The sequence below is a fragment of the Pollachius pollachius genome, assembly GCF_949987615.1.
Source record: "Pollachius pollachius genome assembly, chromosome: 2".
NCBI classification, from domain to species: domain Eukaryota; kingdom Metazoa; phylum Chordata; class Actinopteri; order Gadiformes; family Gadidae; genus Pollachius; species Pollachius pollachius.
The window spans coordinates 23,091,197-23,150,147 of record NC_136935.1 but is presented as its reverse complement, the minus strand read 5'-3'; the positions used below and the strand labels follow the sequence as shown (position 1 = coordinate 23,150,147).

General features: G+C 42.8%; 3 protein-coding genes across 3 annotated transcripts; 2 read left to right on the top strand and 1 right to left on the bottom strand.

Annotated features, from left to right (window-relative positions):
• Positions 1–20,668: 20,668 nt before the first annotated feature.
• On the top strand, positions 20,669–28,397 carry supt3h (SPT3 homolog, SAGA and STAGA complex component). Its single transcript, XM_079729578.1, has 12 exons — positions 20,669–20,773; positions 21,235–21,338; positions 22,857–22,941; positions 23,565–23,651; positions 23,807–23,903; positions 24,100–24,248; positions 26,778–26,853; positions 27,006–27,118; positions 27,240–27,344; positions 27,423–27,548; positions 27,716–27,805; positions 28,292–28,397. The coding sequence occupies exons 2-12, from the start codon at positions 21,247–21,249 to the stop codon at positions 28,331–28,333; spliced, it is 1,062 nt and encodes a 353-aa protein (XP_079585704.1). The 5' UTR covers positions 20,669–20,773; positions 21,235–21,246; the 3' UTR covers positions 28,334–28,397.
• Positions 28,398–28,511: 114 nt separating this feature from the next.
• On the bottom strand, positions 28,512–57,516 carry cdc5l (CDC5 cell division cycle 5-like (S. pombe)). The gene is made up of 19 exons (XM_079758765.1): positions 57,325–57,516; positions 56,383–56,486; positions 55,868–56,029; positions 54,569–54,696; positions 43,931–44,030; positions 43,705–43,831; positions 43,053–43,144; positions 42,126–42,270; positions 41,609–41,794; positions 41,167–41,315; positions 40,824–41,001; positions 40,333–40,497; positions 40,131–40,211; positions 34,677–34,928; positions 34,329–34,436; positions 32,557–32,646; positions 31,233–31,364; positions 29,153–29,233; positions 28,512–29,064 (listed from the first exon to the last, which is right to left on the bottom strand). Exons 1-19 carry the CDS (start codon positions 57,367–57,369, stop codon positions 28,951–28,953), a joined length of 2,439 nt encoding a protein of 812 aa, XP_079614891.1. The 5' UTR covers positions 57,370–57,516; the 3' UTR covers positions 28,512–28,950.
• LOC307070461 (E3 SUMO-protein ligase ZBED1-like) lies at positions 49,990–53,949 on the top strand. The gene is made up of 4 exons (XM_079728933.1): positions 49,990–51,082; positions 51,178–51,235; positions 51,354–52,388; positions 52,713–53,949. The coding sequence occupies exons 3-4, from the start codon at positions 52,106–52,108 to the stop codon at positions 53,720–53,722; spliced, it is 1,293 nt and encodes a 430-aa protein (XP_079585059.1). The 5' UTR covers positions 49,990–51,082; positions 51,178–51,235; positions 51,354–52,105; the 3' UTR covers positions 53,723–53,949.
• Positions 57,517–58,951: the final 1,435 nt, after the last annotated feature.

The following is a 58,951-nucleotide window of genomic DNA, read 5'->3' as shown; positions in this document are numbered from 1 at the left end:
GTTGGTTTTCAGTCATATTCGTATTATTGAATTCCAATGTAGAATGATATGTCCCCTCCTCTCCCTCCCTCTCCTCTCTTCGCCTCTCTCCTCTGTCCTATCCAGGGGATGACGTTCTCCATGTTCATCATGCCATTTCTCCTGCTGCTCTGCCCTCCCCCTCTCCCCTAAATAAACAGCTATGAATTATATTGATATATATATTCATTGTTGTGCTGGGGCCTCTGTCTCAAACTCACCATCACCTGGCATCACTCAAGCTTTCTTATCAAGTGGACACATGCTGACCAGTAGGCCGACACAGACCCGGCTGTTTGGCTATAAAGAATATCTGCTGCAGGGCTTTTGGAAGAGTTCCAATGTGTTTTTTTAAAGATAGGATGGATTGTATATCATTCAGTGCTAAAATGTGCCTGCATTTTCATCCCTAAATACATCCTAGCTTGTCCACCACTCATGATAAATAGTGACATCCTACCTACAAAAAATGTGTGTGTTCATGCACGAGAGAGTCATATAGAAAACAGCAAAAAGGGGAGACAGAAGTTTAAATTAAGTTCTTTTCAATTTACTCTCTTTTGCGCAAATATTTTGTTTCCCCAAACTACAGAGAGAGAGAGAGAGAGAGAGAGAGAGAGCATATAGGTTTGTGTATGCTAAGATGTTATTGTGTTTTTGTTTGTTTGAGTGTTTGTATGTTTTTGCCCACACACACACACCAATGTTTTTGGTGAGGTGCAGAACAAATGACATTTTATTCATGTGGTGTGTATGCGTGTGTGTCCATGTGTGCGTGTGTGTGCATGCATGCGTTGGTGCGTGTATGTGTATCACCAGGTCCAGTCTGTGTGCAGTAAGACGTTGTGTGGAGCAGGTAGAGCGTGTTGTTTCAACAGACCGAGGAGAACTACTGTGATACTGCTTACAGGTTGGTTTGAGCCCTCAGACTATGTGAGCTATCAGGTTATGTGCCTATATATATCTATTCATATATCTAAGTCTGTCTGTCTGCCTGCCTGCCGCCTGTCTGTCTGTCTCTCTGCCTATCTATCTGTCTGTTTGTCTGTCTCGCTCTCTTCCTGTCTGTCCGTCTCTTTTCCTGTCTGTCTCTCTGTCTGTCTCTCCAACTATGTAAATTTCCATCTGTCTGTGTGTCTCCAAGCAGTGTGAGCTGTCAGTAGAGCGCTTGGTGTGTGGAAGTAGTGGACGAACCTACAGGAGCCGCTGTGAGCTGCACCGAGAAGCCTGCCTCACACGGACAAAGATACACCTGGTGCACAGAGGGCAATGTCTGGGTTAGCATACACACGCACGCATGCACGCATGCACGCACGCACACACACTGACACACTGGTGCGGACACACGCCATATGCACGCACATGCGTACACAAACACACACCCAACCATGTACACACACACGCACCCACACACACACATTCACGCACCCACCCACCCACCCATGTATATGTAAAAGCGTAAAAAGCATTGGGAAGTTTCACGTGCAAATGCGCACAAAAAAAACGTGAAATTTCACATGCTTCTTGGTATGGATCACAAATACGACAGAAAGGGCATCCATCCCATTAGTAGAAAGCAGTCATTTCTTGGCCAATAGCTAAATGTTGGTCAGTGATTGTTATCGTTTTATTTGACCCTAGACCCACTGCCTTTTCAGCAATATGAAACATACCGCTGAAAAGTCCTCTTCCACTTATTTTTCCGAATACAGCCTGACCTAATACATACATCTGGCTAACTTTATGTACAATACGGCCTGTGACCTTATACATACAGTCTAACTGTAGTACAATACAGCCATGTGAACCTGTTAACACGTTCACATGTTTATTTGTGAACGTGTGAATGTATTAACATGTCTACACATTCACATGTTCATGCATAAACGTAGACAAGTCATTCTAGGCTCCTATTAATGGTGTTTTTTTACATCTTCGTATGACCTCTCAGGGAGGGATTACATCACTTCCGGGCAGGCTAGAACCACCAAATCCTTAATTGTGTACGTCCTTCAGGCCCTCTTATATTGACAAAAGACCCCATGTCTTTAGCTCATTCCCAAGTGTACTAGATGCTTGACTAGATCACCCACCAATTCCATCAGTTCCGGTTGGGCAAGACAGAGACTCCAAACATATCATTTTAGTAGAGCTTAATGCCCTCATTCATATTAAAGTGTTCAATAGGATTACAACGGACCCCACCCTAAAATGTAGAACCATGACAGGGTCAATACACAATAGCATGAAGAAACACCTCTCACACATGAGGGGTCATCGCTTCGGGGCCCTCAGGGCCCTCAGCGAGGCCCTGTTCTGGCTGGCTCCTTAGTATATCTGTCTATTTCCTAGCCAGTGGAACCTAGTTTACCAAGTAAACAAAACAATTTACGGCAGCTCAGCAAATACATTAAACGTCATTATGGCAACGAGTAGGTTTCATTTATCATTTATTTTTAAATTAGTAAATGACTGAAGTGCACCACCCATCCGCTTTTTTTATAGATTGTCTCATTGTCTCAGTATTGGCTATATCAGGCATGAGCATCCCCACCATTCAGCGTTTATTCTCTTGTCGTTATGAGGACATTCTTCCTCGTTATATCAATTTGAATTAATTTCTAATTTGTGTTTCATATCTGATCCATGTATCATTTATGACCTCCATGTTTCATACAATTGGGACATTTAGCAGACGCTTTTATCCAAAGCAACTTACATCGATTAATACACACATTGACACACCGACGGCAGAGTCAACCACCTGAGCAGTTTATGACAGTTAGGGTTAAGTGTCTTGCTCAGGGACACATCAACACTCAGCTGTTGATGTGCTGGGGATCAAACTAGCAACCTTTCGGTTACAAGACAACTGCTCTACCTCCTGAGATAAGCTGACCCATATCTGATCCAGAGTTTCATATCGCTGGAAAGGCTGTGGGTCTCGGGTCAAATAAAACAAGATCAATCCCGGATCAACATTTAGTTATTAGTCGCATTTTTGATCCATACCAAAATGCGCATGAGGTTTTGACACACTTTTTGTACACATCAATCAAGTGAAATCTCTTGTGCTTTTGACTCTGTTTAGTGCGTGAAATGTCACGCACCATTAAGATAGCACATACCTGAGCAGTTTATGACCCTTTTGGCCTTCCATAAATATGCACACACACACGAACCCACACACACACACACACACACACACACACACACACACACACACACACACACACACGCACACACACGCATATGCACACATGCACGCATGCACTCACCCACTTACACAAACTCATGGGAGCTGTGCCACTTTTCTTTTTCCTTCAAAAACAGGATACTACGCACACAGAAAAAGACCACAGAAAAAGATGTCTGTGTGCGTGCGTGTGCGTGTGTGCGTGTGTGTGTGTGTGTGTGCGTGCGTGCGCGTGTGTGTGTGTGCCAGAGAGTTTTCTTCTTTTGTACCAATGTGTGTATTTTGTATGTTGGTGAAGTGTTCTGCTTCTTGTCTGATCGTGATTGGCTGAGAAACAGAATGATGGAGTGGATTCAGGAACTCTTAGATTCGGGCAGACTGGCTTCAACCGGGTCTTCAGTCTCATGTCTCAGTGTTCATGGACACACACTGCCTTTAGTTGTACATGGCAAGAGGTTGTTTCTTCTTCTTTCCAATTGATTCCAATATAAATGTATTCATGCATATTTTGATATACACTGTAAAAAAAAAATAGTTGTTTCAACTAACAAAAGTTAGTGTCCGGGCTGCCTTAAAATGTTAAGTTAGCTGAACTTGTGAAGATTAGTTGAGACAATTGTGTAATGATTCAAAACAAATAAACTTTTCTAGTCAAATAAACTGAACCTTTAGTTTACATAACTTAATCAAAATTCAGTTCCTATAGAATTATTTAGTTGGGTCAACACAATCTTCATTTAATTCAACTGGAATTCCAAAGCTGAAAAGAATCAATCTACATTTCAGTCTACCTACAAAATCTAGTTTACCTAACTTATTATGTTATGTCAACTTCATTATACATTTCTATTTGAGTCAACTTTCATAATTTAGTTCTTCTTAAGATTAAATTTATACTAAATATTTGGCAATTCTCTTTCAACTTTATTTTACATTATGCTTAAAGATCTTATCTCTATAGGTTATTGGTTGTTCCAAAGAAACCAAATCAATTCCAGTTCTTCAAAGCTTTAATAAACCAGATGGGCAAGGTAAACACAGCAACACATCCCATCAAGTACAAAACGTCCCCAAAAACAGCACAAGCTTATGGGTAAAACATCTCCTCTTTAGAATAACACAAATGAGTACTCATTACGTCCATTCAGTACCAGCAAGAGAAGGATACCTACTGACAGGCAATGACAAGATGAAGTGAGGGGAAGTGAGGCAGGAGGGAGAGAAATATTTAAACAAAGATGGTGTGTGTGTGTCACTGTGTTTTATTAAAGAGAAAATAAAACATTAATTAGCAATATGGGAGATGAGACCAGAGGAAGCAGATATGGGATGTAGTACAAAAAAAATTAGAGAGAGAAGCGAGAGAGAGCCGTGTGTGTGTGTGTGTCTATTTAGAATATTACAATAACACAAACAATAACACATTTAGAATAACACAAATTAGTTATCTACTCATTACGTCTGTCATAACATGAGAAAAATATAAAATAAAATGATGCAGACCCAAACGGGTCAAAAAGACTTTCCAGGAAAGACCTCAAACCCGGTCTACTTCTGTCAACTCTGTCAACTCTTACAACTGAGAATGTCAGTGACCATTACAATAGTAATGAACTAGTAACAGATAGTAGTAACAGAATAGTAGTAACAGAACTCAAAAGAAAACTCTCAGTCTCAGTGTAGTGTCTACACAGTTTTACGAAAAAGTCTATTCCTCAGTCCATGAACCCTGGCAGAGCAGTTCTCACTGCCGATGTTCATGAGAACCTTCTGAATGACTTCGAAGGTATATTGCAGCTCCTTCGGGTAGTCAATGTTCAGTGCATATAGCAGACCCATTAACATAGCTACTGCATGTGAGTAGCCCTTGATGCCATGCAGAATGATCTGTTCCTCTAGGACCACCGATATGTCAAGAAGATCCTCTCCAGGTTGGGTGATGAATAAAGGTAGTCTGCAGTCGTGCGGTGTATGGGACACAGAACTACAATTTACTGGGAAAAAAAAAAAAAAAAAAAGAAGATCCTCTCCTTGTTTGACTAGGACAATGCCGACATTCATTCCCCTAATCATGCTGTCCTCCATGTCTGTGGACTTCACAAAGAAAGGAAGAAATATTTTAGTATTACTTTTGTATTCTTTAGTATTTGTCTAACTGTCTATGAGAAACAAGAACAGGTTTCGGCATTATGGCATGCCGTTTAGGAAATTAAATATATATGGAATGAATGTTTGAATATATTGAATGAAAACTGAAATCATGAAGGCACTGGCGCCATCTTTCGTATGGGCAGCTTCTACCTGAAGTGTTATTTCGACCAACATCTCTCCTTCAAGAATGATGCATAATGTTCTTTCAGCAATGTTTTGTTAGGGTTAGGGTTAGCGAACATGATTACTCATAAGAGGGTGTCACGGCTGGGGGCTTCGCAGCCTGGTACGGCGGCTGTGCTGTCCTCGGGCACGGAGCTCTGCAGAGAGTGATCGGGGACGGGTCGTCGGGAGTGGGCTGCCGGCCGTTCGGGACCTGTACAGCCAGTGCTGCGGGGGGAGGGCACGGCGCGTCCTCTCTGGCTCAGGCCATCCCAGCCGCAGTCTGTTCACGCTCCAGCAGTCAGGCAGGTGGGTCAGGAGCATCCGAACCATCCGAACCAGGACCAGCAGGTTCAGATACAGCTTCTACCCGCACGCCATCAGACTACTGACCTGCCTCAACCACCGCTGCAAAGCTCCCAGCCAGGAGATCCTCTTATGAGTAATCATGTTCAACAAAACATTGCTGAAAGAACATTATGCATCATTCTTGAAGGAGAGATGTTGGTTGAAATAACACTTCAGGTAGAAGCTGATAGGCCCATACGAAAGATGGCACCAGTGAGTCAGTTTTCATTCAATATATTCAAACATTCATTCAATATATTCAAAGTAAATTTCCTAAACGGCATGCCATATATTGTAACCAAAATGATAGGGTGAATAAAACGGGGACAGTTTTCCACAGGCATTGGCATTAAAACATTTACAGCCAGCAACAGAGTTTCATCAATTCATTCAGTAACAATAACTAAGCTTACCTCTGCAGTCCTGAGGAACTTTGAAGGATCTTCACGGAGGAAATACGGCAGGCCCCTCAGAATGCCAGCCCCTTTTGTTTGGTTGGAATTCTGTTAAGAGACAGAATACACAATTAAAGCAACTAGCCACTCAAGTAAATGTAGCCATGAGGACACCTCACTTCAATAACAATCTATGGATCAATTAAGTTAATTTCATTTAACAAGCAACAGTTTGTTCACTCTCTCAAAATGGTGCTCTGAATGAAAGCATATGAATGAGGGACAGAGTGAGACAATGAGGGAGAGATAAATTGTGCAAGGAACAGTAAGTGTTGGAGCCATTTAGAGGTCTTTTGTGTTGAATATTTTTAAGTAAAGGAGTCTAAGGCTAAAAGTATGAGTTATGAATTATAAAGTGTATGAAATATTAATCAAATTTTCATTCATATGTATATTTATTCATTTTGTGATGAAGTGGTGATTAGTCCGTTGTGTCACCTGGGGAAATAGGTGTGTCACGCTCTACCTGGAGCCTATTGGAGGCCCTCATATAGGGCAGGCTAATTACTGTTGGACGCATTACGCATTTCGCATTTTTGGACTTATTATTTCGTACTATTGGACGCATTATTGGACAGATTATTTTACATTGAAAAGCCCTTTTTTGTACAATACGAAGAACCCCGTTTTGGCAGCAAACAGTTACATTGTTTGGAGTTTTTATGTTTAGTTGTTTCCTGGAAAGTCAACCGGAGTTATTGCTTACTAAATTAATCAACACCAAGTTAAACACTCTCTGTGGGTGCTTCCCAAGAAATGTGTGTCGGACTATCTCTGCCTCAGGAATAAATAGGGCGAACAAAGGGTTCGCCACTTCAGTAAGAGTGTGTGAGTTAGTGAGGTTGCTGCTGATAACAATGCTACTATGTGTTAGCAATAGTAGTTGTATAAGTTGAAAATATACAATCTTATATGTTCTTCATACATGCTGGGAAAAAAAAAAGACATCTTACATGCTGGGATTTCTAGTGTAATGATATCACCTGCGGCATCAGCCAAATTATAAATCAATGTTATTAAACTTGAGAGTGAGTATTGATCGAAAGTATCTTTGACTGATACATTTTTGCGTCCCTGAGCAAATATACTTACATCCTCCTCAAGCATGCTTAGGACCTTTTTCAGCTCTGGAAAGCTGCTGGCCCTGTAGAGCTGAAGTAGTCGTGGCAAATGCTATCCCAGCCCGGAAAAGAGGACCCTCTCAAGTCAGCTGAAGTGATTCGAGTGAATTCAGCTTCGATCTATTGGAAATAAAAAAAATTAAAACAGAAGACAAACTTTTTTCAGCTCGATACATACAGAAAGGTAAGCCTCCTCACAGCCTTAGGAAATAATGGTGTTTTGTGTAGCTCATCAAAATATTTCAGTAAAAAAATCGCCTACCCTAGCTTTAATATTCGAACCTGTTATGGGCAGGCAAAGAGGGAGAGACGTCGGAAAACCCGACGCAGTCTAGTCTATTCATAATATTGTAATGACCACGGAAGAGGCAGAGAATGAAACTTGATTAGACAGCGATTTATCAGAAACAGGTGATTAAGGGCTATACAAATACAATTTAATTGAATTTAATATTTCACTTTTCTCTGAATAACGTAAAAGCACAACAGAGAAAGTGCTGTGCGCCGCTCTGCCTGTGCGCATGCGTGGCTCTTTTTCGCGCCGTGACATTATCAGTTATGAATGTGTTTTAGTTTTTTAGTAACTACTTACTAACTTTGTGAGAAATTTGACGTGAGACCTAGAGTCTCATGGTCATCATGACATACCCCTGAAAAACCAATCCATCCGAGCTGGGCTGAAACTAGCTAACTTACCACAAGCTACGTTAGCTACTGCTAAGTTAGCAGTAGCTAACTTACCAAGTTAGCAAAAGACAAGACAAAACACATTTAATTAACTCAACCCACCGTGATGACAAACTGTGGAGCAGGCACCAGTTTCTTCGTGAGGAGAAAGGAGAATGTCTCTGTGCGACGGCTGTGGGTTTCTCCGTCACATTGAGCTCACCTGCCGGGTACACAATCAGCTCGGCCTCGCGCTGGAGATAGACGGGGGGTCACGCGCGACACGTAGTTACACTGAAGTTTAACTATATCAGAGTTATCAAGAAATTGCTTTACAAAATAGTTTTCTCTCTCTTTTACTTTCAAATAAACTATCTATCTTAGAGATCTCTGATTCTAGCAGGGTAATCCAAACTACCGAACCGACTTCGATGTGGTGAAAATGAGAGAAAATGGCGGCAGCAGAAAGGTTTTTTGCCTGTCAACGGTTTTTTTGGACTGTCATTGGCTGACGTAGGCAGCCAATGACAGAAGCGATTATCCGTACATCCTTTTGACTGACATTCTTAATTTCAATTGAATCATGTTTCTTAGTTTGAAAACATTTCACTAGTTGAGAAGACATAAACACAAAATTCAGAGTTATCCCAACCGTTTCAATAATTTGTAGTCATACTGACAATGAATTAGAAGTTATCATGACTAATGGGCACAACTATTTTTTACAGTGTAGCATACCTTTTCATATAAAATTCACAATGCCAAATGTTTAGAAATATTTTAGGAATTTCGTTTTTAGAAACCAACTTTTTGGTCATATTTTTGCATTTTATTTGCCAAGCCATGTTTTGTACCTGAGGAGGAGGCTGTTGTTGCGTCTCTCCATCTCCATCTCTATCTCTATCTTCATCTCTATCCCTCAGATCGGGGTGGTATGGGGTAATTTACAAAAGTACAAACATTGATGATTTATTGACCGTTTATTATCATTGCTTGTTGGGAATGGGAAGGATTTTGATAATCTGTCCTCAAATGCTTAAATACGTCTCTTTTTACAAGTAAACAGTTGTCTACTTCCATAAAACAAAGATTACTAAAAAGAAAACACATCACCTTATGAAATTCAAAAATACATAATTAAATAAAATGGTAACAGGACAAATAAACAGATGATAACAGAAGGGCAGCCTGTCAGATATCATTGATTAACATGAAACAAATCATGTTCATTCACATTTGCTCTGAATAATATTAATTGGGTGACCCATGAATAATTAAAAAATCAGTCAGGCTGTTAGTTGTTAGGATCTGATCCCAATCAGGCTGCTAGTTGGTAAGATCTAATACCAGTCTGAGGCGCAAAACCAGAAATTAGCTGGGGTGGCCTCTAATTTAAATAGTCTTATAAAGGTGCAGGTGCAATGGGAACAGCTGTATGGATGGTTATGGCATTCCTTACAAATTACACTCAAATAATGGCTCTAAAATATTTTTAATAGGGCCTCCAAACAGGCTCCTCCCCTCTGAAGGAAAGACAGGGCCCTTCAATGTGGTTCATGAACTGGGTGGGCACATCCCCCATGGAGTGGAGCGCTTGGTTCGGTCCACAGTAGAAGTTTCCCTGCTGGAACGGACCACTGTGGCTCAGAGGGGGGAGGTAGTGTGGGTAAGGAGAAGCAGGGTTTGGATAGGAAGACAGACTATGCATTCTGGTGGTGAACGTCGGTGCCAGAGACGTCACAGGGCCAAGAAACGATGGCTCACCGGGCCAGAAAGAGGAGAGGATGGAGCCAGTGTCTGAGGGACAGAGTTTGGTTAGGTTAGGTTAGATCAGCCTTTCTACCTAAACACACACACACACACACACACACACACACACACACACACACACACACATACACACACACATACACATACACACACACACACACACACACACACACACACAAACACACATTTAAATACCTGAAGGTGTGAGAGTTGTGATGCTGTTGGTGGACCGGAACATTCCTGACTTCCCCTCTTTCTGTCTCTGTCCTGAAAAATAATAAGTGATTTTTATAAACATGATCCCCTGTCCAGTAGTGCCTGCATGGTTTTGTTAACCAAGCACGTCTGTGTTCCACATCCTGCTGGACTGTACTCTCACACAAAGAGAGAGAGAGAGAAAGAGACAGAGCGAGAGAGAGAGAGAGGACTGACTAACTGACTGATACTGACATCTGAGAGAGAGAGAGAGAGAGAGAGAGAGAGAGAGAGAGAGAGAGAGAGAGAGAGAGAGAGAGAGAGAGAGAGAGAGAGAGAGAGAGAGAGAGAGAGAGAGAGAGAGAGAGAGAGAGATAGAGAGAGGGAGAGAGAGAGAGAGAGAGAGAGAGAGAGAGGGAGAGCTAGAGAGAGTGTGACACAGAGATAGAGAGAGAGAGAGAGAATTTGACAAAGCAAATTGAAGGCCTCAAAGAAAAATCAACCCACAAACAATCAGAAATACCCCACCTCAACCTGAACCTAACTACAACACCACAACCAATACCAACAATTTCCACCACAACAACCCCTCCTACCAACAAAACAAAGCCAAAGATACCCACAGACGCTGACATTATCATTTTAATGGATTCAAACGGTAAATTTATCAACGAAGAACAGCTGTTCCCGGGGAAAAAAGTCTGCAAAGTATGATGCAACAACTGACACTGCCCTCGAGCTGCTGACTGAGCCCACCCTGGGTCAGCCCGGGCACATTATCATCCATACTGGCACCAACAACCTACGGGCCCAGCAGGAGAGAGTGGCAGAGTGTGTGAGGAGAGTTGCACAGAAAGCTACACACACCTTCCCTCTCTCCAGGATCACCATCTCCACCATCCTGCCCCGGAGAGACTTTCACCCCGCCACCATCCACAGGGTGAACGCCGATAACTACCGAGGATGTTCCCCCCTGCCCAATGTAAAACTGGCCCACCACCCCGCACTAAACATCAGCAGCCTCCACGACCACGTGCACCTCCGCAGAGACATGGTGGGTGTCTTTGCTAGAGCCCCCAAGCATGCAGCCTTAGGACGACGCCAGGATGGAGCCACCCCCAGCAAGAGACGACTCACCCACACAATCCCCCCCCTTCCTCCCCAGAGAGCCTTGCAGCTACACCGGCAGCTGAGCTATGCACAGGCCCTGCAGAGTCCAGGCAGCAGGAACAATGCAGACCTAGGGGAGATCACACAGCTCCTCAGCCTGATATGCACCAAACTAATGGGACAGGTTGTATGAATCGCTAACAAACAGACACACTGAAACAGACACACACACACACACCACTCCACTCATTTAACTAACTTGTTCACTAATCTTTACAAATTTTTGGTTATCTCAATTTAAAATGTTAACGTATTTGTTTATTTTATTGTACACGGTATGAATCCCCTTAAAAATTAAATGTGGAACATACAGGGAATACGTTCTTCCCTGTATAGACCAAAGTACAACTCAAAAGATTTCCTCGAGAATACAATTGATTTCGATTTTTTAATTCTTCAAGAGACCTGGTGTAGAACCGATACCGATATTCACTCACTGCCCCCCAAATTACACAGAAATAAAAATTATTATTTCACAACAGTACATTTGAAGTCGTAAATATTTTTTCTACCATTGTAAATACAAAATATGGTCTACGAGTTTACAAGTCTGTGTTACAGGTGCACAAATCCTATCCTGTGCATCACAACTTCGAAGAGTCATGCAATTGACACTTTTGCTACAATCATTGCAGCGCAGTTGGTGCAAAACACATTCGCACACCCGTGTTTCATAATCTGAGAACATGCCCAAAATGTGTGCATTCGTAAACCCAAATGTGAACTAATGCATCAGAAGTTGCACAACTGTGAAAAATTTCCTCACAAATAAAATGATATAGAACGCTATGTTGATTCAGCATTTTAATGAGCTAGCACAAGTCCATCGTTACAACTGCTCGAATCTGCTCCTGCAAGTCTCAGCTGTGGGGTTTTTTGCAGGTAGTTTTGCAACACTTCTAGGTGGTACATGTGTAGCAAAAGTGATTTGTATCCGTATGAGGTAGAGCGTCCGTTGGCGGGACAAAATTGCAGCAGTAACCAATGAAAGTCGCCGGCATGGGGTGCATTTTTCAAACTACACTTGGACCATCCAAGCAGACCATTAAAATACATTGAAGGACACTTGCGGCATGTTAATGCAATAATTTGGGGGGAATTCAGTTGAACTAAGTAATTTAATTTCACATAATTTAAGATACCCAACTCCGTCGTGTAGGATGCCCCCTTGTCTACTTTAAAGACTCCAGAAAGTAAAGAGTTTGCTTGGATGGTCCCAGTGTAGTTTGAAAAATGCACCCCCTGCCGGCGACTTTCATTGGTTAATGCTGCAATTTTGTCCCGCCCACGGACGATCTGCTTCATATGGATACGAATCACTTTTGCTACACTTGTACCACTTAGACATGTTGCAAAAGTATCCGCAAGAAAAACAGCTGAGACTCGTAGCAGCAGATTCGAGCAGTTGTATAACCGATGGACTTGTGCTCGCTCATTGAACATAGCGATCTATATAATTTTATTTGTGAGGTAATATTTCACAGATGTGCAACTTCTAATGCATTAGTTCACATTTGGGTTTATGAATGCACAAATTGTGCGCATGTTCTCAGATTATACCTGCGCTGCAATGATTGTAGCAGAAGTGTCAAGTGCATGACTCTTTGAAGTTGTAATGCACAGGGTAGGATTTGTGCACCTGTAACACAGACTTGTGAACTCGTAGACCCTATTTAGTGTTTAGAATGGTAGAGAAAATATTTACGACATCAAATGTACTGTTACACATTTGTGACTTTAGAGTACACATGCAAAATAAATATTTAGGACTTCAAATTTACTGTTACACATTTGTGACTTTGGTGTACGCATACAAAATCTGTAGTTACAGGTGCTAAAGACTTTTGCTACAATTATACCTTTATACCCAACCTCCACACCCATATCTGCAGATTTCAGGCCCAGGGAAATGTGCTGTTCTGTGGGGACCTCAATGCCCGCACAGGCTGCCGTCCAGACTCAAACCCTGATAACGGTAACGTCCATATATTTGGCCAAAACTTTCCCCAAAACACCACTAACCTTCCTCGCCATAATTCTGATCCCCAGACGAACAAGAATGGAAGAGCGCTGCTCCAGCTGTGCCAAAGCCTTGGTCTGTACATTGTTAACGGTAGGTTTAGAGGTGACTCCTTGGGAAGACCCACCTTCTGCTCACCTCTTGGCATTAGCACAGTGGATTATATGATAACAGATTTAGACCCTTTCTCTCTCAGTTCATTCACAGTCAAACCACTAACCCCTCTGTCTGATCACAGCTAAATTACTGTGTTCATTAAAAGGACAGAAACTAACACCTCACCATCACAGCCCAGTAATCTGATTAACATCACCAGAACCTTCAGATGGGCCCCAAACAGTGAACAAGAGTTCCAGAAAGCAATCGGGCATCCACAAATTCAGACACAATTAGACACCTTTCTGGACACCGCACATGCTCACAGTACATTTGGTTTGATAGAGAATGTCAAGAAAAAAGAAAAGAACTTAGAAAATTATCCAAACAGAAACGTTCACCTTCTTTACTGTGACATGCTCAAACAATACAAACGTACACTCAAGATCAAAAAGGCTCAATACACACTCAAACAACCGACAATTATTGAGGAGTCCATAAACACAAACAAATTCTGGGAAAAATGGAAAAACCTAAACAAAACCAAACCCAACGAACCAGTTACACAAGATGGAGAATTTGGATCAATAAATTCAAAAACCTATACAGCAACATCCCTATCAGATTCAGAGCAAACTCAAATTACAGAAAACTTAAACAAATTAGAATTGGCCATCAAAGACTCCCAGAACCCTTTAGATCTATTTATCACTGTAGTGGAAGAAAAATTAAACAACCTTAAGCCAAAAAAATCAAGCGGAATTGACAGCATCCTATACGAGATGTTGAAACACAGCAGTAAAAAAATCTGATTGGCTATTCTAAAATCATTCAACTTGACCTTGAGTGTAGGTTACTTCCCAGACATCTGGAATCCTGGTCTCATAACACCTATTTTTAAAAATCAAAATAAATCTGACCCTTATAATTACAGAGGCATTTGTCTGAACAGTGACCTGGGGAAGGTTTTCTGTAGCATTATTAATTCGAGACTCAGGGACTTCCTTATGAAACACAATGTCCTGAGCAAAAGTTAAATTGGATTCCTACCAAATCACCGCACATCAGATCATATTAACACCCTACACACCCTGGTAGACAAATATGTAAACCAAAACAAAACCAAAATATTTGACTCAATTTGGCACATTGGATTACTTTACAAACTTCTTCAAAGCGGTGTAGGGAGTAAAGCATATGACATAATAAAATCAATGTACACAAACAACATGTGCGGCATCAAGATTGGAAACAAGCGAACAGATTTTATTTCTCAGGAGTGGGGAGTGAGACAAGGCTATCACCTGCACTGTTCAACATTTACATAAATGAGCTGGCCTCCATTCTGGAACAATCCACAGTGCCTGGTATCACTCTCCACAACACCTAGATCAAATTCCTGCTTTACGCAGATGATTTAATCCTGTTAAGTCCCACAAAAAAAGGACTTCAACAGAGTCTAGACCAGGGGTGCTCACACTTTTTCAGCATGCAAGCTACTTATAAAATGACCAAGTCAAAATGATCTACCTACTACAAAAATGCTAAACATATTTATTCATGAATATATTGAGAATTCTCTATATGTACAATGTATGTTGATGTCCCTTGCATAACAGCATGAGCCCATATTGCACAACACAACACAATTAACCATGTACATTTTTTGTCATTACCTTATTCTGATGACTTGCACTGAATGGAATCAGCCAGGGATGCATAGTCCGGACAGTAGCTGCTGACAGCCAGCCTCAAGCACACTTCCAAATGATCATCAGTTATGGTGGAACGGTACTTGGACTTAATGATCTTCATGTGGGAAAAGGCTGACTCACATAAATAAGTGGAGCCAAATAAAGCAGTCAAGGAGGTAGCACATTACCTCATATTGGGGTACTTTTCCTCTGTGAGTAAGTTCCAGAACTCTCCATGAGCTCTGGACTTCAGCTGAATGTCTGCTTGTAATGTCAAAATCTTATCTTCCACTCCAGAAGACTTCAGGTGAAACAGTGTTGACATTTTTGATGCGAGTGAATCAACCTCAGCATCTTCCCGAAAAGGATAGCACATGAATGTAGCGACTGGCTCGAGCAAAGAAAAGTCTTGAAAGCGTTTGTCAAACTCTGACAGACATTTGTCAATCTGCTCTGTGTAGCGTGCACTGTCAAGTTGCACACAGGCTTTCCCTTGCATCTCCAGCTCTGACGCCAGGTTCTGGACGTTTGCAAAATCATGGCGCCGCAGCTTTGAGGAGAGATGTTGCATCTTTCGTTTGAATGCATTAACTGAGCTGATCACATTAATCACTGTTTTGTCTTTTCCCTGCAGATCTAGATTAAGGTCATTCCATAGGTTTGTCAGATCAGTTTAAAATGCCAAGTCTAACAGCCACTGACCGTCATTTAGTTGCTTGTATTCTGCATGTCCAGCTACACAGAAAAACTCCTTAATCTCCGGACAGAGCTCTCGAAATCTTTGCAGGAATTTCCCTCGACTAAGCCATCTCACGTCAGTGTGTAGCAACAACTCAGAGTGGTCGCAGTCAGCCTGCTCCAGATGTGCACGGAATAGCCGTCTTTGAAGAGATCTGGCGCGAATAGAACAGGCGATCTTCATTGCCACATCCATGATCTCTTTCATGTTGAGCATTTTAGCGCATAACGCTTGTTGGTGTATTATGCAGTGGTAATTCAGGAAGTCCGGGAAAGCATCGTCCTCCCTGCACTTGGCAATAACTCCATTCACGCGGCCAACCATTGCGGGTGCTCCATCCTTGGTGATGGACACCAATTTGTGCACTGGGAGCTGGGTTTTCATGATAAAGTTATTGAAAGACTGAAATATATCCTCTCCTCGCGTGTGTTCTATCATGGGCAGTAGTGTTAACAGCTCTTCTTTTGCAGTCATGTAAGTAAACACCATCCGAATAAAAACGCACAACTGGGCTGTGTCACTCACGTCCGTAGATTCGTCCAACTGCAGTGAGAAGCACTCGCAATCTGCAATTTGCTGCGTCAAATCCTCGGCCATGGCTTCACTGCGCCGTGTAACTGTACTTCTTGACAGCTGGAGAGCTTTGATCGAAGATAATATTTCTGCCTTGTTTTTAAAGTCTCGGAACAATGACTCAGCTGCTTCAACGAATGCCTCTTTTACCATCTCTCCGCCTTGGAAGGACTTCTTGTACTTAACGATTAAGTGGCTCACCCGGAACGATGCTTCGGTGGCGGCTTTGGCTTTTGAAGTTAGCTGTGAGAAAAGTGACTGCTGTCCGGACAACTGGCATTTTAGTTCCTTCACCTTTCTCTTTCTCAGCTCGCTTTTCGGCGGGAAGTTGGTGTCATTGTTTTTATGAGCAGTCCGAAAATGCCGCTCCACATTTCCCTTCTTCGGTATTGCAATGGTAGACTGGCAGATGAGGCAAACGCACTTCGAAAATGACATAGTGAAAAAAAACTCCTCCTCCCATTCCGTATGAAAGTGATACGTTTTTGGCTTCTTACTCGGTCCAGCTCCCCCACTCATTTTTATACCCTTTCTTAAGATTAAGAGAAAAAACCTAAAAATTGGAGGCTAACTAGGCAACTCGCAAGCTTTTTTTTAATTTTCCCGCACTTAGTGCCGTTGTTTGCGCATGCGCAAATTTCATGATGATAGGCTGACGTCAATTTATTTAATGATGATTTTTGTTTTCCTTCAATGCCATGCGATCTACCCACGCTACCTTTGCGATCGACCGGTCGATCGCGATCGACGTATTGGGCACCCCTGGTCTAGACCTACTAGGCCAGGGGGGCCTAAATTCTTCCCAGTGGAGGGCCAAAATGTAATCGTGGGGAGGCTCGTGGGCCAAAATTTAAAATTTTCAGTATATTTAGTAAAATATGTGGGAGGCGGCTGAACAGGATAGGAGCTCAACAGCGCCACCCTACCATCAATGTATCACAATGTTATTCTAGGGTCAGGAATGGAAGTGCACCAATAAATAATATTCAATGAGAGCGAGCGCAAATTCCGAGCGCTGATGGCGGAAAACAATAATATATACAGTGGGTAAGGCACGGGCCAAATAAAATCGGGCCCCAAATTGGGCAGCCCTGTACTAGACTGTTACTGTCAGACCTGGGCCCTGGCTGTTAACATTAAGAAAACAAAATCCATGATATTCCAGAAAAAACCCAGATGTCTGGGAAATACATTGCACTTCACAATAGGAACACATGAAATAGAAAACTGTTTAGAATGTAATTATTTAGGCCTGAAAATAAGTTAGACTGGAAGTTTCAATCCAGCAGTCAATGAACTGAGAGAGAAAGCACACAGGGCTTTTTATGCAATCAAAAGACAAATGTACATTCAGATTCTAATTCTAATTTGGCTCAAACTACTTCAAGCAATTAATGAACCCATCCTGCTCTATGGAAGTGAAGTGTGGGGCCCACAAAAAACAACTTTTTGACCAACGGTAAAAACATCCAATTGCAAACACTGAATTTTGTAAAAGCATTCTGCAGGTACACAGGACAACCACTAACAACGCCTGCAGAGCAGAATTAGGCCAGTATCCCCTGCTATTAAAAATCCAAAAACGATCAAAGCAAAGTGACCCCCACTCCTTCCAGCACAAAGCCCTGCAAAGCCAAGAAAAGAACAGGAGTCCCCTCACTCAGCTGGTCCTGAGGCTATGTCAACAGACAGATTCCCCCTCTGCTCTGCCTCAGGACCAGCCGGAGAACTTATCTATTAGACTAAACCAAATTATAAAATATCAGAAACAAACCTACCTCACCCATTGGAACACTAAAACACGCACACAGAGCAAAATGCAGTGTTATTTGGCCCTAAAAAGACACTGGCCCCCTACCTGACCACAGTGACTGATGTTACACAGAGTGATGGTAACAAAGTACAGACTGAGCGCTCACAGCCTGGCCATAGAAAAAGGCCGCCATAAGAAATCGTGGCTGCCCAAAGACGAGCGGCTGTGCCAGCAGTGTGAAGAAGCTGCTGTAGAGACCAAGCAGCACTTCCTCCTACACTGCCCCAAATTAACAAATGTCAGAGAAATATATGTTAGCAAATTCGGCCAAAAACACCCACATTTTATAAACTCCCATGTAGACCAACTACAAATATTAATGGGAGAGAGAAAAGAGAGCTCCGTCCTCGCAGGACAGTTTATTTCAGCTTGACACAACATGAGAAAATGACATTCTACACCAGGCCTCACTGTTTTATTTTGTTTTATTTTAATGATTATTCGTAACCTATAATGTGTTTTATGTAGCTTTTCATTACATTAATTTAATTTACTGTTTACAATTTTTCACTATTATTTTAATATGTATGTACATCTGTATGTCATGTCATATTGTTACAGGTTGTTATATGTACGTATTGTTCTGACGTTCTCTATTGTTATTATACGTAATATTTGTAATACTGTAATGCTTTGGCAACACTGTTTGGTTTTCCACAATAGTTTATTGGCATTTACCACAAATGCCAATAAAGCTTTTTTTAATTGAATTAGAGAGAGAGAGAGAGAGAGGACTGACTGACTGACTGACTGACTGACTGACTGACTGACTGGATGATATGTAGTAGGTACTAACGTCGGGGCAGGCGCGGTCCGTCCACCGTGATCTTGATGGCTCCCTGCAGGGTGGCGATCTGAGGGGGGCGGGTCAGCACGTTGATGGACAGACTGAAACTCTTTCCTGGAAGGATCAAAAACACATACACACACATTTATGAACCCACGTACAAACACACACACACACACACACACACACACACACACACACATACACACACACACACACACACACACACACACACACACACACACACACACACACAGAACCTAAGATCCAATAAGATAAGAGAGGTGGGGCTTCATTCATTCAAGAAGGTAAATTTAGGTCTCACAACAGAACAAAAAGATAATTATTTCTCTCAGAGTGAAACTTAATAGCTATGTTAATGCCAAAAAGTCTAAAGCTGGAAGAAGTATAAAGAATGAGGTTAGCTTCTCTCTGTCTACCTCTGTACCTACAGGCTATTAGCTGTGGTGGCTTCTCTCTGTCTACCTCTGGACCTACAGGTCCTTAGCTGTGGTGGGTTCTCTCTGTCTACCTCTCCCGCTACGTCCTATGAAGCGCAGGTCATTGAAGTGGGCGTGGCCTTGCTTCATGGTAGCGGTGGCGTTGCGAAGCTCAGCGCTACTGTTGTCCTCGTTGCCGGCCATCAGGGTGACCACCACCCCGTCCACCACATCATCACCCAGGGCCACCACCTGGAGGAGGGACACACACATCTTAGTGTGATACCATAGCCTAACCTTGAGATTCACCATGAGTGCAATCTTTTATAGCGATCACATGATATGACACTATTTGGGCTTTGATGAGTCACCAGTGATGTTTTGCATTTACAATTAGAGAATTTTATCTAACCCTTTATCCAAAGCGACTTACAACCATTCATTCACACAGCGATGGCGAGTCGACCCCTCAAGGTGACACCCAGCTCGTCAGGAGCAGTGAGGGTTCTTGCTCAGAGACATCTCCACACTCCGCTAGTAGGCACCAGGGATGGAACTAACAGCCCTCCGGTTAACAGTCAACCCGCTCTACCTCCTGAGCTACTGCCCCCCGTTTTATGCGACGCTTTCTGTTTAAAAGATAAACCCAGCGGGCTGGCAGAGGGTACTGACGGTGAAGGCTCTTGGCAGCGTCTTATTGCACCTCCAGTGCTGAGGCAGGCAGCTGCACAGGATGTTGGGGCTGTCGGTCTGGACCAGGCCATGGGGGGCTGCTGTGGGGCGCTGGGGGACGGGCTGAGGAGCCGGACGGTGCAGGACTCTGACGTGGTCCCGGCCTTCTGGTGGTGGGTCCTGATCCCGGCGCCTTGACCCTGACTCTGGAGATGGGGGAGGGGGAGAAGGTGAAGAAAGTATCATGACAAGTGTCATGTGTCAAGTGTCACATTTTTAGATACAATTATTATTTTATCATTATTATAAACTATTCTTTTCACAAGACGTTTTGTCACTACAACACACATTTGCATTTTGTTTGAACAATAATATCAATGTATAGACTCAGACTTGATGCATAGGGTTCACATCATCTTAAAACATGAATATCAATTTATAGGCTCAGACTGGATGCATAGGGTTGGGTTCATGCTAAATGCCCTAAATGTAAATGTAAATGTAAATCTTAAAGGGCCAGCGGGTTTCCGGGTAAAACAACTCTATCTCCCAGCATGCCTCGCTCTAGTAACTGAGTGAAACGTCATCGGCGCGCATCAGAGGGAGCTAAACAAACGTTGTTAGTTGTGTTTTTCTGTGTCCCACTAGTTGTGTTTTTGTTGGTTGTTTTCCACTCGACGCCTTCAGGTCAGTCTTCCTCATTTGAATGATCCCTCTCTGCTCCACTTCTCTGTCGTCCTGCTGTCTTTATGGCTCTGCCGCCGCATTGTTTGAATACGAACTGACCTTCATTATTGTGGAGATCACCTGGGGGGGGGGGGAGACGGACGGACTGACTGACTGTGTAGATTGTATTTCAGTATTGTTTGGGATTAACCAACATGGCTTTCATTTGCCCATACTCTGTTCTCTTCCTATATATTGGGTATCTTAACTGCTGCCCTGCCTGTTTCCCCTCAGTGTTGACTCTGTCCTCTGCTTTGAATACCACAGCTGAGCTTCAGCCATGCATCAAAGACAGGCCGTTTGAGTCCTATCTAACATCCACTCTAAGTGCTCTTTAAACTGATGACAACAAGCAGCTTTTGGATTCTGTTGTCATGCAAATATGCTACCGTTCTTTCATTTGTTGTGATTTTTGTCCCTAGGTCGGAGTGGCTATGAGTAGTCCCATGGCTAGCTTCGCCCCTTCAAGTTTTAAAGACCGCCCCCTTTGCAGAACCAGCTTCATCTCAGAGATCCAGAGCATGATGTAAGACACACACACGCTAAACACACTATATGCACCACATGAGGTCGATGTGTACAGGAGATTGTCCACCCTTGAAGTCTGACCCATTCAACAGCTATACCGTCATGCAAATTATGATATTGGTGGAGGAATAAAACGTTTCACAATCTTACTATATAAGGAATTAATTTATTAATATATTGAATTAATTGAAAATAAAATTGACAAAGAATAGCTGCCCAGTAACAATGAACGATAGAGAGCGAGAGAAAGACACCAAGAAAGACAAACAGAGACTCAGATACTCACCCCAGTAGTGAGTTGGAGTGCTGCTATCAAACAGGCTGTTTGAGGCCATGCTGACAAGATGGACTGAAAGGAAAATGGGAAAATCCACATTTGAGCAATGCAAATTGTAAACACTGTTGGACTGTAGCAACCGCAACTCACTTGAAATAAATTAAAACTGTTTTTTTAGGGATTGACAATGAAATCAAATGAAAGCATTTTAAGAATAAATATAATAGCCAGGGTTTGCGAATAAATTATTTGAAGCAGCTAAAGTTATTGTATTTTCCATGGTATATACTACAGTAGTATGAAACTGTTGGTATTAACACACAGAAATGACTCTTCTGTAACAATTATTTGAGGATGTAGCCTCATCCATGAATTTAACCATAACAGAGGGAACAACGAAATATATAGGGAACATTTTCAAAGCCATCTCCTTGTCCAATACAAAGATTCCCATCCTGATCATCAAATAAGATCTGGATTCCCAGGTTCTCCCCCAGATCAGTGTGTGTGTCTGTGTGGTCTGGGGGACTCACCGCGGCTGCAGTAGTGGTGTGGTGAGGCTGTGGCGGAGTCTTGACCGATCGCGCTGGTGGTCAGAATGGATCAAACCCAACTAAACCCCAAAAAACCCAAAGCTGTCCTCCAACACAGACCTGTAAACCCAGCCCCCAGAGACCACAGGCCCAACCCAGGCCCCACCCACCCCAGCACACCGGTCCAGAGGGTGTGGGTGGTTAGGAACTGAAAGGGTGAGGGGAGACAAGGAATAAGGGAAGGAACAGGAGATGGAAGAGGGCAGGATGTGGGCTGAGGTTTCTCTTTCTGCCATCATGGAAGTGGCTTCTCTCCATGCAAATTGTGGCTTGACCAAATTTTTTTGCCTGTTTTAGAAAGAGATTTTGTCGTGTGTGTGTGTGTGTGTGTGTGTGTAAGGGATGGACGGAGAGGGGGTAGACATGGTAAGAGGTGAGACCATTGACAAATGACTTGAATGTTGGTTTCTTTGCATGTACCGTCACCTTCTTTATTGTGTATATTGTTTAACTGTTAAGGAAAAGCATTTTTTAAAAGCATTATTTTGAAGATGTCACATCTTCAAAATACAATTACAATTACATTTGGTAATTGTACTAGTTTTCAGACCTTTGTATAGAGAAAAGTTTCCCATAAAAGTTATGTTCACATCTGCAATTTGTGTGTGTGTGTATGTGTGTGTGTGTGTGCGTGTGTGTGTGTTAGGTTTGCACTGGGAGATGCTCGAAGACCACTCTACGATACAGCTGCTCTGGTGGAGGACATTGTACACACACAGCTCATCACGATGGTAACACACACACACACACACACACACACACACACACACACACACACACACACACACACACACACACACACACACACACACACACACACACACACACACACACACACACACACACACACACACTTTCCTAATAAACCAGAATCATTGAAGACCTGACTGACTGACTGAGTGCTTGGTGCATGAGCCAGAAATGGCGTCATGACCGCAGGAGGTATAATTATGGACTCATTCAGATATTGCATTAGCGTTCCTATTTTTTGCGGAGCTAAAGTTCCAAAAACCTTATACGCATAAACCAAGAAATACTGTTTTATTCTGGTACAAATAAAACCACAGAAAACGTTCTATTGTGTGAACTCAATTCAAATATTTCCATTAATAAAATATTGCAAATCATTTACAGTCATCCATAGTGTTGTATGTCAACGTAAGAAGATAATGATGCTCATGTACCCATGTGTCTCTTCCTGCTGCCTCAGCCTGCCCCGACTGGGTGAGCTATAGCTAGCCACGTTAGGTTCATAAACGCTGGGCCCTTTTCTCCTTGGCCGTCCAGTGGAGCCAATTTAGAAATGGGCTATATTGCTTGTATGCTAATTAAAAGGATTTGATTGGCTGGCCAGTTGCAGCAGGCATCCGAGGGGGCGGTACTTCGGGGCTCCAGAGTGATCTCAGCAGAAGACATCTTGTTCCTGATGAGGAGAGACAAGGTAACATGCTGACCTTTTGTTACCTGTTCTTTGCGGCTGAAACAGGACGACCAGGTTGTGTTGTAAACATGCATCTCCTGCTCTCCTTCTCGGTCTGCTCTTTGATTTTGCTCCTTTCTCCTCTTTGTTTATCCCCCCCTCTTCTGTCTAATCAGCGGAAGCTGTCTAGGTTACTGAAGTATCTTCAGTTCAGGGATTATAAATCAAAACTCCTCAAGTCTTTGGAGGAAGAAGAGGTACCACAAGAAACTGGTAAATTATCCACCAAGTCCTTCAAGTCCAGTCAATCATGAGCACATTGTCCAACTGCCTTGGATTATCCAAGAAAAGACTGATGATAAGCAGCCGCACGCACAAAGATCCCACATTTGCATACATTAATTGTATAAAATACAAATGTTTTGGCGGTTTGTATATTTCACATTTTCCCCTTAAAATGGTCCCTCAGACAAGTCGGGAGGGGGGACTCTAGCGTCCAATCAACGGAGGCAGCGATTGGCTCAGGACTTCCTGATGTGGATGGATCAAACCGGGGAGCTCCTGTCATTGGCTGAGAGACAGGAAGTAGTAGACCCTGTGAAACTGGAAAGGATGGAGGTCAGTTCTGGAGCCTCTAAGGTTATAAATGTCTTTATTTATACTAGAGTGTCCTAAACCTCTGGTTGTAATAAAACCCATAGCAATAATGTGGAAACCCCAGTCGATAATGTAACAAATTTCTGAGTGCATAATTTAATAACATTTTGCCTATAATGTTACAACGTATAACATTTTGGTTCAACTATTACGTAATGAAGCAAGCATAATAATTTCCTCCTTACGTTATGAAGCAAGCACAATAATTTTCTATTTATAAGCCGTTTTCACACATTTTTGCCGCATTTATATATCAGGAGATTCAACCCTGAGGGTGATTCACACTTGATGCTTTATTTGCGGACATCGATGTCATTTAGACATTAGTAGAATGAGTAGTTTGTTTTGATTTTGACCATAGAAAAAATGGAGGCAGAACGGGCAGAACTAATCGCGATCATCTTAAAGGTCCCATGACATGCCACCAGGTGTGGTGTGATTAGCCGTTACAAGCCGTTTTGGAAATCTACCCCTTATGACATCACAGGTGGGCGTGTCCACCTAGATGTGTGACGGATAGATGAACAACGTTTGCTACAGTCCACTGGGTAGGCTGGTAGGCTGATGCTGATCTATCCAGCACACATCTAGGTGGACACGCCCACCTGTGATGTCATAAGGGGCAGATTTCCAAAACGGCTTGTAACGGCTAATCACACCACACCGTTGCGTCCACAAAATCTGAATTATCGATCGATGAAAGATTGGAGCATGAGTTAGAGACAAATATAAGAAACGACGAAGAAGAAAGACGTCGCGAACGTCTGCGTTACCGGAGAAAGAGAGCGTATTTTTTTGCTTCATTTCACATATGACTAACACTTGGACAAATGTAGTTGATTTCTGTGTTTAACTCAGAAAACAGGGAGTGGGAGGACGGCACCCTATAATATTCAGCTGACTGTTGTCAGTAATAATAATAAAAAAAACTTTCTATACACATGCAGCTGGGAACTCATTTATTGTAATGAATTGTATGATGTGTACTTTTAGGGTTATGATAAGACCTATATTTTAGGGTTCACCACAAAAGACTCTTAAAAGCAGTGCCAACATTTAAATATTTTTTAACCATTCAGCGAACAAAAGGCACAGGCTGATGTGTGTCATTTAGGGGGCCACTGAATGACATGCAGTAGCGTCATCAACACGCCCACTGAATTGGTGTGAGAAATACAGACTTTCTACTTCTCATTCACATGAGTTAATTTACATTTCCTACGGAGGAAATACTACCTCAAGGGTAGTATTATTCAGGAGATTTGCAGGGTACAAATGTCAGGATATGTTGTTCACACATACGGCCCATCAGAAGAATAGCAGGAGAATATCAAGACTTCCACGTGTGTCTGAAAGCAGCTAGTGTGTGAGCATTTGATTACATTATAAAATGAGTAAATGTATGGGTAACAGGGGTAATTGTTCAATGGAAAGTGTTGTATACTATGCATGCAAATCAATTATTCAATAGCTTTTACTGTTATTCAGGGCTGAAACGTGCATTGAAATTTTAAAATGCATGGTAACTACTATTGGTTAGTTGAAATTAATAATCATCATTGAGATTAAACATCTCTTCAAGTGTCCTGGCCAAGACAAGCAGCAGTAGGCTACATAGCATACACACAAAACATAATAAAAATAAAACAGTCCGCAGGGGGGAGGAGGAAATTGTAAAGAGTGAATTGAGAGAATTGTGAGAAATTTCTCTTTACTTCTTTTATCGAAATTTCTACAGTCTATAGACAGAACGTCTTACCTGGGAGAGTTTGTCGACGGTGCCGCCGTTAAAACAGACGGGAGGGGGGGATATCAATATCGCAAGGCATTGCGGGATGCGGGATCGATCTTGCCAGTTCTTTGAACTCGCACGTGTGTGCATGTGTATGCGGTGTCCTGCGCTGCCTTTGTCTTGAATCGCTGCGCGTGTGGGTATGTGGTGTGTATGTGCGTGCGTGCGTTCGCGCGTGCTGTGTGTGAGCTGCAGGGCGCTTGGCATGATTGTGTGTGCGTGCGGTGTGTGTATGCGGTGTCCTGCGCTGCCTTTGTCATGAAACGTCTGCGTCAGCGCGTGCGTGTGTGCACGTGTGCGAATGCGGTGTATGTTTGCGTTCGTGTGTGCTCTGTGTGTGTGAGCTGCAGGCTGCTTGGCACATGCGCACTGACCAACTTGAGTAACTTGTCCGACAGGCCTGCTATTATATAGTTGTAAGAATGGAACAGCATGCCCAGTGGGAGTGGAGGGGAGGATGGAAGGTAGTGGGAGTGTGGCCCTCAGTGTCAGGATGTTCAACCCTGGCCTGGCCTTGTAGTGGGGCCCTCAGTGTAGTAATGTTCACCCCCGGCCTGCCCTTGTAGTTGAGCCCTCAGCACTCTCCAGGTTAGAGCTGCAAAATTCTTTGATGACTTTCTGTCAAACTAGTGTACGTATGTACCTCCGGATCCGCACTTAGTGTGTGTGTGGTTGTGTGTGTGTGTGTGTCTCTCCAGCGCCTGGAGCGTCAGACCCGGACCATGGACCAATCACAGTATTCTGAGTTCTGTGAGAGCCGACAGCTCAGCTTCGGTAGGACCCTGGAGGCTGGACAAGGAGGCAACGTACTCAGCCAATGTTCAGGCATTGTGAGTGCATGTTGAATTCACTGAGCTTTGTCTGTGTGTGTGTGTGTGTGTGTGTGTGTGTGTGTGTGTGTGTGTGTGTTGGACGCACATCTCAAGCTAAGAAAGCCTCAAAGTTCCGGGACTGGCTGGATTGCAGTAACCTGGAAGTCAAACCCAACAGCATCGCCATGGAGATACTATCTTACCTTGCCTATGAAACGGTTGCCCAGGTAACCTCAGCCAAGTGTTGAATCCATCAATACATATCGAAAATGGGCAACACTGTTTTAAGAAAAGCCATAGGAACTTAAGACATACAACTAGTAATCTTAGTGTGTATGTTCGTTCCAGATTGTGGATCTGTCACTGTTGGTTAAACAGGAAATGGAGTCGAAGAACGATCCAGTCAGTCATGTGATCTCTTCGAGCTACATCCACTACAACACACATCCAGAGGTACAGCTCACCCTCAGTGGAAACACCTCCCCCTGCTTAGACATTTCTCTCTACAACCTTACACTGTCCATGTCTCAGGTGAAGAGGGACCCGGAATCTCCTGACGCCACGCCCCCCTCCACACCTGGCTCCTCCCACTCTAAGCCCCTCCTTCAAGGCAACGGCAGCCTTGACGGCCGAGCCAGACTCCGCAAGCGCAAGAAGGTGAGCTGCAGAGGGCATCTCTACAATACCTTTTAAAACCATCAGGTGACTGGGAGTGAGTGGTGATAAGTTATACATGGACTTTGATCAAAGGTCTTTACCTGCAGCCGGGATGCCAGCAGCACATCAGAAGGTGTGTTCGTCCTGATAGGTGTGTTGTGTTTCAGAACTGCCCTGCGGCCGTAGAGCAGCCCAGCGGTGCCATCCAGCCCAGTCACATACGAGAAGCCATTAGAAGATACAACTACAGGCCCACGGTACGTACACACACCAGCATATCAGTTCCTGTTCCATCTCTAGCGGATTTACTGGCTGTACTTCATTTAAATTGCTGCTAAACTGGCTCAAAGTTGCTGGAGGTAGGATTTGAGATTTGTAAAAAAAAAGCGTGCAAGAAAACAAAATGAAGTTAATCTGAAATAAGTGAAGCCAAAGAAAATTTAAGAAATTGTTACAAACATTGAATGATAAGGTTCACGCCCAATAACACACATGAATGATAACGCATTTCCAACCCAAAATGTTTTGTGCTGAAAGTTCCATTATGAACAAAAAACACTGCCAGGGGTTGAATGGGGCGGAGGTCTTAGCGTGACATGGCACTTCCAGCGGCAATAGCTTTTATTTTTCATCTAGGTTGTGTATTTTAATAAATATTTTCATGTTGGTCATCTGTTGGATAAACAAAACCGACCCACTTGATTGCGACTGTGTACTAAATCTAAATGTATTTAACTTCCCAGAATGCCTATTGCCGCAGTGGTATGATGTTTCTCACCTGCTGAGGATTCCTAGTATTTAAACAGCTTCTGCTTACAATTCTTTGTACATTAAAACATTTTTAATTAATTTTTGGTCCGGCCATTGATTCAAATGCTACTTCATATTAACTGACATTATCAGCAATATTTTGTTCATATTGTATGACCTTAATTGTAACTAAACATTCAGACACAGTTCAGGACAATTTGTCAAAAAGTAACTTTATTGTTCACTAGTACAGAATCCAATACCTCGACTAAGCATGCTCATAAACCCTTGGATATCACTCGACAATTACATTAGCGGCCACACACAGGTTCTAATCAGTCAGAAGATACATGTTACAGGAGCAAGAAACGTTTGTCCCCATTGTTACTGTGAAGTTAGATGAGCAGTAAGCCTGTCTGTATCAAGACCACTGTCACATCGTTACCTGAGGCCCAGTTATATAGACTCAATACCTGGACTCAAACACCAAGCCCAACCAATCTGGCAACACTGCGCCCAAATGACTTGATGAACTGTGCTGGAATGTGTGTAAAGGTAAAGCATGTTCTAGATCTGATGCTAGATAGAATCAGCCCAACGGTCACGTGTCGAGGCCTTTGAGGGTGACACTAAAATGTGGGAGCGGGCCGAGTCAGTACTTCTGGGGGTTAGAGAGCACCGTCTCTCTGTCCATGAGAAGGTCTCCATATCGGTGCTGCAGCTCGCGCTCTCTCTCCATCTGCCTCTCAACGTCCTCCCGCAGGCCCTGAAACACGCAATCAGAGTGATGAATCATTCACGTTTAATAATGTTCTTCAAACTTATAGACAGTCAATGATTGTGTTCATCCTCACCTCCTGTCGCCGGGGTATAGCCAGATCTTCCTGTTTCTTCAGCTGTGTGAAGGTCTGCAGCTCGGTCGCTGCCTGCTCCACCTGTGGACACACACAGAATAGCTTCAGCACCCAGTTTATTGTACTGTGCCTGGGCTGGGTGGTATATCAATATTTGAGATATCTATCGCGATTGCAATTTTGCAAAAGTCCTCATGCGCAAATAAAAAAAACATTATTAGTCTCTAATCTACAACATATGCCTGCATTTCAAAATGATGAAAGCAGTGCCTGAGAAGCATAATTGCTGCATCTTTATTCAAAAACTGAACATTACTTCAAATTCACAGTGCAGACTGAAGTGTAAAAACACCAGTTTATTGCTCCAACGTCCCGGAACTATTCAAAATAAAAAAACATAACTGGGATAACACAAAAAAAACATACAATGTATGATATACATTTATATATATACAGTATATAAGGGATGTCCATGGTTAACTGATAAGATCTTTAATCGGTAAATAATAATAACGGTTAAAAAGAAATTAAATCATCTTAATTTCTCTCAAATGACAGATCGTTAATTCTTATTGATACCATTTTCGATACTCCTTAACGATCCAAGTCTTTATTGATACTTTTCTATTTTGTTGAAATAGAACTTGTATTATTGCTGATAAGATGATCATAGCTCAAGAGGACGTTAAACAGGTCATAATTCCATCTTTACTATCCATTTTATATTGCTTGGAAAACAAGTTTTCGCCAAAATCTGAAATTGCTTTTTTTTTTGTGTTGCATTTGAACACATCAATCATATTACTGAGCCGACCTGAAAACATCACATTTGACACTGTTTGCGACTTTTTTTTAACCTAACTAGCGCTATATCCTGCCGATTTTAACATGGATTTACAAACTGGATTACTATTTTTAACTGACGGGACTTTCTACACCGTCTGGTTGTGTGATTACTACCGCTGCTTCTAATGACTGTTGACGCACGCGGTGCCGACTCCGAGCCCGTCTGCAAACCGTCTGCAGCAGCAGCAGCTGACAGGGTTTTTGGTGGGACTAGACGGATACTGAGTTACTAACCCAAAGACAGTGAGGTACAACACTTTTATATAGGCCTACAGTCCAGTGTTAAGATATGAACAAAATACAAGCTGTGGTCACTCACACTAAAGCTCGCTGCGCGTGCATGAACCATGGACCAACCTGTCGGCGGCTGGCTGTAAACAGTGCCGCGCCTACGAGTGACGTAGTAATCGCGCGACTCAACGAATCGATGACCAAATTCGTTGCCAACACTTTTAGTAATAGATTTTATCGATTCGTTGTTGCAGCCCTAGTCTGAACACTGGTCGGATGCGGTTTTAAATATTGCGGGTACGGGTGGGTGCGGGTTTTCAAAATAAGCCCCGTGCAGTACTCTGCTCATCTCTCCCAATCCAGCTCTTTCTCTGGCTCACAAACACTCTGCCCCGGCCCCACTCACTTCACTTTTTTAAATCCCCTTCAGCGCGAAACATGCAGTCTGTCAAATTTATTTGCCACATCTTGCTCTGTTTTTGACTGACTAATTTAAAAATGTTTAGCTACCCTGGCCTACACCCACATTTAGGATTGAGTTTGCAATCAGCAAGGCAGGTTAACGAGCACAGCGACGCAGCAAGGCTGGGAATGAAAGCAGAGCGGCGCCCCCGATGTCGACTGACGAGTTGGAGCGCGGCAACAGCAACTATGTTATTGCGTCAACAAATATCGATATATATATTATATCGACATTCTGCTTGATGATATGACTTTTGGTCCATATCAGTCAGCCCTATGCCTGGTGTAGAGGACTGGTAGCTGCTACTGGTTTATAGGTAGAGGACTGGGGTACCTGCTACTGGTCTATAGGTAGAGGACTGGGGTACCTGCTACTGGTCTATAGCTAAAGGACTGGGGGTACCTGCTACTGGTCTATAGCTAAAGGACTGGGGGTACCTGCTACTGGTTTATAGCTAAAGGACTGGGGGTACCTGCTACTGGTCTATAGGTAGAGGACTGGGGTACCTGCTACTGGTCTATAGGTAAAGGACTGTGGTACCTGCTCCCAGAGCTCGTTGTGCTGCTTCAAAAGTCCCAGTGCTCTGGACTGGAAGCCTCCTAGCAGCACTTTGAGTTTCTTCTCCAGCTTGGCTGCTCTGCGGGCCTCCGCCGTCATGTGACCCCGGTTGACCTATCAGAGCATAGGATCAACACCACGGCTTTATGTTATGAGTGGGCTGGAGACAGAGGATAAACACTAACATAATACTAACTCTAGTGTGCTGGTAAGTAGCTATAATTCAGTTTGAAGGCTTCTTAAAGCAACACTTCAATCCAATATTTTTGACTGAATTAGGGATGTGAATAACTCAAAATTTTCATGGTCGAATAATCGGTGGGTGGTATGAATGAATAATCGATTATTCAATTTGTGCCGACATTCACAAAGGCAGCCATGGATCGTCGGCAAGAAATCACGGTATTTTAAACGCAAAAAAACAACTACCTGCTAAGTAGTTCCAGTCAAATTATCAAAATGAGAGCTGGTAAATTGTGAAAAATGCATTGAACTGTAATCCGAAAAGCGGTTATATGCTATACCCTATAGTATCTGTGGTATAAAGGCTGAATCGCAGCAGTCTATACTTTCAACATAAAGTGTACATATTTATTATTCAAAATTCGTCCCAGCCTTTATACCACAGATACTCTAGGGTCTATAGCATATAACCCCGTTGTCTGATTACAGTTAAATTAATTTTTCACAATTTACCAGCTCTTGTTTTGAAGAATAATCACCGCGCCATTCGTTTCAATGGGAATCAGGACGGTCTATACTTTCAACATAAAGTGTACATATTTATAATTCGAAATTCGTCCCAGCCTTTATACCACAGATAATATAGGGTCCATAGCATATAACCGCGTTTTCTGATTACAGTTTAATGTAACAGTAAACTGAAAACATTGTTAATTAACACCGCAACTGCAAATTAACCACACGGAGATAACCATGGCAACCGGTCAAACAAATTTTCTTTTTGCGATCATTCTGCCCGCGTATCTGCCGTGTTGATAAACAAATAATCCCCCTATAAATTAATGTTCTTAATTTATTTTCTATGGCAAGTGACCATGGTATAAGCGGGATTATGCCCCTGGACACCTGTCCAACATTAGTTCCGTCTGTTAATTCTTGTTTATTTGAATGTTAATCCAAATGTTAAAAATCGACTATGACCCTCGGGAACGAATAATCGCATAATCAAATATTCTGACCCATCCCTAGACTGAATATGTTGCCCTTTCTCTTGATGATAAAAGGACCACCTTCATGCAGTGCAAAGTGTGAGAATATAAAATGGAGTCAGAAGTGTCTCTACCTCTAGTTTCTTCTCCAGGCTCTCAATGCGGTCCTTCTTGGAGGCCAGGTTAGCTCTGGTGTACCTGTTCTGGCCAGGGAGGTACAGAACCTACACAAGCAGAGGATATGAACGCATGATGTTGGATTAGTGTCAGTCTTACTGGAAACAAGGTATGAGATGGGACCACCAGAAGAAAATTGAAAACTGCCCATCTGAGGGTTGAAGGAGAAGTCTAGTTGAATCAATACTGAGTCCACAGAACCGTGAAGATGTTAAAGGTCCCATGGCATGAAAATCTCACTTTATGAGGTTTTCTAACATAAATATGAGTTCCCCTAGCCTGCCTATGGTCCCCCAGTGGCTTAAACTTGTGTTCGGGGTAAAACGAACACTAGGGGTTCTGCTCGCCTTTGAAAAAACGGAGGCTCAAGCGCGCTGATTTGGAATGTGGTCCCATTGGTCGTCATAAAGAATTTAAGCTCCTCCTCCTTTCTCTGCCTTGCCCGCCCAAAGAATTTGGCCCGCTAATGACACACGGCCGTGTGAGCGCCACATGTGTGTGTGTGATTACACACACTCTAACGCAAGTGATTGCTGCTGGTGTTATGGCGCATAACACGTTGGTTCTTTGACGTCTCTTGTATTTCCACAACGAGACTGTAGTTGGGGTTATCTCAGCCATGGTTGAGAAGGAATTGGGGGGAAAGGAACTTTGGCTTTGACTCCCTGAAGTACATGAACTGCGACATGCTATCTGCCACCGGTTGCCGCAAGGCACTGTCACATCAAAATTGTCCCAGGGGCGAAAATTGTACCGCCTATGTAATCTGCGTTCAAAAAATCCACCCTGCCTGGCAACGGGCGATCGCGTCGAACGATGACGTAGGAAGGTTAATGAACATTTGCGCTCATTTATTGAGCGTCACAAGACGAAATAACATTACATGTATTTAATTCTTTAATCGCATTTAGCTAGTAAACTGAGTGTATTAACACAAGCTAGCTAGACTATGATACACTTTCAACACTCAGTTTACTAGCCAAATTCAATACAATACAAATATAAAGTAAAAACAAGTGTTATCTGTATTATGAAACATGCCTGGCGTCGAACGATGACGTAATGTTTTGAACGCGAATTACGTAGGCGGTACAAAATACAACCGAGGTGGTGGTCCCTTGGCACCGAGGCTCCGGCGGGAGATAACCGCGGTCAACAATCACGGGCAACAATCCCTTTCCCCTCCAAATCGTGGTTCAGTCTACTTCAGATTGATGTGGACGTGGAAGAACCAGAGACGTTGGAGAACCCGACGCGGCCTTTTGAGATTCATAATATCGTCTGGAGGCTCACAGCCTTTGGCCGTGATAATATATATTATATGATATAGATATCCATGTATAATATGATATTATTTAGATATAGAGCTCCAGGACTCCCGTGTGTTCTAGAATATTTACAGAACACGGCTAAAGGCTGTGTGCGCCTCGCCTTTGCGATATATCCACTATAAACAGAGAGCATACCGTGGCTGCAAGCTGCTCAGGGTCACATCCCTACCCTCCTCCTTGACCCGCCTCTCTCCTCCTCATTTGCATTAAAGCTACAGACACCGAAACGGTGCATTTGGGGAAAGCTCAATGTGTGACTGGCTCGTAGTGGCTGTAATTCTGCACCACGGCTGAATTTCGGGAACGTCTTCAAATACTGTGTTTGGGGCCTACTAATATCTATATTAAAGCATCCATAAAGTAGCATGCCATGGGACCTTTAATGTAGACATGTTTACCTGGCCATAGCACTCCTCCCACACCTGGCTGTACGCCTCCATGCTGAGGTCTCCGTGGCTCATCCCTGACTTCACCACGTCCATCTCTGCTACCAGGAGACCTGAGGCCTACACATACAGAAAGACACAGACACACAGTAAATAGCGAACATTTGCGAAGTGATATTTGAATACTATTTTGATTAAAAGTTATGAGCGATGAAAGCAGGGCCTGCATGAAAATATGTAAACAGTATCTCAGGAACAGTACACTACATTAATCTATCCCTAATTAAGTTCAATGAAACACTGAAAGGCCTGATTTAAGACACCGGTAAAAACAATCCTAATGATGGAGTGTGGGGTTACCTGCTCCATCTCCTCTGTGCTGATTGGCTGGTAACTGTTCGACTCAAGGTATGCGATGTGAGAGGCATTGTTGGATGTGGAGGCGGGCCCTCTGGACTTGCAGCGCTGCAGTTGGCTGGCTGAGGCAGTCGAAGGATGGTGCAGGCAGTCAAAGTGCAGCATGGTGATCATCTCTTGTTTGATCAACTCCTCAGCCAATTGGAGGTCAGAGAGGGCCTCAACGGAGGCGGGCCTAAGTACTGACTCGTTGACCTGAGAGAAGAAGAAACATCACAAATAGTCTCTTCTTCATGTATCAGTCAGATGTTCTGCTATCCCACTGGTTTGGACCTCCAAAAGCATTCAGAGTAGGGCTGAACAATTAATCGAATTCAAACTGACATTGCGATGTACTAGAAAGCAATATGCAAATCGCAAAGGCTGTGATTAAGAAAAAGAAAAAAGTGTTTTTTGGTGTAACTGTTACTGACTGGAGATCAGTTAGATTCATATTTATTTTTCTTTTACAATTCAATAGCTAATAAAGATGTTACAATATCAATTCATGCATCAATTCATCTCAACACATAGGCCTGGCCTAAAGGTATGAGGAGTTTATATGTTGACTGCAGGGGTTGACACTAAGGTTTCAAAAGCACTTGCCCATCGGGCAAGTACAGGTCATGTTCGACTTGCCCTAATGTAATGTTCACTTGCCCAAATTAAAATCAGAATCATGAATAGGCCTCTTTTTGCCAGGCACCGGGCCTTATTTTGGGGAACTCAGAAAACTCATCCTAGCTCAGACTGAAGCTGAATGTTAGCTTCCACATAGTACGTGTTTAAAAAACAACAAACTTCATTGTTTACTTATTTACCAAATGATCACATTGTGCCATGAAGTGATTTCAGTCCACCGTTGCAACCTATTAAAGCTATCGCCAAGTTATATGTAGACCTGCATGCTTTCGTCTGGATTTTATGCAAATGTAAGTAACTAAATGTCCAAGGTAGTAGCAAAGATATGTATGTTTTAACTTTCACGTTTCTTGTAAGTCTAACTTAATCACAATCACGTTTATAGTAGTTTTGTCATGATACTGGATTTTCTAACTTCAATACTATACCTGGAAAAATATTGATATTCTATACCATTTTTGATACCAGGGGAAAAGTTTTTTTCAGAAAAGAACCTAACCAAAGTAAATAGAGTATATCTCCAAAACGGCTAAGGCTATAATATTACATTTTGGTGCCAATAGAAAGATTGTTGTGCAAGTGAAATATTCAATGTGGATACTACTTTACGGCATAAGTGGAAGATTACATTTCCACCTGAATTAATTATCCGTTGGTCATTATCAGTTGGTATCACTGTCGTACTATGGAGACACAAACAGGTATCTTACCATTTTACACCTCTATTTAAAGTTCAGGGCAAATATAATCGAATGACACCAAGCCAAACATTCGCGAATACACATATGGCCACTAGATTGCACTGAAGAACATGTGTTCTGATTGAAGGCAATTTATCTCTTAGTAATTTATTGTAAACACCATGTTAAGTCGCAAAATTTGGCCGCTGAATAATCTGTTTATCGTGGTTTCAAGAGATCAGATTCAACTTTGTGGCCAAAAATTTCATTTTTGGTTTTTAAAAAGAAAAGAGGAAGTTTCTTCTTAAATTGTTATTTGCGAGTTTTAGTCCCAGAATGATATGGTTTAGATTGTTGGAATTAGTGGAGGCTCAGCTTTCATATAATATATAGTTTGTGCAGGTACAATTTCGTGAAAAAGATTGCTATTGTTGTGCTTGTGCACAGTTATGAAACCCAAAACCGTGCTCTTGCATTTGCATATGACTTTAAATGATTCTTTTGACTTTCTTTGGTAATTTGCTTTAATCTTAAGTACTTCCAAACAGCACTCCTCCATCACTACTCAGTCTACCTTCTCTACCTAAACCGGTCGCGGTGGCGCAGCACTTGAGATGCTATGCTAGCTGTGTTGGCTAACCTTTAGCTAACACCGTCACACAGAGCATTCAGTACGTTTACATGCACAACTTAATCCGATTAAGGTCATAGTTCGACTATGCTCCTCAATCGGACAACTGCAATTGTCCGAGTATACATGGCGGTGAGAAAATCGATTCATTGGCTGAAGCATTTCTTACCCCAGTACGATAGGTGGCGCTGTGCCCATTTCAACTAGTGGTAATAGAGTCACCGATTGACCTCTTTATGTCACTAGCAACAACAAACTCAGGCAGCCGCAGCATTCGAGAAGGATGTTTTCAGTAGACAGCTGTCAGTTCACTTCGGGTCCATGTAATTTCTCCGACGCTCCATTGTTCCGACCTCTCGGTCGTACGCGGACTCCTCCGGCAGTGGAGCAGTGGGAGGAGTCAAGCTGGAGGAGTCCGCATACGACCGAGAGGACGGAGCAATGGAGCGTCGGAGAAATGGACCCGAAGTGAACTGACAGCTGTCCCGCATACGGCAACAATCCCTTTCTCCTCTATGTCGCGTTTCAATATGGACTTCACAGAGTCAAAGCCAAAGTTCCTTTTCCCCAATTCCTTCTCCACCATGGCCGAGATAACCCTCACTACGGGTCTTTACTAGTTGCTGAAGTACCAGAGAGTCTGAGACCCTGACGCAGTCTTTAAGATTCATAATATCAAAGAATATCTCAGTCAGTTCGTCCGCGGCGCAATGAATGAATAAAGATCGTGCAAAAACATTTATTTTGACAGATGTGCCCGAAGTTACTACTTCACAACCTTGTTAATGACCAACATTTAGAAACGCATGTACTTTCGATTCAGCCTTGGGTGCAATCGAAGTGTTACACCTTTCCTGCTGTCGGCTCCCAGACCGTAGTCGAGGAGCACAGGAGAGACCTTCCCTCCAGGGCCGATGTTCTCTCGGGGGTAACACCCTTCACTTTGACCGGCAGTGGGTCTGCTTATAGGTCGGAATGAAGTGGCCACCGATTATTGACAGGCTGGGTACTTTATCCGTAGTTCCACTAACTTAACAGTACACGTTTGCACAAACACAAACAGACTCGTTCATTCACTAAACTGACACGGGCAACCGCTCGCTCTCCTCGCTCGTCCACTCACTCGCTGAGGTCACTCACACACACTGCCATTCTCGCGCACACACATACGCTACTTTCGTAACAGAAGCGTAGCGTGTACTGAATGCATGTCGATGGTGATACACTTCTTATAGGGGTAACTACATTGGCACGACACCGGCTTCCTTCATCTTCTTCGCAACTTTTTAAAATAAATTGCCGTCTCTCGTTTTCCGACGGCGACAACAACATGACTATCGTCTCCTTATACTTCCGGATCACGGCCCCCGGGAAAAATCTTGAGCATGCGCAGAACGCAAAATCCGATTCCATGCGATCCGATCCGTTACATGCACACTTAATTAGACTAACAATCGAATAATCAAGGTGTCTTAATTCGACTATAGCTGCGTTTCCATCCCCCTGCTTTTATGCGAATTTTGAAGTATCGAATCAGTAAACGGTGATGGAAACACCTACATTTGCATAAAAATCCTCTAATTCTTCTAAAATCCTCTAACAATTAATTTTATATCATATATACTTATGATATAGGATGTCTTTGTTTGTATATGCTTTAATTATACCGTGTCCTTTAATCCCTGATATAATGACACCTACTAAGTAGTTCCAGTCAAATTGACTGTTTCTTTCAAAACGAGAGCTGATAAATTGTGAAAAATGCATTAAACTGTAATCAGAATGCGCGGTTAAATGCTATAGATACAGATACCCTATGGTATCTGTGTTATAAACGCTGGGACGAATTTCGAATTATAAATATGTACAAGGTATCCTTTAAATACGTCCATGGAACAGATGGCCAATGTGAATAATAGATACGTGTGTGGACCGCTGAAGAGGTAAAACTTTTCCTTGCTCTCATCGAAGAAAAAAAACATTACAGCTATTGTAGATGAAAAACAACGCAATTCCATCATATATCAGGACCTAAGAGAGAGCATGTTATCAAAAGGATACGACAAGCCCTGGAATGTGTGTAGGTTCCCGCTCCAACCACTTGATGGAAACGCACCTAATTTGAATTTCTTTTTTGCAAACTTTTTAAAGATTCGCTTCACCTTTAGATGGAAACGTGACTAGTGAGTAACTCGATTCGATTAGATTATAGTCTGACTAAGGTGTATACATCTTAATAATCCAATCATAGTTGGACTAAGCCAATAATTCGACTTTCTTGAGTGTCATGTAAACGTACTGAATGAGACTAGTGCCGAATCACTGCCAGAGACCGCACTGCCAGTGAGTGACAGGAGGCGGGGCAATGTTCTCGCTGTAGCGCTGTGTGTTAAATCGCTGTCCAAGAGTAGAGAAGAAAGCGCTCTGATCAATTGCAAATATATCTATTTTGTGTGATTTTGCGGAAGAAAATGGTTGTTTTGCAGTTTTTAAAAACTCTTAAATAAATAGCCTTTATATGAACAAACTCTAAAAAAAAAATGCACCCAGAAATCATCTCAACTTGCCCAAATATAATTTTTAGTTGCCCCGGGCAAGCGGCCAACCCCTGTTGACTGCTTCCAATGTTGTGTTGGTCATACTACAGAATGATTTATTGCTTGTTTAGGGAATAGTACAGCAAATCTATTAAAAATAATAATAGTTGCAATCACAACATTGGTTGAAATCGTAATTAGATTATTTCCCCGAATCGTCAGGCCTATTTCAGAGCATTCTCCAATGCAAACACCAAACTGTATAAGCAGGGTTTCTGCAGGTTTCAACAAGGCACATTTGAGACTTTTTAAGACCTATTTCATCGCCATACTGGCAAAAGAAGTACAAAGGATATGAAGGAAAATCCAAGTCCGTAAATTACTTGCAAAGTAAAGAAAATGTATTCACATTCAACAGAACATGACTACACAGAACTGTGTGTAAGCAAGAGTTGAGAATAACTGTGATGCTTCATTAACCAAAAACGTAGATCCTACTCGACACATTGTAGACGACTTAAATGTCTGCAGTTGGTGGTTAATCTGTTTGTCGGCAGCTGTATGTCTGGACTGTCAGCAAGTCTAAAACATTGTGAAAACAGGTAAACAGATGTCTCAAACCAGCCCCACGACAAATTAATATAATCTGTGTTATAGGAGCCTTCAATGTAGTACTCTGAAAGACTAACCTATTGACAAAAACAACAAGATATGACACATACTAACTCAAGGTACGTTTGTGGAACTACAACAATCATGCTGACGTGAGGAATGCTTCCTCTGGTTCATATGGTCGTGCCACCACATGCACGCCATCGGGAACCAGAGAGCTTTTGAACCGTTATGGGTTGCAGGAGTCGTTTGGGCAGTGTGGGTGGGGAGCGGACTTTGATCGATCTATCCAACGTTGGGCGTGTTGGTCACTCACCTCTGTGGGTCTTGGCAAGTTCCTCCGCACCGGAGTGTGACGCAGCTTCAGCTCCTTCTCTCGCTCAAAATCCCGCACAGCCTGCCACACACGCACACACCCTTTGAAAAGCATTGTTCACACTTTCAAATCAAAATGTGTGCATCTTGCATGATTTCTTGAGTGTTTGACCATGTCCCAGTGCTCCTGAGGAGGTGACTACCTGCTTGCGGTTCTCCATGTCGCTAGCATCCTCAATGAACCCTGCAGGCGTCTCCGTGTCTTCCAGCCCACACTCTGCATTTTCCGGAAGCACAATCTCAAAGTCGTTCTTGGGAACAGGAAGTGACATCAGGCCTTGCTTCAGCTGCTGCAGGCTTTCCCTCAGCTGTGGGGAGAGAGGCACAGTATGGGAGACAGGGCTCACTTCTATACTGACCAACCAGGGCTACTCTTCCCTGAGTGGTTCAGGGTCACATTCAGGCCCAACACTGAGGCTAAGGGGCTTCGCTTCTCCACGGTTGAGGAAAACCCATTTCTTCTCTCTTCTGCACTCTGTACAAATCTCAGCTCCAGCACCTTTAAAACGTGTTTGTTGGGTGGCCATGGTTCTCCTAGCTTTAATTAGACTGAGGGCGGTGAGGGCGTGACCAGTTACCAGGTGGTGCTCATGTTCCTAATGAGATTGAGGGCGGTGAGGGCGTGGCCACGTACCAGGTGTTTGGCGTACGCAGGGTCCGCCAGCTGCTCCTCGCTGTTAATGTTGAGCTTGTCCCTCAAGGGCGTGCGGCTGGGGATGGTCCCGGGGGTGAGGGCCCCACGGGGGGTCAGGCCTCCTGCGGCTCCGGGTTGGGGGGTCAGGCTTTCCGACCCCTGGCTCTGACTTGGAGTTCTACAGGGGTGGGAACATGATGCAAGGTTATGGCTGCTCTGGGTTTACAACTCAAACCTTCTTAAAAATGCAGGTGAGACTAAAAGGCCAGGAACATAACTTGATGCACCAAGTTTCATAGGGCGTGACACAAAACATCCCATAATAATCCCTGAGACGGTGTACCTGAAAGGCGTGGTGATGACGGTGTTGGGCGTCTGCACCTGCTGGCGCTGAGGGGTAGAGCCGCTGAAGTCGCTCTGGTGCAGCGGCGTGTTCAGGCCCCCCTTCAGGGGCGTGTCTATGTTTGTCAGAGCCATCAGGTTCTGGGCCTCCTACACACACACACACCCACACCCACACACGGGTTTAGTGCGGAACCTGAGGTACATACGCACACTATTTGGACGGAAAGCAAAGACCTCAGCATGTTTACATGGGGGTTTGACATCAGCATGTGTACATGGGGGTTAGACCTCAGCATGTGTACATGGGGGTTTGACATCAGCATGTGTACATGGGGGTTAGACCTCAGCATGTGTACATGTGGGTTAGACCTCAGCATGTGTACATGTGGGTTAGACCTCAGCATGTGTACATGGGGTTAACGCCGGGAAGGAGGACTGACCTGCATGATCTTGTCCTGGGCGGCCGGCGTGCGGGGAGTGCGGAGGCCCTGGTTGTTGGTCAGGTTGTACTCCGAGAGGAGGGCAGAGGAGGCAGAGTTTCCGCTCTCGCTCTCCTCCGCGGCCTGGCGGGCCGCCTCGCTGGCCACACCCACCTTCACCACCTCCTCAAGCTCCGCGTCGCTGATCTGAGGCATTCAGATAGGGACTGGTCTTTACACTGCCTCTGGCCACGATCACCTTCTATACACTTTTTCATATACCAATTCCTATCGAACTTGCAGAGATAGCTGTACAGCACATTTAAAGAAAGTTATTTAAACCTTTAAAGATAAAATATATTTACAATGAAACACAGAAAAGACATTTGATATTAAGTCCCTAAAAGCACATTGCGGTTTCAGGGAATAAATAAATAACTGATAGGGGGGGAATTAATCCTCCCAATGGTCAAGCATGCATTGATACTATTCTATGGTTGATCCATAGAGTTCTATATAGGAGTTCCATCATGTCTACCTGCGGGGCCGGCAGCACCAGCTTAGAGCGCTTCTTGGTGAACTCGGCCACCCCGCTGGTCTGGATGATGGCAGATGGCAGGTCGTTCTCCTTCTTCTTCTTGATCTTTTGCTTGTCCTTCTTCCTGTCCCGCTCCTCGCGCTCACTGCACACAAACAGCTTTAGTCCTTGCATAATGGTTTCTTTATCCTCTATTTAGCCTCAGTTTTTTTAGCTCAATGTTTTGCATGTTTTGTTAAGTGTGGGTGTAAATCTAAATTTATTTGTAAAGCACATTTAAAAAACAACAGTTGACCAAAGTGCTAAAAAAAATAAGGATTTAAAAAAAAAACAATAAAACAAGTAGCAATCATACATTTGAGACGACGATAACAGTAACAATAGTAATAATAATAATGACAGTAATAATGATAATGTTGGCTAGACGAGTGTGTAAAGTTGGTCTGTATGGGGGGAGAATGGGTACTGTTAGTATGTGTGGGGACAGTGTGTAAAGTTTACAGTTGGTCTGTGTGAGGACAGTGTGTGTAAAGTGTACAGTGGGTCTGTTTTGGGACAGAGTGTGTTAAGTGTACAGTGTGGATCCGTGTGGGACAGTGTGTACGGTGTGGATCCGTGTGGGACAGTGTGGATCCGTGTGGGACAGAGTGTGTACAGTGTGGATCCGTGTGGGACAGAGTGTGTATAGTGTGGATCCGTGTGGGACAGAGTGTGTACAGTGTGGATCCGTGTGGGACAGAGTGTGTACAGTGTGGATCCGTGTGGGACAGAGTGTGTACGGTGTGGATCCGTGTGGGACAGAGTGTGTACGGTGTGGATACGTGTGGGACAGAGTGTGTGCAGTGTGGATCCGTGTGGGACAGAGTGTGTACGGTGTGGATACGTGTGGGACAGAGTGTGTGCAGTGTGGATCCGTGTGGAACTGACTTGCGTAGCTCTCCCTCCAGGTGCTGCTGGCGAAGCCTTTTAAAGTTTGGCTCCAGCGCATTGTACTCCTCCATGCTGGTGTCGTAGAAGCCCTACAGAGGGAAACATAAGCCAGCATTAAAAAGACAGCTTGTTTATCCACACTGTGGATCCAAAACTACTTCTACCGCTCTTCTACATGTTGAAATTTGACCAGTCGATCTAATCGTGTTCATCGTTTTGAGTAAATAGTTGTGATAAAACAGGAGCATGCTAGACCTGTTCCACTGTATCTCCTTGTTTTAATAGAAAGGAGCCCAGTGTGCACTATTATAGCCAGGGGGCTAGAGATGTTAGAATAATTCATACTGCAAGTTTAATATCCGAAAAAGCTCTAGGAGGAAAAAACAAAGCGGTCATCAAGACCAGGCTTCACTTCCAATTAACCATCGGAATAAATGGCCATCACCTGGAGAGCTGTAAAGACACCAGCTGTGGAGACCTGGGCGGGGTCCTGATGTATAAAATGACCCGGGCAGGGACCTGAAGGTTTTTAAAATGACCCGGGCAGGGTCCTGATGGTGTATAAAATGACCTGCTAGGTCCTGAAGGTGTTTAAAATGCTGTGGTGACCCAGGCAGATTTCTGATGGTGTTTAAAATGCTGTGGTAACCTGGGCGGGTTTCTTCTGAAAGGGGATTTCGGCGTTGTAGTCGACCCCCCTCTTCTTCTTCCTCTTCTTCTGGACATCTATGCCTGCCGCCCTCAGCTCCCGGCGTTTCTGAAGTGCAGCCAGACGCCTGGGGGGAGGAACAACAACAGAGCAGTGGTGATGAGGCCCGTCAGACACCAGAGCCACTGGACTCCACAGCGTGTGGCGGGGGGCTTTAGGAGGTTACCTGGCCTCCTCCAGCTGCTTCTCCCTGGCCTTCCTCTTGGCCTTTTTACCCTGGGTGTTGGCTAGCCTGGCCCGGGCTTCTGACAGCATCTCCAGCTCATCTGGGTTCATACAAACAATACAGTTAGAATGCACCTCAGAAAGGTTCAACACAAAACAATGTCTTCAAAGAGCATCCACAGAACCAATGAACGCAAGTCGGGGGCCTGATGTTTATGGTGATCGTCTGTTGCTCGCTCTGAAGGTCGTATTACATAACATGCAGTTTGTATTACTGTCTGGTTCCAGGCAGTGTTCATTTAGTTTACGAATATAGTTGACGTCAGTTTTCTTCAACGACATGCTTACACTGACGAAAATGAGATGATAACCAAACAAAAATCAATTTATGATGACAAAACTACTACCAAATATATTTACACTTTCATCACGTATAAAAATGTGACGAAAATGTTAGCGGGACGATTTCGGAAGAGATTCAGATTCAGAACTAATCTCTTTGTTTAGGGACGTTAGACTGATCATTCCACATGCATGTTTTTTTTTTTTCAAGCTAATTTATTTTTCGCTAAACTTGAAATACAATACAAGCTGAAAGAAACTACTGCTGCCCTTTAAGCACTGTGCTGTCCTGTAACGTTACTAGAGCTCTGTGCTGTCCTGTAACGTTACTAGAGCTCCGTGCTGTCCTGTAACCTTACTAGACTATACAGTAACCTTACTATACAATAACATTATGACAGGAGAAAGGACCAGTAATGTAGTATAGAGCCAACCTGGAGGTGTGTGTTAGAGTATGAGTGAAAGCCGAGAATGGATGAGAGACAGAACAATATGACCACCACCCCCCCCCAACCCTTATTCTACCTCACAGATACAGAAGACCTCTGACAACGATGGGCCACTGAGGGCAAATAAAGCTAGTGCATCCCAGAACAACAGACCAAGGAGGAGGATGCCATAGCAAAATTGATGGATACACAAGATAACCAGTCACAACGATAAAAGTCGTTGTTTTAATGATTGATACAGCTGATAGGAATCCATAATATCAGGTTAATAGACGTTTCCTCTAGGGTGGGGGAGAACTACGGTGAAAGTGAATCGTTCGCACTAGTAACACTGTAATACTGGTTAAACATCTGCTTACTTGATTATTTACACAATTCAATTTCCCCTGTAACTTAAGTTTGGTAACCTTTATCCCAATTTAACTATGCATGGTTTAGGGGTGTGAACATTACAATGTGAAATGATTTGCTCCCCCTTAACCCTAGCTTGAGTTTAAATGTAAACTGGTTTTGGTAAATGCCATCACCTAAATGGTAACTTTTCTTGCCTTTTTTCTCATTCCTTAAGGTTTCCCAAAGCTGGTGACCAGCAAAGAATTTGGGAAGTCGCTCTTAAAAGAGAGGGTTTTGCTGCCAGTGACGATACCCTGCTCTGCAGTAAACATTTCAAGCCAGAGCATTTTGACCGGACTGGTCAAACTGTCAGGACCAGACTTGGTGTTGTCCCATCCATCTTTGCCTTCCCTGCTCAGCTTCTAAAAGTAGGTATACTATTTAGGCTTTCTTGTATGTCAGTGAAACTTATTGATTAATTATGTTATTTCACTAAAGTCAACAGCCAGCACTGACCACCTCGAATTCAAGGTGAGCCAAGGAGAGCCTTCCAATGGACATCCCTCAATATGCCCCTGCAGCTCTGCCTCAGTCTCAGCTTGTTGTGAGTAGGGTTGAAAAATTATTTACGCCCCCTACATGCACTGTGCATTCCTCCATCACATGGGGTCGGGGGGGGTGACATTTTACTTGAATAGATGGGATCAGACAGATGAGTAATACTTTCCTCAACATTAATTTTTTTGTTGTTCAGTGACATTATTAATTGTTCATAAAATAATCAAAACTTGATAAATCTGTTCAAATGTAAGTTTTTTTTTATTTTTTTTTAAAATTGTATTATTTTGCTTTTATGTCTGCCTATGACAAGATTGTTAACATTTCAGGGTTAAACATTTCCTAGTTGAATTCAACTCCAAAAGTATTATTTTAACATGTGTTGGGGTTATTTCATTTTCATTCATTTCATTATTCGAGTAGTAATAAATACTTTCACATACAATGGGGAGTTTGAGCCAACAGAAATAACACTTGGAGTTAGAAAAGACAGCAGGTGTTTTTTCCTCCCTTTTACTAGGACCACACCTATGCTCTGTCCAGTTGCCCTTTTGCTCTAAAGGAGGGGTACATTAAGGCAAGGGACAATGTAATCAGACTGCAGAGGGCAAAGAGGAATACAAGGAAGCGTGAACTGAGGGCAAAGAGTTTTTCGCAGCCTGTCATGTGTGCCGTGCCAGCCTGGTGACAGATGCTGTAGCTGTCCCATTTGACCAGAGCTACCATCTACTGGAACTTCGGAATAACGGTGGACTGATAATTCCTTCAAAAGGAACTGTAAAGGTCAGTAAAAACATCCATCAGCTCCTTTGTATACACAGCTAGCATGCTGCCCAGCAATGACCAACAGCCCAACCCATCCTCTCATACACAGTCACAGCTTCAACATCTTCTAATTCTCTTTTTGAAGGTGGCGAGAGCTGCGGAGAGGGCAATACGTCAACACTCTCCAGGGAAAGCCCCTGATGAGGTTGTTGTAGCCCACTTTGTCAGAGAGGAAATCGGGACAGAACGTCTTTGCGCTGGTGAGCCATGTCCAAAAAAAGCCAGTTTGGCATCGACAATCACCTGTCCCTCCTCCTGTCGCTGGTTGTGTCTGTCTTTATGCGAATACGGCTGCATCATATAGCCAAATTAACCACGCTTACCTGGCAGAGAGGAAATTCCCGAATAAAACTTGGAAAAACCATCCTGTTTCAAGGATTTTTATAACGTCAGTAGATATTCAGTGGTTTTATATATATATACAGTGGGGCAAAAAAGTATTTAGTCAGCCACCAATTGTGCAAGTTCTCCCACTGAAAAAGACGAGAGGCCTGTAATTTTCATCATAGGTAAACCTCAGCTATGAGAGACAAAATGAAAAAAAAAAATCCAGAAAATCACATTTTTTTTTACTTTTTAAGAATTTATTTGCAAATTTTGGTGGAAAATAAGTATTTGGTCACCTACAAACCAGCAAGATTTCTGGCTGTCACAGACCTGTAACTCCTTCTTTAAGAGGCTCATCTGTCCTCCACTCGTTACCTGTATTAATGGCACCTGTTTGAACTCCTTATCAGTATAAAAGACACCTGTCCACAACCTCAAACATTCACACTCCAAACTCCACTATGGCCAAGACCAAAGAGCTGTCAAAGGACACCAGAAACACAATTGAAGACCTGCACCAGGCTGGGAAGTCTGAATCTGCAATAGGTAAGCAGCTTGGTGTGAAGAAATCAACTGTGGGAGCAATTATTAGGAAATGGAATACATACAAGACCACTGAAAATCTCCCTCGATCTGGGGCTCCGCGCAAGATCTCACCCTGTGGCGTCAAAATGATCACAAGAACGGTGAACAAAAATCCCAGAACCACACGGGGGGACCTAGTGAATGACCTCCAGAGAGCTGGGACCAAAGTAACAAAGGCTACCATCACTAACACACTACGCCGCCAGGGACTCAAATCCTGCAGTGCCAGACGTGTCCCCCTGCTAAAGCCACTGCATGTCCGGGCCCGTTTGAAGTTTGCTAGAGACCATTTGGATGATCCAGAACAGGATTGGGAGAATGTCATATGGTCAGATTAAACCAAAATAGAACTTTTTGGTAAAAACTCAACTCGTCGTGTTTGGAGGAGAAAGAATGCTGAGTTGCATCCAAAGAACACCATACCTACAGTGAAGCATGGGGGTGGAAACATCATGCTTTGGGGCTGTTTTTCTGCCAAGGGACCAGGACGTCTGATCCGTGTGACGGAAAGAATGAATGGGGCCATGTATCGTGAGATTTTGAGTGAAAACCTCCTTCCATCAGCAAGGGCACTGAAGATGAAACGTGACTGGGTCTTTCAGCATGACAATGACCCCAAACACACCGCCCGGGCAACGAAGGAGTGGCTTCGTAAGAAGCATTTCAAGGTCGTGGAGTGGCCTAGCCAGTCTCCAGATCTCAACCCCATAGAAAATCTTTGGAGGGACTTAAAAGTCTGTGTTGTCCAGCAAAAACATCACTGCTCTAGAGGAGATCTGCATGGAGGAATGGGCCAAAATACCAGCAGCAGTGTGTGAAAACCTTGTAAAGACTTACAGAAAACGTTTGACCTCTGTCATGCCAACAAAGGGCATGTAACAAAGTATTGAGATGACCTTTTGTTATTGACCAAATACTTATTTTCCACCATAATTTGCAAATAAATTCATTAAAAATCAGACAGTGATTTTCTAGATTTTTTTTTTTTTCATTTTGTCTCTCATAGATGAGGTATACCTATGATGCAAATTACAGGCCTCGCTCATCTTTTTAAGTGGGAGAACTTGCACAATTGGTGGCTGACTAAATACATTTTTGCCCCACTGTGTGTGTGTGTGTGTGTGTGTGTGTGTGTGTGTGTGTGTGTGTGTGTGTGTGTGTGTGTGTGTGTGTATGCAGTGTTGGTAATAGCGCCGTTTAAAAGAACGCCGTTAGGTAACGCCGTCATGTTTCATGGTAGCCAATCGGAGCCAGTGTTTTTACACACAAGCCAGGACACGCGCGCCACAAACACGCAAACCAAACAGATTTCACGAAGCAGCAGAAATGGCGAGTCCGGAGCAATCCGATGAAAGTTGGCATTTTCTGTAGTATTCGGCAGATGTTCCACAGCCTTTGCAACCAAGCAAATTGAAATTCAGGCCCAATCCACACTACGGGTAAATGTAAAAACGCACATCCGCAATGAAAATGATCTCCGTCCACACTAAAGTTTTCGGAATGTTTTGCATCCATGTTCCACACTGAAATTATTTTGATAAACAGTTGTCATGGTTACGTAACTCTGCCACGCCTCTCTGTTTAGAATACAGGCGCGCGATCAGCTGATATTTACAGTTGGTCAGCTGGTTAATCATTTTCGACCCGGTCTTGTCCAGAAACGCGGCTCCAAGTACGGTTTGAACTTTCGACTTTCATCACTGAAGAACATCAAGTACAGCGCTCGCCTCCGGCGTTGGAGCAACGAATATGTTTGAGCCAATATGTCGAGTTGTTTCTGGAGATTTGTTAGTACATTGTACATTGCAAATGATGAGAGATCATCAATTGTATTTCACCTGCCATTTTTTTGATGATCGTCTCGGTTTCGAGAGCAAGCTTGTGGCAGTGTCATGGCAACCGAACATCATCGTTTCTGAAAGCCTCCGTCTACCCTGTCCACACTACAATGCGAATCCAGCGTTTTCACATTTATATTTATGCGTTTGTAGATTTACCCGGGTTAGTGTGGACGGGGCATCAGCTAAATAAAAGCGAATTGAGCTGCCAAATCACGAAGTCATTCACTTTCTATGGGCAAGAGCGACCAAAGCGACACAAGCGTCAAACGCTACCAGCGGCAAAAGGTGAGCGACCAGCGCGACCAAATAAAGTTGAAGACGGCTGAATTTTATTCAAATTACTATGACGTGTTTCAGCGGCAAAACACTGACAGCCAATCGGAATGTAGACGCTCTTCGCTTGCGTGGATCCCAGGGAACACCGAACACCGGCACTTTGGTTCCTACCTACTTTTTATGCCTCCTAAGTATGTATCATTATTATTTTCAATAAAAAGAGGGCTATATTTATAAGTAGATAAATATCCTAGCTAACTAATATTTTTATATTTTAAGACCTTCCTGAGCACAGACTGGTGTTGGATGTGAAGACCAGATGGAATACATTGTTCCTGATGGTTGAGAAGATCAATGGAAAGAGAAGATCAATGGAAAGAGATAGGTAAGGCTTATTTTTTTTTAATATATACATGTTTAGAGCAATACACTTTATAGGCTAGACTACTGTACAAAAGGCTGTTTGTGTGTTGTATGTGTTGGCTGTTTGTTTTCTTTCAGACTGGAAAGAATCACAGACCAGGACCTTCATAAGGCAGAGGACTTTGTTGGTATAATGAAAGTCCTGTACACGTCAACTCTTTGTGTTTCTGCGGAGCATACCCCAACTTGCAGCCAGATTTTGCCAATCATGCAGAACCTGGAAGCCCACTTCAAAGTTGGGGATGGTGAGGACTCCTTCTCTGCCACTGTCAAGAGAAAGGTCTGGGATGACCTCTCTAAGCGGTACAAAGTAAGTTCAGGGTGTCCGTGGATCCAACACTAGTAATAAATAGTAATGGTTAAATTGACTAGAATTACCCCTACCTAATTGAGTTTGACTTCAATTTGACTTATATGTCTTATAATTTGCTCTAACAGGAGCCGAAGATCCGGGCGTTCCTGGAAGAGGCCACCGCTATGGATCGACGGTTTAAAGCTAAAGTCCAGGATGTTGCCGTGTGGGCAAGGCTTGAGGAAGAGGCTTGCTTGCGGTTGCAGAACCAGAGACAGCATAAATGATTGTCCAACACTACACCAAGGTTTTTGGCAGTTGGAGAAGGAGATACAGCGATGTTCTCAACAGTGACCAGTAAGTCCATGTGTGGGCAATCTTTCCCTGGTATTAGGAAGAGCTCAGTCTTGTTGAGGTTAAGCCCCAGGTGATGGGCAGTTGTCCAGGTGCTGACTTCTGCCAGACATTCAGATATGCGTGTTGCAATCAGGGCTTTGTCAGATGAGGGAAAAGAGAGAAATAGCTGAGTGTCGTCAGCATAGCAGTGATAGGAAAAGCCGTGGGATGTAATTACAGAGCCCAGAGATCTGGTGTAGAGACTAAGTGCTAATAATAACATAATAAACATGTTTATTGTGAGATATAGGACTTTTATAAGCACTTGTTAACTATTTATTGATTGCTTGATAACATTAATAATAGTCTTATGAGTTTATTTTAGTTGTTAATAAACGCATTACAAACCCATTTATTGAGTCTTACTAACGCACATCTTGAGTGAGTGTGATCTGTTTTGTGAGTCATATCAGATCCTTTAAAAAAAGACAGGAACAAGCACAGAAAACATGGATAAGAGGGAGAGGTCCGAACTGGAGGATGACTCTTCTGGCAAGTTTAATAATGTAATGGTATAGTAACGTTAACTTGTTCTAGCTAGCCAACTGTTTGGTAGCGAACTTTTTTGGCTAACATTACTTCTGAAATTACTTTCTTTCAGAGGCTATGGCGTACTACATTTGAGCTCACGTTTAGCTTATGCTATCATTTGAAACTAGGTAACCAAATGTATCTAATTCTTACAGTTGTGTCATGAATCCATGTCTAAATGGCTTAATTGTAACCTACCTGCTAATTGTCTACTGTGGTCAATGTTCTTTGTGTTTCTTTTAACAGTAACAAGAAAGACCAGCCAGAGAAAACCTCAACAATCCCCCGAGGTAGGGCTGGGCGATATGACGATACATATCGTGTGACGAAATAAAAACGTTTATCGTTTCATATGATGCTCTATCGTTTATATCGTCTTGCCGCAAATCACACTCTTTACGGTAAAAAAAACATGGAGGAGAGTGAACGTGACAATTCTGAACAGGAGAAGGACTCCGACGACCAGCCAAGACAAAGTAAGCTTGTACCTAAAAGAGGGGCTACTTCTATCGCATGGACATGGTTTGGGTTTGAAAAGTCGGAAACGGACCAGAAAAACGTACTTTGTAAAGTATACCGCAAACCGGTCCCCTCACCAGACTCAAACAATACCAACCTAATTTACCACCTAAGAAAGAATCACGACAAACAGTAGGGAGACACTCTACGGATGAAATCCAAAAAAATAGTCGAGTGCTCAAAACAAACCCCAGACCGTGCAAGAAGCTTTTGCCTGCGGCACACCATATGACAAAGATTCCCGACGATGGAAGGAGATAACGGCTGACATTGCAATTTACATCTGCAAAGACATGGCCCCAATTTACACGGTCGAGAAACAGCGGTTTCGTGAGTTGGTGCGAACACTCGACCCAAGGTACACAATGCCAAGCCGAAAATACTTCACTCGAGTCCAGTTGCCTCATTTATATCAAGAGTGTCAGGCCTAAGTAGAGGAGGAAATCCACAAGTTATTGTACTAAGCTATAACAACAGATATGTGGTCGAGCCGAACAACACATCCCTATAGGAGCCTGACGATACACTTTGTTCGAGACTGGACACTCTGCAGTCTGTGTTTACAGACAAGCTATTTCCCAGATGACCACACGGGAGAAATTATAGCCAGAGGTCTCAGGGAAGCTCTTGAGTCGTGGGGACTGCGTGAGGATCACCTAGTCTGTGTCAGCACGGATAACGCCACAAACAACATCCTTGAACTTCGGCTGAATGACTGGACACGCTTACAATGTTTTGGTCACCGTCTTCATCTAGCCATTGGTGAGTGTCTAAAACAATGTAAAAATATATTTCAGCAAGAATAAGAATTTTTATAGTAACAGCCATACATGGTAAAATATGTCTGCAATTGAGTTTTTGAGCATTTAAAAGCCAGTTTAAAAGCTTAAAATCCAGAATACTCCCCGACTTTGTAAACAATCAAGCCATGATTTTTCCCACCCCTTAGTGCACACCTCTATAAAATACAGTAACAATAAAATATAAATTTTAAATTAAAATTAATAGAAAATATAATATGTGTTACCTGTCCTGTAAAGTGTAATGTATAAATCTATATATTTCTTTTCTCCTAAATTTACACAGAGCGAAGTGTGAAACTACCCCAAGTGGAACGAATAGTTGGCGTCTGCAAGAAGGTGGTGAGTGCCTTCTCTAACTCATGGAAGAGAAGACGTGAACTGGCCAAGGCTCAAGCAGAACTGGGCTTGCCTCCTCATCCGCTGATCACAGACAACCCTACCAGGTGGGGCTCTCTGCAACAAATGATTGAGAGGGTCATAGAGCAGGAGAAAGCTCTCTCACAGGTCCTCCGTGCCGACAAGAAAACGCGACATCTGGTCCTAACTTGGCAGGACTTGGATGTTCTGGAGTCCATGAACAAGGCATTGAGTCCTCTCATGGAGTTTACGGATGCCTTGTCTGGGGAGCTGTACACAAGTGTTTCCTACTTGAAACCGGTCCTCCATCTTTTTAATAACCAGATACTCAAGCCTCAGGATGACGACACTCATCTCACCACGACCATCATAGAGGGCATTCTAAACTACTTAAATGAGAAGTATGATGACCAGACCACCGAGGAGCTGCTTGACATGGCTTCTCTTGTTGAACCTCAGTTCAAAACCACATACATTAAAGAAGAGAGGGTGGACTACATGAAGGCAAAAGCTGCTGCAGAACTGGAGAGCCTGGTGGCTGAAGAGGCAGCCTCCCTTCCATCAGCTGCAGCTGCTAGAGATGAGCCAGAGGTTCCTGCTAAGAGGCAAAAGAAGAGTTTGAGCAGCTACTTTAAAAAAGCAGCAAAGCAAAGCCAAACGGCCCCTCAGTCAAGCAGAGAGTCCATTGAAAAGGAGCTCAACCTCTATCTCCAACTGGAGGCTGGTCCAGAGACAAACCCACTGGAATGGTGGAGGCAGCATGAGGCACATTTCCCACTAGTGGCCAAGCTAGCAAATAAATACTTGTGCATCCCTGCCACAAGTGCCCCATCAGAGCGGGCGTTCAGTACAAGTGGGAAGATTGTGACATGTCAGAGGACATCCCTTAAACCAGAAAGAGTTGACCAGCTTGTATTACTGGCTCTCAACCTGTAAAACTAACTCCCTGAGATTTGGCATTTTGAAGCATTGTTGCACTTTGGTTGTTTTCATAGAATGCTGCTAATTTAAACTTGAAGGAGTGTTTTGTTTACTTGTTATATTCTATATATTTATATTGTGAGCCTTATTTTGCTGCTATAGTTTAAACTTGAAAGTGTTCCATGTTTACATTTCAAATTTTATATACCAATATTTATGTTAGGCCTGTATTCATTTTTGTTTGCCGCTACAATACAAAGTTCTACTGTTTAAGACTATTGGTATGGTTGGTTTTAATATTTTTGAAAACCAACCAAAAAAGTGTTTTCGATTTACCTTTTTATATTTATACATTCATATTTTATATTTTGTTGCATGCATAATTTGCACAAAGGTTCTAAATAAAAGGAGAAAAATAATCATGAGTAAGTTATCTTTATTTGTAGAGTATATAATTCAAAATGTAATGCGAAATAGGCCTTTCCATGTGGTCATTTTATATAAACTATTTATTTTTCATTGAATTTACAGAAATTGTGCTATATCGTGATATATATCGTTATTGGGATATGAATGACCTATATCGGGATATGATATTTTGGTCATATCGCCCAGCCCTAGACACAACAGATAAACATCGGCCACTGCCATCGTTGAATGTCATCTTATTTCCCGAAAGGCCGATGGCAGTCAACAAATCGAATATCGGCCGTTACCGATGTTCGTCCGATAAATTGGTGCATCCCTACTTTACACTTATGATATTAAGTCAACTAAAACAAACAATTCAGATGACTAAAAATAAATCAGAACTTGCTGTCAAATGAACACTGGTTCAAGACAGTTTCTGGGTAGGCGCACCTTCATCCATGTCCACCGGGTCGGGTCGGGCGGGCTTCGTCTCAGGGTTGGGGTCAATCTCTCCTGGTTTTAATTTGCGGGGGTCATCGCCGCCCTCCTCCTCATTATCCCTCTGGGCAGCTTTGTCTCTGGAAATTAAACAAAAAACACCTCAATCCTTTACACTCACCCACCCCACAAAGGGAATACATGATCATACAAATAAAACAGACAGGTGGGAGATCATGTTATGAGTTCTTTAGTTTTCAGGATTCAGGAAGGATTCACAAATGTATTTTGTGATTTATATATAAATTACTCTCTTCTCACAAATACATGTCAATGCACACACAAATGTGTCTTGTTTTAAATAAATGTAATATAAATCCATAAATATATGAATTAAAAAAATATTTGCAATTTTCATCAAAATGTATTTTGATGTAGTTACATTTATATAAAAACTGTTAAACTCGAATTTACAAGACGCTTTTCATTTGTGAACTTGTTTTCATTTGTGTGTGAACTGGTCTGTATTTATATGTGGATTTTTTGAGACTCTCCTGATGTGGCTGGATTCACAAATGCATTTTCTTCAACAAGGAACTATCTGTAGACAATCAGATGCCTCCCTCATTTTCAGCCAATCACATGACTGCAGTGACTGTGTTTTTACATTGTCGGTGCCATTTACTACTTTAACGGCACCGACAATCCCAAAACCCAGTCAAAACTAGATGGAAAAAGTGTGTAGTTCAGTTCTTTGCCACCTAGAGATTGTTACGTAGGATCATTCAAACAACCAATGTTATTTCCCATAGACATTTGACCGAGGGAACCGAGAGGCCCAGAGGCTGGACTCAGAAGTCGGAACTGCAGTCATGTGATTGACTGAAAACGAGGGAGGCATCTGATATGCTACAGAGAGTTCCTTGTTGAAAAAAATGCATTTGTGAATCCAGCCACCTTAGGAGCCTCAAAAATCCACATATAAATACAGTCCAGTTCACACACAAATGCAAACCAGTTCACAAAAGAAAAGCGTCTTGTTAATTCAAGTTTAACAGTTTGTATATAAATGTAACAACATCCAAATACATTTGATGAAAATTGCAATTTTTTTTAAATTATTATATATATGGATTTATACTACATTTATTTAAAACAAGACACATTTGTGTGTGGATCAGAAATGTATTTGTGAGAAGAGAGTAATTTATATATAAATCACAAAATAAATTTTTGAATCCTTCTCTGTGCATTCATTATTATTGAGACTGTTCTGACACCATAGTGGGAGGCCATGTTATAAGTTCTTACAGGAGGTATTCGTAGTGCTCCAGGCACTGGGCAGCGGTACGTCCGATGATGGGAGCGATGGTTCTCCACTGGGTGGGCATCAGCTTGGCCAGATGAAGCAGCTTCTCTTCCTCCTCTCTGGACCACTCGGTCTTCTTGATGCTGGGGTCCAGCCACTCATACCTACAGACAGGGTGGGAACAGGAAAACCACTGAGGAGACTGCATCGCCTCTCATTCTCTAGCCATTGTCGGTCTATCTTTTAATGTACTTATATTTATGCATGATATACTTTAGAGTTGAATGATGGAAAGTGATTTGTAGACTATTGATATCGTAATGTATTAAAGAACTCTCATTTGTATATTTAATATTTAATAACACAATCAATACCTTTTGTCTGCATGTCCATTGCCTTCTTATTAAACTACTTAACATACTGCCTATACCTCACATATAGACAGTTTTATAAATATTTGATTCTATGGTTGTTCTTATTAGCAAGAACACTGGTCAGATGTTTTACAGACACTCACCATCTGGCCTTACACTGCTTGGCCGACTTGCGGTGCAGCAGCGACGCGATACGGGACCACTGGTTCTTCCCGTACTTCATCACCGCTGCCTTCAGGATCTCATCCTGGACGGAAACACATTGACCGGTATTAGGTTTCATAGTTGACGTGCACAGGTTGGTGGTGTGTGAGGGAGCCAGGGGGGGTGTATATGGTTAGACACAATAAAAGTCAGGAACCACTTCTTGATAAAAACTATAATAGTTCATCATAAATCCCTTCCTCAATCGTACAAATAGGTTATGCATTCGTGCTTGGTACACAGTGACTACGAGCGGAAATCTAGCATCACGACCTTCTAGACCTTCTGTCCAGAAGTCAGTGAAGAATGAAGAGACTGAAGGCTTCATACCGATTGACAGAACGTCGCACCTACATTATAAACGTTGATTTAGTGAAACCAAAAGCATACCGATACAAAGAGGATGACCCAAGCGGTCGCAGAGCTTCCATATCGGTCTGTTTATCCCCATTAAATACATCTGATACAACTACCAGTTCACGGACAGTTAACCAGTTCCAGTTCATGGACAGATACCAGTTCATGGACAGATACCACTACCAGTTCATGAACACTGAACAGATACCACTACAAGTTAATGGACAGATACCACTACCAGTTTATGGACATATACCAGTTCATGGACCAGTAACACTGAGTTGGTATTGTTCTATCATCATCATGGAGATGAGGCTACTGGCGGCTTGTAGCTCCTTTAGATTCAGTCTGCATAATATTTGTTTAACTTAATTTCCATGCAGCTTTGTGCATTATATCTTGGTGTGACAAAGAAAAGTGTAATGGTGAAACTCAGCTAGCTCCATTGGCTTAATGAAGTTGTAGGTTTTAATGTGTTAGCTTAGTTAGCTTAGCGTTAGCTATGTGCTAGCCGTGTGACCCACCTCCGTGTTGCGCCACACGCCTCCTTTGATCATAATTCGCGGCATCTTGGCGGCGTGTTGTTCTCTTTCTTTAGGAAGAATCCGTTATTTATCTTAGATCAACACGTAGCTTCTTTTAAACGACCCGCAATCATAACATGAACTACACCGAAGAAGAACTAATGACGAAGTAACGAACGTGTTTCAACCGGAAACCGCCCACCGGAAATTATGTAATCAATTTCAAAGCTTTATTTGTCCAACATGTTGCCATATTAGAGAATTGTCTTTGATTGAAGGTCTGTTCTCTAATTGTGTGTACGTGGTGCTTGTGTATATGGAAGCATATATGTAGAAAAATTCAAATGGCAATGCAATCTGCAATTCAATAAGACATTACATTATGCAATTGACAATTCATTATGCAATTTAATAATGCAATTTGTAAATACGTTATTCAAAGTGTATTTTAATATGCAAAGTGACAATGAAATCCTCAATAAAATTTGCAAAAGTTATAACAATAAAAATAGAATAACATTTTGTCTAATTTATTGAGTTCCTTTATTCAAATTGTAAAGCTATAGCGTCCCCATGATTGCAATGCACTTCGCCACGCTCCGTGTGTTACGAAATTCAAATGACATTTAAATCCGCAAAACACTTTACAAAAGATTTTGCAAAATCGTTTTCAAAAGATTATGCAAAACGCTTTGCAAAAGATTTTGCCAATCAGCCAATCCCGTCTGGGAGGGAACTACGTCAGTTCCTCGTCAGACCAGCTGATCATCCACAACCTAGCATTGGCACTTTCTTTTCTTTGCATTGTGCCAGGTTTGACGTATAGTAATAACGTGAAAATGGCGGAAAAGACGGTGGCGGAGCTGCTGCGGGAGGCCGCTGGAGCTCTAGATGAGCAGCGGGATGCAGGATCCGTAACAGCGACCAACTACATGCCTGCACCGGAGAAGGGCGTGCAAATCGCGTGTGCCACTTTTCTGGTCGTATAGGCTACTTTACTGAAATAACTAGTCGGGCGTTATCTCCCTTGGACGATCTGTTGGTATGCTTTGTTGATCTGAATAAACGTGTCTAGATTGATACTGCCTTGCGTCACATTGATTCTCGAGCTCGCTGCTTTGCTTAGAGACGATCCAGAGCAAGAGACTACACCACATCAGGCGACCGAAATGATAGCGAAAGAGCGAATAAGATAATTTTTGGCTGGGTTGTAGGCAGTGGAGGGAAACACAACGTTAGGTTTTGAATAACTGGTGTAATAGCCTCTTCTTTTTGGAAACAAGACAAATACCATGGTCTATAATAACATGGACAGTCGGGTCACAAGTTGATCTGGCTGCCTCCTGCTCTTAGGAAGTCTAGTTGTGCTTTTTAGTACTGCAGATGATGACGTTTCTGTGGATCAAAGGCACAATGGAATGGAATCACTGCTTGAAATATTTCCCTCCAAAAATAGTATGAGTTCGAATCCCGTATTTATTATAAAAAAACACATCTTCCTGTCGTGTTCTTGAAGAAAGTAGTTCAATCCGGGTCGCTTTTAACTCACTTTATTTGTTAAAGTATTTCGGTATGGTAGCTATGAAGCAAAAGGAGGGAATTGTATTCAACACGCGTGGAGACAGAT

Bases quoted from the DNA above. Each gene is read 5' to 3' on its own strand.
- LOC307070461 (XM_079728933.1), top strand. From the start codon at position 52,106: ATGTGGTCGAGCCGAACAACACATCCCTATAGGAGCCTGACGATACAC. The intron at 52,389-52,712 runs GTGAGTGTCTAA...AAATTTACACAG, and splicing joins CCGTCTTCATCTAGCCATTG to AGCGAAGTGTGAAACTACCC.
- supt3h (XM_079729578.1), top strand. From the start codon at position 21,247: ATGAGTAGTCCCATGGCTAGCTTCGCCCCTTCAAGTTTTAAAGACCGC. The intron at 21,339-22,856 runs GTAAGACACACA...TGTGTGTGTTAG, and splicing joins TCAGAGATCCAGAGCATGAT to GTTTGCACTGGGAGATGCTC. The intron at 23,652-23,806 runs GTAACATGCTGA...CTGTCTAATCAG, and splicing joins TCCTGATGAGGAGAGACAAG to CGGAAGCTGTCTAGGTTACT.
- cdc5l (XM_079758765.1), bottom strand. From the start codon at position 57,369: ATGCCGCGAATTATGATCAAAGGAGGCGTGTGGCGCAACACGGAG. The intron at 43,832-43,930 runs GTAACCTCCTAA...TCCTCCCCCCAG, and splicing joins AAGCAGCTGGAGGAGGCCAG to GCGTCTGGCTGCACTTCAGA. The intron at 41,002-41,166 runs GTACACCGTCTC...CCACCCCTGTAG, and splicing joins GTCATCACCACGCCTTTCAG to AACTCCAAGTCAGAGCCAGG.